Below are 68889 nucleotides of genomic sequence, written 5' to 3'. Positions count from 1 at the left end.
TGACATGTGGCAAGACGCTCCTCGGGGCGCGTCTTGCTGGGGCTTCTCTCATGGAGGCACTCAGTCAGACCCAGTGTTGACATGTGTCAAGACGCTCCTCGGGCGTTTCTTGCTTGGGCCTCTCTCCCGGAGGCGCTCAGTCAGACCCAGTGTTGAAATGTGACAAGACGCTCCTCGGGGCGCGTCTTGCTTGGGCCTCTCTCCTGGAGGTGCTCAGTCAGACCCAGAGGTGACATGTGGCAAGACGCTCCTCGGGGCGCGTCTTGCTTGGGCCTCTCTCCTGGAGAAGCTCAGTCAGACCCAGTGTTGACATGTGGCAAGACGCTCCTCGGGGCACGTCTTAATTGGGCCTCTCTCCTTGATGCCCTCTTTCAGACCCAGTGTTGACATGTGGCAAGACTCTCCTCGGGGCGCGTCTTGCTTGGGCTTCTCTCATGGAGGCCCTCAGTCAGACCCAGTGTTGACATGTGTCAAGACGCTCCTCGGGGCGTGTCTTGCTTGGGCCTCTCTCCTGGAGGCGCTCAGTCAGACCGAGTAGTGACATGTGGCAAGAGGCTCCTCGGGGCGCGTCTTGTTTGGACCTCCCTCCTGGAGGCGCTCAGTCAGACCGAGTAGTGACATTTGGCAAGACGCTCCTCGGGGCGCGTCTTGCTGGGGCCTCTCATCTGGAGGTGCTCAATCAGACCCAGTGGTGACACGTGGCAAGACGCTCCTCTGGGCGCGTCTTGCTTGGGCCTCTCTCCTGGAGGAGCTCAGTCAGACCCAGTGGTGACACGTGGCAAGACGCTCCTCGGGGCGCATCTTGCTTGGGCCTCTCTCCTGGAGGCGCTAAGTCAGACCCAGTGTTGACACGTGGCAAGACGCTCCTCGGGGCGCGTCTTGCTTGGGCCTCTCTCCTGGAGGCGCTCAGTCAGACACAGTGTTGACATGTGGCAAGACACTCCTCGGGGCGCGTCTTGCTTGGGCTTCTCTCATGGAGGCCCTCAGTAAGACCCATTGTTGACATGTGGAAAGAAGCTCCTCGGGGCGCGTCTTGCTTTGGCTTCTCTCCTGGAGGCCCTCAGTCAGACCCATTGTTGACATGTAGGAAGACGCTCCTCGGGGCGCATATTGCTTGGGCCTCTCTCCTGGATGCCGTCTGTCAGACCCAGTGTTGACATGTGGCAAGACTCTCCTCGGGGCGCGTCTTGCTTGGGCTTCTCTCATGGAGGCCCTCAGTCAGACCCAGTGTTGCCATGTGTCAAGACGCTCCTCGGGGCGTGTCTTGCTTGGGCCTCTCTCCTGGAGGCGCTCAGTCAGACCCAGTGTTGATATGTGGCAAGACGCTCCTCGGGGCGCTTCTTGCTTGGGCTTCTCTCCTGGAGGCCCTCAGTCAGACCCATTGTTGACATGTGGCAAGACGCTCCTCGGGGCACGTCTTGCTTGGGCCTCTCTCCTGGAGGCGCTCAGTCAGACCGAGTCATGACATGTGGCAAGACGCTCCTCGGGGCGCGTCTTGCTGGGGCTTCTCTCATGGAGGCACTCAGTCAGACCCGGTGTTGACATGTGGCAAGACGCTCCTCGGGGCGCGTGTTGCTTGGACCTCTCTCCTGGAGGCGCTCAGTCAGACCGAGTAGTGACATGTGGCAAGACGCTCCTCTGGGCACGTCTTGCTTGGGCCTCTCTCCTGGAGGCGCTCAGTCAGACCGAGTAGTGACATGTGACAAGACGCTCCTCGGAGCGCGTCTTGCTGGGGCTTCTCTCATGGAGGCACTCAGTCAGACCCAGTGTTGACATGTGGCAAGACGCTCCTCCGGGCACGTCTTGCTTGGGCCTCTCTCCTGGAGGCGCTCAGTCAGACCCAGAGGAGAAATGTGTCAAGACGCTCCTCGGGGCACGTCTTGCTTGGGCGTCTCTCCTGGAGGCGCTCAGTCAGACCCAGTGTTGACATGTGGCAAGACGCTCCTCGGGGCGCGTCTTGCTTGGGCCTCTCTCCTGGAGGCGCTCAGTCAGACCGAGTGCTGACATGTGGCAAGACTCTCCTCGGGGCGCGTCTTGCTTGGGCCTCTCTCCTGGAGGCCCTCAGTCAGACCCAGTGTTGACATGTGGCAAGACGCTCCTCGGGGCGCGTCTTGCTTGGGCCTCTCTCCTGGAGTCGCTCAGTCAGACCGAGTGCTGACATGTGGCAAGACACTCCTCGGGGCGCGTCTTGCTTGGGCTTCTCTCCTGGAGGCCCTCAGTCAGACCCATTGTTGACATGTGGCAAGACGCTCCTCGGGGCGCGTCTTATTTGGGCCTCTCTCCTGGAGGCCCTCAGTCAGACCCAGTGTTGACATGTGGCAAGACGTTCCTCGGGGCGCGTCTTGCTTGGGCCTCTCTCCTGGAGGCGCTCAGTCAGACCCAGTGTTGACATGTGGCAAGACGCTCCTCGTGGCGCTTCTTGCTTGGGCTTCTCTCCTGGAGGCCCTCAGTCAAACCCATTGTTTACATGTGGCAAGACGCTCCTTGGGGCACGTCTTGCTTGGGCCTCTCTCCTGGAGGCGCTCAGTCAGACCGAGTAGTGACATGTGACAAGACGCTCCTCGGGGCGCGTCTTGCTTGGGCCTCTCTCCTGGAGGCGCTCAGTCAGACCCAGTGTTGACATGTGGCAAGAAGCTCCTCGGGGCGCGTCTTGCTGGGGCTTCTCTCATGGAGGCACTCAGTCAGACCCAGTGTTGACATGTGGCAAGACGCTCCTCGGGGCACGTCTTGCTTGGGCTTCTCTCATGAAGGCCCTCAGTCAGACCCAGTGATGACATGTGTCAAGACGCTCCTCGGGGCGTGTCTTGCTTGGGCCTCTCTCCTGGAGGCGCTCAGTCAGACCCAGTGTTGACATGTGGCAAGATGCTCCTCGGGGCGTTTCTTGCTTGGGCTTCTCTCCTGGAGGCCCTCAGTCAGACCCATTGTTGACATGTGGCAAGACGCTCCTCGGGGCACGTCTTGCTTGGGCCTCTCTCCTGGAGGTGCTCAGTCAGACCGAGTAGTGACATGTGACAAGACGCTCCTCGGGGCGCGTCTTGCTTGGGCCTCTCTCCTGGAGGCGCTCATTCAGACCCAGTGGTGACATGTGGCAAGACGCTCCTCGGGGCGCAAATTGCTTGGGCCTCTCTCCTGAATGCCCTCAGTCAAACCCAGTGTTGACATGTGGCAAGACTCTCCTCGGGGCGCGTCTTGCTTGGGCTTCTCTCATGGAGACCCTCAGTCCGACCCAGTGTTGCCATGTGTCAAGACGCTCCTCGGGGCACGTCTTGCTTGGGCCTCTCTCCTGGAGGCGCTCAGTCAGACCGAGTTCTGACATGTGGCAAGACGCTCCTCCGGGCGCGTCTTGCTTGGGCCTGTCTCCTGGAGGCGCTCAGTCAGACCGAGTGCTGACATAAGGCAAGACGCTCCTCGGGGCGCGTCTTGCTGGGGCCTCTCTCCTGGAGGTGCTCAATCAGACCCAGTGGTGACACGTGGCAAGACGCTCCTCGGGGCGCGTCTTGCTTGGGCCTGTCTCCTGGAGGAGCTCAGTCAGACCCAGTGGTGACACGTGGCAAGACGCTCCTCGTGCGCATCTTGCTTGGGCCTCTCTCCTGGAGGCGCTAAGTCAGACCCAGTGCTGACATGTGGCAAGACGCTCCTCGGGGCGCGTCTTGCTTGCGCCTCTCTCCTGGGGGCGCTCAGTCAGACCCAGTGTTGACATGTGGCAAGACACTCCTCGGGGCGCGTCTTGCTTGGGCCTCTCTCATGGAGGCCCTCTGTCAGACCCAGTGTTGACATGTGTCAAGACGCTCCTCGGGGCGCGTCTTGCTTTGGCCTCTCCTGGAGGCGCTCAGTCAGACCGAGTGCTGACATGTGGCAAGAAGCTCCTCGGGGCGCGTCTTGCTTGGGCTTCTCTCCTGGAGGCCCTCAGTCAGACCCATTGTTGACATGTGGCAAGACGCTCCTCGGGGCGCGTCTTGCTTGGGCCTCTCTCCAGAAGGCCCTCAATCAGACCCAGTGTTGACACGTGGCAAAACGCTCCTCGGGGCGCTTCTTGCTTGAGCCTCTCTGCTGGAGGTGCTCAGTCAGACCCAGTGGTGACATGTGGCAAGACGCTCCCCGGGGCGTGTCTTGCTTGGGCCTCTCTCCTGGAGGCGCTCAGTCAGACCCAGTGTTGACATGTGGCAAGACGCTCCTCGGGGCGCTTCTTGCTTGGGCTTCTCTCCTGGAGGCCCTCTGTCAGACCCATTGTTGACATGTGGCAAGACGCTCCTCGGGGCACGTCTTGCTTGGGCCTCTCTCCTGGAGGCACTCAGTCAGACCGAGTAGTGACATGTGACAAGATGCTCCTCGGGGCGCGTCTTGCTTGGGCCTCTCTCCTGGAGGCGCTCAGTCAGACCCAGTGTTGACATGTGGAAAGATGCTCCTCGGGGCGCGTCTTGCTTGAGCCTCTCTCCTGGAGGCGCTCAGTCAGACCCAGTGTTCACATGTGGCAAGACGCTCCTCGGGGCACGTCTTGCTTGGGCCTCTCTCCTGGAGGCGCTCAGTCAGACCGAGATCTGACATGTGGCAAGACGCTCCTCGGGGCGCGTCTTGCTTGGGCCTCTCTCCTGGAGGCCCTCTGTCAAACCCAGTGTTGACATGTGGCAAGATGCTCCTCGGGGCGCATCTTGCTTGGGCCTCTCACATGGATGCCCTCTGACAGACCCAGTGTTGATATGTGTCAAGATGCTCCTCGGGGCGCATCTTGCTTTGGCCTCTCTCCTGTAGGCGCTCAGTCAGACCGAGTGCTGACATGTGGCAAGAAGCTCCTCGGGGCGCGTCTTCCTTGGGCTTCTCTCCTGGAGGCCCTCAGTCAGACCCATTGTTGACATGTGGCAAGACGCTCCTCGGGGCGCGTATTGCTTGGGCCTCTCTCCTGGATGCCCTCTGTCAGACCCAGTGTTGACATGTGGCAAGACTCTTCTCGGGGCGCGTCTTGCTTGGGCTTCTCACATGAAGGCCCTCAGTCAGACCCAGTGTTGGCATGTGTCAAGACGCTCCCCGGGGCGTGTCTTGCTTGGGCCTCTCTCCAGGAGGCGCTCAGTCAGACCCAGTGTTGACATGTGGCAAGACGCTCCTCGGGGCGCTTCTTGCTTGGGCTTCTCTCCTGGAGGCCCTCAGTCAGACCCATTGTTGACATGTGACAAGACGCTCCTCGGGGCACGTCTTGCTTGGACCTCTCTCCTGGAGGCGCTCAGTCAGACCCAGTGTTGACATGTGTCAAGACGCTCCTCGGGCGTTTCTTGCTTGGGCCTCTCTCCTGGAGGCGCTCAGTCAGACCCAGAGGTGACATGTGGCAAGACGCTCCTCGGGCCTCTCTCCTGGAGGCGCTCAGTCAGACCCAGTGTTGACATGTGGCAAGACGCTCCTCGGGGCAAGTCTTGCTTGGGCCTCTCTCCTGGAGGCGCTCAGTCAGACCCAGAGGAGACATGTGTCAAGACGCTCCTCGGGGCGCGTCTTGCTTGGGCCTCTCTCCTGGAGGCACTCAGTCAGACTGAGTGCTGACATAAGGCAAGATGCTCCTCAGGGCGCGTCTTGCTGGGGCCTCTCTCCTGGAGGTGCTCAATCAGACCCAGTGGTGACACGTGGCAAGACGCTCCTCGGGGCGCGTCTTGCTTGGGCCTGTCTCCTGGAGGAGCTCAGTCAGACCCAGTGGTGACACGTGGCAAGACGCTCCTCGGGGCGCATCTTGCTTGGGCCTCTCTCTTGGAGGCGCTAAGTCAGACCCAGTGTTGACACGTGGCAAGACGCTCCTCGGGGCGAGTCTTGCTTGGGCCTCTCTCCTGGAGGCGCTCAGTCAGACCCAGTGTTGACATGTGGCAAGATACTCCTCGGGGCGCGTCTTGCTTGGGCCTCTCTCATGGAGGCCCTCTGTCAGACCCAGTGTTGACATGTGGCAAGACGCTCCTCGGGCCTCTCTCCTGGAGGCGCTCAGTCAGTCCCAGTGTTTACATGTGGCAAGACGCTCCTCGGGGCACGTCTTGCTTGGGCTTCTCTCATGGAGGCCCTCAGTCCGACCCAGTGTTGACATGTGTCAAGACGCTCCTCGGGGCACGTCTTGCTTGGGCCTCTCTCCTGGAGGCGCTCAGTCAGACCCAGAGGAGACATGTGTCAAGACGCTCCTCGGGGCGCGTCTTGCTTGGGCCTCTCTCCTGGAGGCGCTCAGTCAGACCGAGTGCTGACATGTGGCAAGACGCTCCTCCGGGCGCGTCTTGCTTGGGCCTCTCTCCTGGAGGCGCTCAGTCAGACCGAGTGCTGACATAAGGCAAGACGCTCCTCGGGGCGCGTCTTGCTGGGGCCTCTCTCCTGGAGGTGCTCAATCAGACCCAGTGGTGACACGTGGCAAGACGCTCCTCGGGGCGCGTCTTGCTTGGGCCTGTCTCCTGGAGGAGCTCAGTCAGACCCAGTGGTGACACGTGGCAAGACGCTCCTCGTGCGCATCTTGCTTGGGCCTCTTTCCTGGAGGCGCTAAGTTAGACCCAGTGTTGACATGTGGCAAGACGCTCCTCGGGGCGCGTCTTGCTTGGGCCTCTCTCCTGGGGGCGCTCAGTCAGACCCAGTGTTGACATGTGGCAAGACACTCCTCGGGGCGCGTCTTGCTTGGGCCTCTCTCATGGAGGCCCTCTGTCAGACCCAGTGTTGAGATGTGGCAAGATGCTCCTCGGGGCTCATCTTGCTTGGGCCTCTCTCATGGAGGCCCTCTGACAGACCCAGTGTTGACATGTGTCAAGACGCTCCTCGGGGCGCATCTTGCTTTGGCCTCTCTCCTGGAGGCGCTCAGTCAGACCGAGTGCTGACATGTGGCAAGAAGCTCCTCGGGGCGCGTCTTCCTTGGGCTTCTCTCCTGGAGGCCCTCAGTCAGACCCATTGTTGACATGTGGCAAGACGCTCCTCGGGGCGCGTATTGCTTGGGCCTCTCTCCTGGATGCCCTCTGTCAGAACCAGTGTTGACATGTGGCAAGACTCTCCTCGGGGCGCGTCTTGCTTGGGCTTCTCACATGGAGGCCCTCAGTCAGACCCAGTGTTGACATGTGTCAAGACGCTCCTCGGGGCGTGTCTTGCTTGGGCCTCTCTCCTGGAGGCGCTCAGTCAGACCCAGTGTTGACATGTGGCAAGACGCTCCTCGGGGCGCTTCTTGCTTGGGCTTCTCTCCTGGAGGCCCTCAGTCAGACCCATTGTTGACATGTGACAAGACGCTCCTCGGGGCACGTCTTGCTTGGACCTCTCTCCTGGAGGCGCTCAGTCAGACCCAGTGTTGACATGTGTCAAGACGCTCCTCGGGCGTTTCTTGCTTGGGCCTCTCTCCTGGAGGCGCTCAGTCAGACCCAGAGGTGACATGTGGCAAGACGCTCCTCGGGCCTCTCTCCTGGAGGCGCTCAGTCAGACCCAGTGTTGACATGTGGCAAGACGCTCCTCGGGGCAAGTCTTGCTTGGGCCTCTCTCCTGGAGGCGCTCAGTCAGACCCAGAGGAGACATGTGTCAAGACGCTCCTCGGGGCGCGTCTTGCTTGGGCCTCTCTCCTGGAGGCGCTCAGTCAGACTGAGTGCTGACATAAGGCAAGATGCTCCTCAGGGCGCGTCTTGCTGGGGCCTCTCTCCTGGAGGTGCTCAATCAGACCCAGTGGTGACACGTGGCAAGACGCTCCTCGGGGCGCATCTTGCTTGGGCCTCTCTCCTGGAGGCGCTCAGTCAGACCCAGTGTTGTCATGTGGCAAGACACTCCTCGGGGCGCGTCTTGCTTGGGCCTCTCTCATGGAGGCCCTCTGTCAGACCCAGTGTTGACATGTGGCAAGACGCTCCTCGGGCCTCTCTCCTGGAGGCGCGCAGTCAGTCCCAGTGTTTACATGTGGCAAGACGCTCCTCGGGGCGCGTCTTGCTTGGGCCTCTCTCCTGGAGGCACTCAGTCAGACTGAGTGCTGACATAAGGCAAGATGCTCCTCAGGGCGCGTCTTGCTGGGGCCTCTCTCCTGGAGGTGCTCAATCAGACCCAGTGGTGACACGTGGCAAGACGCTCCTCGGGGCGCGTCTTGCTTGGGCCTGTCTCCTGGAGGAGCTCAGTCAGACCCAGTGGTGACACGTGGCAAGACGCTCCTCGGGGCGCATCTTGCTTGGGCCTCTCTCTTGGAGGCGCTAAGTCAGACCCAGTGTTGACACGTGGCAAGACGCTCCTCGGGGCGAGTCTTGCTTGGGCCTCTCTCCTGGAGGCGCTCAGTCAGACCCAGTGTTGACATGTGGCAAGATACTCCTCGGGGCGCGTCTTGCTTGGGCCTCTCTCATGGAGGCCCTCTGTCAGACCCAGTGTTGACATGTGGCAAGACGCTCCTCGGGCCTCTCTCCTGGAGGCGCTCAGTCAGTCCCAGTGTTTACATGTGGCAAGACGCTCCTCGGGGCACGTCTTGCTTGGGCTTCTCTCATGGAGGCCCTCAGTCCGACCCAGTGTTGACATGTGTCAAGACGCTCCTCGGGGCACGTCTTGCTTGGGCCTCTCTCCTGGAGGCGCTCAGTCAGACCCAGAGGAGACATGTGTCAAGACGCTCCTCGGGGCGCGTCTTGCTTGGGCCTCTCTCCTGGAGGCGCTCAGTCAGACCGAGTGCTGACATGTGGCAAGACGCTCCTCCGGGCGCGTCTTGCTTGGGCCTCTCTCCTGGAGGCGCTCAGTCAGACCGAGTGCTGACATAAGGCAAGACGCTCCTCGGGGCGCGTCTTGCTGGGGCCTCTCTCCTGGAGGTGCTCAATCAGACCCAGTGGTGACACGTGGCAAGACGCTCCTCGGGGCGTGTCTTGCTTGGGCCTGTCTCCTGGAGGAGCTCAGTCAGACCCAGTGGTGACACGTGGCAAGACGCTCCTCGTGCGCATCTTGCTTGGGCCTCTTTCCTGGAGGCGCTAAGTTAGACCCAGTGTTGACATGTGGCAAGACGCTCCTCGGGGCGCGTCTTGCTTGGGCCTCTCTCCTGGGGGCGCTCAGTCAGACCCAGTGTTGACATGTGGCAAGAAACTCCTCGGGGCGCGTCTTGCTTGGGCCTCTCTCATGGAGGCCCTCTGTCAGACCCAGTGTTGAGATGTGGCAAGATGCTCCTCGGGGCTCATCTTGCTTGGGCCTCTCTCATGGAGGCCCTCTGACAGACCCAGTGTTGACATGTGTCAAGACGCTCCTCGGGGCGCATCTTGCTTTGGCCTCTCTCCTGGAGGTGCTCAGTCAGACCGAGTGCTGACATGTGGCAAGAAGCTCCTCGGGGCGTGTCTTGCTTGGGCCTCTCTCCTGGAGGCGCTCAGTCAGACCCAGTGTTGACATGTGGCAAGACGCTCCTCGGGGCGCTTCTTGCTTGGGCTTCTCTCCTGGAGGCCCTCAGTCAGACCCATTGTTGACATGTGACAAGACGCTCCTCGGGGCACGTCTTGCTTGGACCTCTCTCCTGGAGGCGCTCAGTCAGACCCAGTGTTGACATGTGTCAAGACGCTCCTCGGGCGTTTCTTGCTTGGGCCTCTCTCCTGGAGGCGCTCAGTCAGACCCAGAGGTGACATGTGGCAAGACGCTCCTCGGGCCTCTCTCCTGGAGGCGCTCAGTCAGACCCAGTGTTGACATGTGGCAAGACGCTCCTCGGGGCAAGTCTTGCTTGGGCCTCTCTCCTGGAGGCGCTCAGTCAGACCCAGAGGAGACATGTGTCAAGACGCTCCTCGGGGCGCGTCTTGCTTGGGCCTCTCTCCTGGAGGCGCTCAGTCAGACTGAGTGCTGACATAAGGCAAGATGCTCCTCAGGGCGCGTCTTGCTGGGGCCTCTCTCCTGGAGGTGCTCAATCAGACCCAGTGGTGACACGTGGCAAGACGCTCCTCGGGGCGCGTCTTGCTTGGGCCTGTCTCCTGGAGGAGCTCAGTCAGACCCAGTGGTGACACGTGGCAAGACGCTCCTCGGGGCGCATCTTGCTTGGGCCTCTCTCCTGGAGGCGCTAAGTCAGACCCAGTGTTGACACGTGGCAAGACGCTCCTCGGGGCGCGTCTTGCTTGGGCCTCTCTCCTGGAGGCGCTCAGTCAGACCCAGTGTTGTCATGTGGCAAGACACTCCTCGGGGCGCGTCTTGCTTGGGCCTCTCTCATGGAGGCCCTCTGTCAGACCCAGTGTTGACATGTGGCAAGACGCTCCTCGGGCCTCTCTCCTGGAGGCGCGCAGTCAGTCCCAGTGTTTACATGTGGCAAGACGCTCCTCGGGGCACGTCTTGCTTGGGCTTCTCTCATGGAGGCCCTCAGTCCGACCCAGTGTTGACATGTGTCAAGACGCTCCTCGGGGCACGTCTTGCTTGGGCCTCTCTCCTGGAGGCGCTCAGTCAGACCCAGAGGAGACATGTGTCAAGACGCTCCTCGGGGCGCGTCTTGCTTGGGCCTCTCTCCTGGAGGCGCTCAGTCGGACCGAGTGCTGACATGTGGCAAGACGCTCCTCCGGGCGCCTCTTGCTTGGGCCTCTCTCCTGGAGGCACTCAGTCAGACCGAGTGCTGACATAAGGCAAGACGCTCCTCGGGGCGCGTCTTGCTGGGGCCTCTCTCCTGGAGGTGCTCAATCAGACCCAGTGGTGACACGTTGCAAGACGCTCCTCGGGGCGCGTCTTGCTTGGGCCTGTCTCCTGGAGGAGCTCAGTCAGACCCAGTGGTGACACGTGGCAAGACGCTCCTCGTGCGCATCTTGCTTGGGCCTCTCTCCTGGAGGCGCTAAGTTAGACCCAGTGTTGACATGTGGCAAGACGCTCCTCGGGGCGCGTCTTGCTTGGGCCTCTCTCCTGGGGGCGCTCAGTCAGACCCAGTGTTGACATGTGGCAAGACACTCCTCGGGGCGCGTCTTGCTTGGGCCTCTCTGATGGAGGCCCTCTGTCAGACCCAGTGTTGACATGTGTCAAGACGCTCCTCGGGGCGCGTCTTGCTTTGGCCTCTCCTGGAGGCGCTCAGTCAGACCGAGTGCTGACATGTGGCAAGAAGCTCCTCGGGGCGCGTCTTGCTTGGGCTTCTCTCCTGGAGGCCCTCAGTCAGACCCATTGTTGACATGTGGCAAGATCCTCCTCGGGGCGCGTCTTGCTTGGGCCTCTCTCCAGAAGGCCCTCAATCAGACCCAGTGTTGACACCAGGGGCGGCGTTAGGCCCGGCTACTTGGGCTGAAGCCCCGGATCTTTCATGATAAGCCCCGGATCTAAATCGCGGAATTAACATGCAGTACCAAAGTCACACAGAGAGGGCGCAGCTGGCAGTAGTTTGTAAAGTCCCATTTAGTCGTCACACACACAGGTGTGTGGTGAAATTTATTCTCCGATTTTGACCCATCCCCTGAGTTGCAGACACGCCGCGCTCGGGAACTATTTGGTGGTTTAACCCCCCAATCCAACCCCAATCCAATGCTGAGTGTCAAGCAGGGAGGCATTGGGTCCCATTTTTCTCAAAACCTTTGGTATGACCCGACCAGGAGTCGAACCCCTGATCTCCCGATCTCAGGGCAGACACTCTACCACTAGGCTACTTAGTCAGTATACAGTTTACCTGAGACTGAAGAGAAGCCCTTCAGCAGCTCTGCTTCTGCAGTCTGTCTGAAATGCATGAGTGAAGATGGATATAAGGACGTTTTTTTAGACCAAAAGTACAACGACAGAACCCCAGCTCTGATGAGACTGGTGTTGACTCAGGTTTGTGAGTCTTATTTGAAAATATTTGTTGTGCTGCTGGTTTGCCTAAAGTTAGCTTACTATCAGGTAAAGTTGTTGGAGAAAGAAAGGGAATATTCACTATCATCTCACACTAAACACTAACAGGAACAATACTCTGCCCTGAATATGCTGAATATGTAGCTTCAGATTAAACATTATGTGGTACAAGACAAATATATATGATGTTGACTAGTGCGTGTCACGTGTGTGCGCGCATGCGTGTGTGTGCGCGTGCGCGCGCGTGTGTGTGCGCGCGCGTGTGTGTTAAGCCCCGGATCTTCTTCAGTCCTAAATCCGCCCCTGGTTGACACGTGGCAAGACGCTCCTCGGGGCGCTTCTTGCTTGGGCCTCTCTGCTGGAGGCGCTCAGTCAGACCCAGTGGTGACATGTGGCAAGACGCTCCTCGGGGCGCGTATTGCTTATGCCTCTCTCCTGGATGCCCTCTGTCAGACCCAGTGTTGACATGTGGCAAGACTCTCCTCGGGGCGCGTCTTGCTTGGGCTTCTCTCATGGAGGCCCTCAGTCAGACCCAGTGTTGACATGTGTCAAGACGCTCCCCGGGGCGTGTCTTGCTTGGGCCTCTCTCCTGGAGGCGCTCAGTCAGACCCAGTGTTGACATGTGGCAAGACGCTCCTCGGGGCGCTTCTTGCTTGGGCTTCTCTCCTGGAGGCCCTCAGTCAGACCCATTGTTGACATGTGGCAAGACGCTCCTCGGGGCACGTCTTGCTTGGGCCTCTCTCCTGGAGGCACTCAGTCAGACCGAGTAGTGACATGTGACAAGATGCTCCTCGGGGCGCGTCTTGCTTGGGCCTCTCTCCTGGAGGCGCTCAGTCAGACCCAGTGTTGACATGTGGCAAGATGCTCCTCGGGGCGCGTCTTGCTTGAGCCTCTCTCCTGGAGGCGCTCAGTCAGACCCAGTGTTCACATGTGGCAAGACGCTCCTCGGGGCACGTCTTGCTTGGGCCTCTCTCCTGGAGGCGCTCAGTCAGACCGAGATCTGACATGTGGCAAGACGCTCCTCGGGGCGCGTCTTGCTTGGGCCTCTCTCCTGGAGGCCCTCTGTCAAACCCAGTGTTGACATGTGGCAAGATGCTCCTCGGGGCGCATCTTGCTTGGGCCTCTCTCATGGAGGCCCTCTGACAGACCCAGTGTTGACATGTGTCAAGACGCTCCTCGGGGCGCATCTTGCTTTGGCCTCTCTCCTGGAGGCGCTCAGTCAGACCGAGTGCTGACATGTGGCAAGAAGCTCCTCGGGGCGCGTCTTCCTTGGGCTTCTCTCCTGGAGGCCCTCAGTCAGACCCATTGTTGACATGTGGCAAGACGCTACTCGGGGCGCGTATTGCTTGGGCCTCTCTCCTGGATGCCCTCTGTCAGACCCAGTGTTGACATGTGGCAAGACTCTCCTCGGGGCGCGTCTTGCTTGGGCTTCTCACATGGAGGCCCTCAGTCAGACCCAGTGTTGACATGTGTCAAGACGCTCCTCGGGGCGTGTCTTGCTTGGGCCTCTCTCCTGGAGGCGCTCAGTCAGACCCAGTGTTGACATGTGGCAAGACGCTCCTCGGGGCGCTTCTTGCTTGGGCTTCTCTCCTGGAGGCCCTCAGTCAGACCCATTGTTGACATGTGACAAGACGCTCCTCGGGGCACGTCTTGCTTGGACCTCTCTCCTGGAGGCGCTCAGTCAGACCCAGTGTTGACATGTGTCAAGACGCTCCTCGGGCGTTTCTTGCTTGGGCCTCTCTCCTGGAGGCGCTCAGTAAGACCCAGAGGTGACATGTGGCAAGACGCTCCTCGGGCCTCTCTCCTGGAGGCGCTCAGTCAGACCCAGTGTTGACATGTGGCAAGACGCTCCTCGGGGCACGTCTTGCTTGGGCCTCTCTCCTGGAGGCGCTCAGTCAGACCCAGAGGAGACATGTGTCAAGACGCTCCTCGGGGCGCGTCTTGCTTGGGCCTCTCTCCTGGAGGCGCTCAGTCAGACTGAGTGCTGACATAAGGCAAGATGCTCCTCAGGGCGCGTCTTGCTGGGGCCTCTCTCCTGGAGGTGCTCAATCAGACCCAGTGGTGACACGTGGCAAGACGCTCCTCGGGGCGCGTCTTGCTTGGGCCTCTCTCCTGGAGGAGCTCAGTCAGACCCAGTGGTGACACGTGGCAAGACGCTCCTCGGGGCGCATCTTGCTTGGGCCTCTCTCCTGGAGGTGCTAAGTCAGACCCAGTGTTGACACGTGGCAAGACGCTCCTCGGGGCGCGTCTTGCTTGGGCCTCTCTCCTGGAGGCGCTCAGTCAGACCCAGTGTTGACATGTGGCAAGACACTCCTCGGGGCGCGTCTTGCTTGGGCCTCTCTCATGGAGGCCCTCTGTCAGACCCAGTGTTGACATGTGGCAAGACGCTCCTCGGGCCTCTCTCCTGGAGGCGCTCCGTCAGTCCCAGTGTTTACATGTGGCAAGACGCTCCTCGGGGCACGTCTTGCTTGGGCCTCTCTCCTAGAGGCGCTCAGTCAGACCCAGAGGAGACATGTATCAAAACGCTCCTCGGGGCGCGTCTTGCTTTGGCCTCTCTCCTGGAGGCGCTAAGTCAGACCCAGTGCTGACATGTGGCAAGACGCTCCTCGGGGCGCGTCTTGCTTGCGCCTCTCTCCTGGGGGCGCTCAGTCAGACCCAGTGTTGACATGTGGCAAGACACTCCTCGGGGCGCGTCTTGCTTGGGCCTCTCTCATGGAGGCCCTCTGTCAGACCCAGTGTTGACATGTGTCAAGACGCTCCTCGGGGCGCGTCTTGCTTTGGCCTCTCCTGGAGGCGCTCAGTCAGACCGAGTGCTGACATGTGGCAAGAAGCTCCTCGGGGCGCGTCTTGCTTGGGCTTCTCTCCTGGAGGCCCTCAGTCAGACCCATTGTTGACATGTGGCAAGACGCTCCTCGGGGCGCGTCTTGCTTGGGCCTCTCTCCAGAAGGCCCTCAATCAGACCCAGTGTTGACACGTGGCAAAACGCTCCTCGGGGCGCTTCTTGCTTGAGCCTCTCTGCTGGAGGTGCTCAGTCAGACCCAGTGGTGACATGTGGCAAGACGCTCCCCGGGGCGTGTCTTGCTTGGGCCTCTCTCCTGGAGGCGCTCAGTCAGACCCAGTGTTGACATGTGGCAAGACGCTCCTCGGGGCGCTTCTTGCTTGGGCTTCTCTCCTGGAGGCCCTCTGTCAGACCCATTGTTGACATGTGGCAAGACGCTCCTCGGGGCACGTCTTGCTTGGGCCTCTCTCCTGGAGGCACTCAGTCAGACCGAGTAGTGACATGTGACAAGATGCTCCTCGGGGCGCGTCTTGCTTGGGCCTCTCTCCTGGAGGCGCTCAGTCAGACCCAGTGTTGACATGTGGAAAGATGCTCCTCGGGGCGCGTCTTGCTTGAGCCTCTCTCCTGGAGGCGCTCAGTCAGACCCAGTGTTCACATGTGGCAAGACGCTCCTCGGGGCACGTCTTGCTTGGGCCTCTCTCCTGGAGGCGCTCAGTCAGACCGAGATCTGACATGTGGCAAGACGCTCCTCGGGGCGCGTCTTGCTTGGGCCTCTCTCCTGGAGGCCCTCTGTCAAACCCAGTGTTGACATGTGGCAAGATGCTCCTCGGGGCGCATCTTGCTTGGGCCTCTCACATGGATGCCCTCTGACAGACCCAGTGTTGATATGTGTCAAGATGCTCCTCGGGGCGCATCTTGCTTTGGCCTCTCTCCTGTAGGCGCTCAGTCAGACCGAGTGCTGACATGTGGCAAGAAGCTCCTCGGGGCGCGTCTTCCTTGGGCTTCTCTCCTGGAGGCCCTCAGTCAGACCCATTGTTGACATGTGGCAAGACGCTCCTCGGGGCGCGTATTGCTTGGGCCTCTCTCCTGGATGCCCTCTGTCAGACCCAGTGTTGACATGTGGCAAGACTCTTCTCGGGGCGCGTCTTGCTTGGGCTTCTCACATGAAGGCCCTCAGTCAGACCCAGTGTTGGCATGTGTCAAGACGCTCCCCGGGGCGTGTCTTGCTTGGGCCTCTCTCCAGGAGGCGCTCAGTCAGACCCAGTGTTGACATGTGGCAAGACGCTCCTCGGGGCGCTTCTTGCTTGGGCTTCTCTCCTGGAGGCCCTCAGTCAGACCCATTGTTGACATGTGACAAGACGCTCCTCGGGGCACGTCTTGCTTGGACCTCTCTCCTGGAGGCGCTCAGTCAGACCCAGTGTTGACATGTGTCAAGACGCTCCTCGGGCGTTTCTTGCTTGGGCCTCTCTCCTGGAGGCGCTCAGTCAGACCCAGAGGTGACATGTGGCAAGACGCTCCTCGGGCCTCTCTCCTGGAGGCGCTCAGTCAGACCCAGTGTTGACATGTGGCAAGACGCTCCTCGGGGCAAGTCTTGCTTGGGCCTCTCTCCTGGAGGCGCTCAGTCAGACCCAGAGGAGACATGTGTCAAGACGCTCCTCGGGGCGCGTCTTGCTTGGGCCTCTCTCCTGGAGGCACTCAGTCAGACTGAGTGCTGACATAAGGCAAGATGCTCCTCAGGGCGCGTCTTGCTGGGGCCTCTCTCCTGGAGGTGCTCAATCAGACCCAGTGGTGACACGTGGCAAGACGCTCCTCGGGGCGCGTCTTGCTTGGGCCTGTCTCCTGGAGGAGCTCAGTCAGACCCAGTGGTGACACGTGGCAAGACGCTCCTCGGGGCGCATCTTGCTTGGGCCTCTCTCTTGGAGGCGCTAAGTCAGACCCAGTGTTGACACGTGGCAAGACGCTCCTCGGGGCGAGTCTTGCTTGGGCCTCTCTCCTGGAGGCGCTCAGTCAGACCCAGTGTTGACATGTGGCAAGATACTCCTCGGGGCGCGTCTTGCTTGGGCCTCTCTCATGGAGGCCCTCTGTCAGACCCAGTGTTGACATGTGGCAAGACGCTCCTCGGGCCTCTCTCCTGGAGGCGCTCAGTCAGTCCCAGTGTTTACATGTGGCAAGACGCTCCTCGGGGCACGTCTTGCTTGGGCTTCTCTCATGGAGGCCCTCAGTCCGACCCAGTGTTGACATGTGTCAAGACGCTCCTCGGGGCACGTCTTGCTTGGGCCTCTCTCCTGGAGGCGCTCAGTCAGACCCAGAGGAGACATGTGTCAAGACGCTCCTCGGGGCGCGTCTTGCTTGGGCCTCTCTCCTGGAGGCGCTCAGTCAGACCGAGTGCTGACATGTGGCAAGACGCTCCTCCGGGCGCGTCTTGCTTGGGCCTCTCTCCTGGAGGCGCTCAGTCAGACCGAGTGCTGACATAAGGCAAGACGCTCCTCGGGGCGCGTCTTGCTGGGGCCTCTCTCCTGGAGGTGCTCAATCAGACCCAGTGGTGACACGTGGCAAGACGCTCCTCGGGGCGCGTCTTGCTTGGGCCTGTCTCCTGGAGGAGCTCAGTCAGACCCAGTGGTGACACGTGGCAAGACGCTCCTCGTGCGCATCTTGCTTGGGCCTCTTTCCTGGAGGCGCTAAGTTAGACCCAGTGTTGACATGTGGCAAGACGCTCCTCGGGGCGCGTCTTGCTTGGGCCTCTCTCCTGGGGGCGCTCAGTCAGACCCAGTGTTGACATGTGGCAAGACACTCCTCGGGGCGCGTCTTGCTTGGGCCTCTCTCATGGAGGCCCTCTGTCAGACCCAGTGTTGAGATGTGGCAAGATGCTCCTCGGGGCTCATCTTGCTTGGGCCTCTCTCATGGAGGCCCTCTGACAGACCCAGTGTTGACATGTGTCAAGACGCTCCTCGGGGCGCATCTTGCTTTGGCCTCTCTCCTGGAGGCGCTCAGTCAGACCGAGTGCTGACATGTGGCAAGAAGCTCCTCGGGGCGCGTCTTCCTTGGGCTTCTCTCCTGGAGGCCCTCAGTCAGACCCATTGTTGACATGTGGCAAGACGCTCCTCGGGGCGCGTATTGCTTGGGCCTCTCTCCTGGATGCCCTCTGTCAGAACCAGTGTTGACATGTGGCAAGACTCTCCTCGGGGCGCGTCTTGCTTGGGCTTCTCACATGGAGGCCCTCAGTCAGACCCAGTGTTGACATGTGTCAAGACGCTCCTCGGGGCGTGTCTTGCTTGGGCCTCTCTCCTGGAGGCGCTCAGTCAGACCCAGTGTTGACATGTGGCAAGACGCTCCTCGGGGCGCTTCTTGCTTGGGCTTCTCTCCTGGAGGCCCTCAGTCAGACCCATTGTTGACATGTGACAAGACGCTCCTCGGGGCACGTCTTGCTTGGACCTCTCTCCTGGAGGCGCTCAGTCAGACCCAGTGTTGACATGTGTCAAGACGCTCCTCGGGCGTTTCTTGCTTGGGCCTCTCTCCTGGAGGCGCTCAGTCAGACCCAGAGGTGACATGTGGCAAGACGCTCCTCGGGCCTCTCTCCTGGAGGCGCTCAGTCAGACCCAGTGTTGACATGTGGCAAGACGCTCCTCGGGGCAAGTCTTGCTTGGGCCTCTCTCCTGGAGGCGCTCAGTCAGACCCAGAGGAGACATGTGTCAAGACGCTCCTCGGGGCGCGTCTTGCTTGGGCCTCTCTCCTGGAGGCGCTCAGTCAGACTGAGTGCTGACATAAGGCAAGATGCTCCTCAGGGCGCGTCTTGCTGGGGCCTCTCTCCTGGAGGTGCTCAATCAGACCCAGTGGTGACACGTGGCAAGACGCTCCTCGGGGCGCATCTTGCTTGGGCCTCTCTCCTGGAGGCGCTCAGTCAGACCCAGTGTTGTCATGTGGCAAGACACTCCTCGGGGCGCGTCTTGCTTGGGCCTCTCTCATGGAGGCCCTCTGTCAGACCCAGTGTTGACATGTGGCAAGACGCTCCTCGGGCCTCTCTCCTGGAGGCGCGCAGTCAGTCCCAGTGTTTACATGTGGCAAGACGCTCCTCGGGGCGCGTCTTGCTTGGGCCTCTCTCCTGGAGGCACTCAGTCAGACTGAGTGCTGACATAAGGCAAGATGCTCCTCAGGGCGCGTCTTGCTGGGGCCTCTCTCCTGGAGGTGCTCAATCAGACCCAGTGGTGACACGTGGCAAGACGCTCCTCGGGGCGCGTCTTGCTTGGGCCTGTCTCCTGGAGGAGCTCAGTCAGACCCAGTGGTGACACGTGGCAAGACGCTCCTCGGGGCGCATCTTGCTTGGGCCTCTCTCTTGGAGGCGCTAAGTCAGACCCAGTGTTGACACGTGGCAAGACGCTCCTCGGGGCGAGTCTTGCTTGGGCCTCTCTCCTGGAGGCGCTCAGTCAGACCCAGTGTTGACATGTGGCAAGATACTCCTCGGGGCGCGTCTTGCTTGGGCCTCTCTCATGGAGGCCCTCTGTCAGACCCAGTGTTGACATGTGGCAAGACGCTCCTCGGGCCTCTCTCCTGGAGGCGCTCAGTCAGTCCCAGTGTTTACATGTGGCAAGACGCTCCTCGGGGCACGTCTTGCTTGGGCTTCTCTCATGGAGGCCCTCAGTCCGACCCAGTGTTGACATGTGTCAAGACGCTCCTCGGGGCACGTCTTGCTTGGGCCTCTCTCCTGGAGGCGCTCAGTCAGACCCAGAGGAGACATGTGTCAAGACGCTCCTCGGGGCGCGTCTTGCTTGGGCCTCTCTCCTGGAGGCGCTCAGTCAGACCGAGTGCTGACATGTGGCAAGACGCTCCTCCGGGCGCGTCTTGCTTGGGCCTCTCTCCTGGAGGCGCTCAGTCAGACCGAGTGCTGACATAAGGCAAGACGCTCCTCGGGGCGCGTCTTGCTGGGGCCTCTCTCCTGGAGGTGCTCAATCAGACCCAGTGGTGACACGTGGCAAGACGCTCCTCGGGGCGTGTCTTGCTTGGGCCTGTCTCCTGGAGGAGCTCAGTCAGACCCAGTGGTGACACGTGGCAAGACGCTCCTCGTGCGCATCTTGCTTGGGCCTCTTTCCTGGAGGCGCTAAGTTAGACCCAGTGTTGACATGTGGCAAGACGCTCCTCGGGGCGCGTCTTGCTTGGGCCTCTCTCCTGGGGGCGCTCAGTCAGACCCAGTGTTGACATGTGGCAAGAAACTCCTCGGGGCGCGTCTTGCTTGGGCCTCTCTCATGGAGGCCCTCTGTCAGACCCAGTGTTGAGATGTGGCAAGATGCTCCTCGGGGCTCATCTTGCTTGGGCCTCTCTCATGGAGGCCCTCTGACAGACCCAGTGTTGACATGTGTCAAGACGCTCCTCGGGGCGCATCTTGCTTTGGCCTCTCTCCTGGAGGTGCTCAGTCAGAACGAGTGCTGACATGTGGCAAGAAGCTCCTCGGGGCGTGTCTTGCTTGGGCCTCTCTCCTGGAGGCGCTCAGTCAGACCCAGTGTTGACATGTGGCAAGACGCTCCTCGGGGCGCTTCTTGCTTGGGCTTCTCTCCTGGAGGCCCTCAGTCAGACCCATTGTTGACATGTGACAAGACGCTCCTCGGGGCACGTCTTGCTTGGACCTCTCTCCTGGAGGCGCTCAGTCAGACCCAGTGTTGACATGTGTCAAGACGCTCCTCGGGCGTTTCTTGCTTGGGCCTCTCTCCTGGAGGCGCTCAGTCAGACCCAGAGGTGACATGTGGCAAGACGCTCCTCGGGCCTCTCTCCTGGAGGCGCTCAGTCAGACCCAGTGTTGACATGTGGCAAGACGCTCCTCGGGGCAAGTCTTGCTTGGGCCTCTCTCCTGGAGGCGCTCAGTCAGACCCAGAGGAGACATGTGTCAAGACGCTCCTCGGGGCGCGTCTTGCTTGGGCCTCTCTCCTGGAGGCGCTCAGTCAGACTGAGTGCTGACATAAGGCAAGATGCTCCTCAGGGCGCGTCTTGCTGGGGCCTCTCTCCTGGAGGTGCTCAATCAGACCCAGTGGTGACACGTGGCAAGACGCTCCTCGGGGCGCGTCTTGCTTGGGCCTGTCTCCTGGAGGAGCTCAGTCAGACCCAGTGGTGACACGTGGCAAGACGCTCCTCGGGGCGCATCTTGCTTGGGCCTCTCTCCTGGAGGCGCTAAGTCAGACCCAGTGTTGACACGTGGCAAGACGCTCCTCGGGGCGCGTCTTGCTTGGGCCTCTCTCCTGGAGGCGCTCAGTCAGACCCAGTGTTGTCATGTGGCAAGACACTCCTCGGGGCGCGTCTTGCTTGGGCCTCTCTCATGGAGGCCCTCTGTCAGACCCAGTGTTGACATGTGGCAAGACGCTCCTCGGGCCTCTCTCCTGGAGGCGCGCAGTCAGTCCCAGTGTTTACATGTGGCAAGACGCTCCTCGGGGCACGTCTTGCTTGGGCTTCTCTCATGGAGGCCCTCAGTCCGACCCAGTGTTGACATGTGTCAAGACGCTCCTCGGGGCACGTCTTGCTTGGGCCTCTCTCCTGGAGGCGCTCAGTCAGACCCAGAGGAGACATGTGTCAAGACGCTCCTCGGGGCGCGTCTTGCTTGGGCCTCTCTCCTGGAGGCGCTCAGTCGGACCGAGTGCTGACATGTGGCAAGACGCTCCTCCGGGCGCCTCTTGCTTGGGCCTCTCTCCTGGAGGCACTCAGTCAGACCGAGTGCTGACATAAGGCAAGACGCTCCTCGGGGCGCGTCTTGCTGGGGCCTCTCTCCTGGAGGTGCTCAATCAGACCCAGTGGTGACACGTTGCAAGACGCTCCTCGGGGCGCGTCTTGCTTGGGCCTGTCTCCTGGAGGAGCTCAGTCAGACCCAGTGGTGACACGTGGCAAGACGCTCCTCGTGCGCATCTTGCTTGGGCCTCTCTCCTGGAGGCGCTAAGTTAGACCCAGTGTTGACATGTGGCAAGACGCTCCTCGGGGCGCGTCTTGCTTGGGCCTCTCTCCTGGGGGCGCTCAGTCAGACCCAGTGTTGACATGTGGCAAGACACTCCTCGGGGCGCGTCTTGCTTGGGCCTCTCTGATGGAGGCCCTCTGTCAGACCCAGTGTTGACATGTGTCAAGACGCTCCTCGGGGCGCGTCTTGCTTTGGCCTCTCCTGGAGGCGCTCAGTCAGACCGAGTGCTGACATGTGGCAAGAAGCTCCTCGGGGCGCGTCTTGCTTGGGCTTCTCTCCTGGAGGCCCTCAGTCAGACCCATTGTTGACATGTGGCAAGATCCTCCTCGGGGCGCGTCTTGCTTGGGCCTCTCTCCAGAAGGCCCTCAATCAGACCCAGTGTTGACACCAGGGGCGGCGTTAGGCCCGGCTACTTGGGCTGAAGCCCCGGATCTTTCATGATAAGCCCCGGATCTAAATCGCGGAATTAACATGCAGTACCAAAGTCACACAGAGAGGGCGCAGCTGGCAGTAGTTTGTAAAGTCCCATTTAGTCGTCACACACACAGGTGTGTGGTGAAATTTATTCTCCGATTTTGACCCATCCCCTGAGTTGCAGACACGCCGCGCTCGGGAACTATTTGGTGGTTTAACCCCCCAATCCAACCCCAATCCAATGCTGAGTGTCAAGCAGGGAGGCATTGGGTCCCATTTTTCTCAAAACCTTTGGTATGACCCGACCAGGAGTCGAACCCCTGATCTCCCGATCTCAGGGCAGACACTCTACCACTAGGCTACTTAGTCAGTATACAGTTTACCTGAGACTGAAGAGAAGCCCTTCAGCAGCTCTGCTTCTGCAGTCTGTCTGAAATGCATGAGTGAAGATGGATATAAGGACGTTTTTTTAGACCAAAAGTACAACGACAGAACCCCAGCTCTGATGAGACTGGTGTTGACTCAGGTTTGTGAGTCTTATTTGAAAATATTTGTTGTGCTGCTGGTTTGCCTAAAGTTAGCTTACTATCAGGTAAAGTTGTTGGAGAAAGAAAGGGAATATTCACTATCATCTCACACTAAACACTAACAGGAACAATACTCTGCCCTGAATATGCTGAATATGTAGCTTCAGATTAAACATTATGTGGTACAAGACAAATATATATGATGTTGACTAGTGCGTGTCACGTGTGTGCGCGCATGCGTGTGTGTGCGCGTGCGCGCGCGTGTGTGTGCGCGCGCGTGTGTGTTAAGCCCCGGATCTTCTTCAGTCCTAAATCCGCCCCTGGTTGACACGTGGCAAGACGCTCCTCGGGGCGCTTCTTGCTTGGGCCTCTCTGCTGGAGGCGCTCAGTCAGACCCAGTGGTGACATGTGGCAAGACGCTCCTCGGGGCGCGTATTGCTTATGCCTCTCTCCTGGATGCCCTCTGTCAGACCCAGTGTTGACATGTGGCAAGACTCTCCTCGGGGCGCGTCTTGCTTGGGCTTCTCTCATGGAGGCCCTCAGTCAGACCCAGTGTTGACATGTGTCAAGACGCTCCCCGGGGCGTGTCTTGCTTGGGCCTCTCTCCTGGAGGCGCTCAGTCAGACCCAGTGTTGACATGTGGCAAGACGCTCCTCGGGGCGCTTCTTGCTTGGGCTTCTCTCCTGGAGGCCCTCAGTCAGACCCATTGTTGACATGTGGCAAGACGCTCCTCGGGGCACGTCTTGCTTGGGCCTCTCTCCTGGAGGCACTCAGTCAGACCGAGTAGTGACATGTGACAAGATGCTCCTCGGGGCGCGTCTTGCTTGGGCCTCTCTCCTGGAGGCGCTCAGTCAGACCCAGTGTTGACATGTGGCAAGATGCTCCTCGGGGCGCGTCTTGCTTGAGCCTCTCTCCTGGAGGCGCTCAGTCAGACCCAGTGTTCACATGTGGCAAGACGCTCCTCGGGGCACGTCTTGCTTGGGCCTCTCTCCTGGAGGCGCTCAGTCAGACCGAGATCTGACATGTGGCAAGACGCTCCTCGGGGCGCGTCTTGCTTGGGCCTCTCTCCTGGAGGCCCTCTGTCAAACCCAGTGTTGACATGTGGCAAGATGCTCCTCGGGGCGCATCTTGCTTGGGCCTCTCTCATGGAGGCCCTCTGACAGACCCAGTGTTGACATGTGTCAAGACGCTCCTCGGGGCGCATCTTGCTTTGGCCTCTCTCCTGGAGGCGCTCAGTCAGACCGAGTGCTGACATGTGGCAAGAAGCTCCTCGGGGCGCGTCTTCCTTGGGCTTCTCTCCTGGAGGCCCTCAGTCAGACCCATTGTTGACATGTGGCAAGACGCTACTCGGGGCGCGTATTGCTTGGGCCTCTCTCCTGGATGCCCTCTGTCAGACCCAGTGTTGACATGTGGCAAGACTCTCCTCGGGGCGCGTCTTGCTTGGGCTTCTCACATGGAGGCCCTCAGTCAGACCCAGTGTTGACATGTGTCAAGACGCTCCTCGGGGCGTGTCTTGCTTGGGCCTCTCTCCTGGAGGCGCTCAGTCAGACCCAGTGTTGACATGTGGCAAGACGCTCCTCGGGGCGCTTCTTGCTTGGGCTTCTCTCCTGGAGGCCCTCAGTCAGACCCATTGTTGACATGTGACAAGACGCTCCTCGGGGCACGTCTTGCTTGGACCTCTCTCCTGGAGGCGCTCAGTCAGACCCAGTGTTGACATGTGTCAAGACGCTCCTCGGGCGTTTCTTGCTTGGGCCTCTCTCCTGGAGGCGCTCAGTAAGACCCAGAGGTGACATGTGGCAAGACGCTCCTCGGGCCTCTCTCCTGGAGGCGCTCAGTCAGACCCAGTGTTGACATGTGGCAAGACGCTCCTCGGGGCACGTCTTGCTTGGGCCTCTCTCCTGGAGGCGCTCAGTCAGACCCAGAGGAGACATGTGTCAAGACGCTCCTCGGGGCGCGTCTTGCTTGGGCCTCTCTCCTGGAGGCGCTCAGTCAGACTGAGTGCTGACATAAGGCAAGATGCTCCTCAGGGCGCGTCTTGCTGGGGCCTCTCTCCTGGAGGTGCTCAATCAGACCCAGTGGTGACACGTGGCAAGACGCTCCTCGGGGCGCGTCTTGCTTGGGCCTCTCTCCTGGAGGAGCTCAGTCAGACCCAGTGGTGACACGTGGCAAGACGCTCCTCGGGGCGCATCTTGCTTGGGCCTCTCTCCTGGAGGTGCTAAGTCAGACCCAGTGTTGACACGTGGCAAGACGCTCCTCGGGGCGCGTCTTGCTTGGGCCTCTCTCCTGGAGGCGCTCAGTCAGACCCAGTGTTGACATGTGGCAAGACACTCCTCGGGGCGCGTCTTGCTTGGGCCTCTCTCATGGAGGCCCTCTGTCAGACCCAGTGTTGACATGTGGCAAGACGCTCCTCGGGCCTCTCTCCTGGAGGCGCTCCGTCAGTCCCAGTGTTTACATGTGGCAAGACGCTCCTCGGGGCACGTCTTGCTTGGGCCTCTCTCCTAGAGGCGCTCAGTCAGACCCAGAGGAGACATGTATCAAAACGCTCCTCGGGGCGCGTCTTGCTTTGGCCTCTCTCCTGGAGGCGCTCAGTCAGACTGAGTGCTGACATAAGGCAAGATGCTCCTCAGGGCGCATCTTGCTGGGGCCTCTCTCCTGGAGGTGCTCAATCAGACCCAGTGGTGACACGTGGCAAGACGCTCCTCGGGGCGCGTCTTGCTTGGGCCTCTCTCCTGGAGGCGCTCAGTCAGACCCAGAGGAGAAATGTGTCAAGACGCTCCTCGGGGCGCGTCTTGCTTGGGCCTCTCTCCTGGAGGCACTCAGTCAGACCCAGTGGTGACATGTGGAAAGACGCTCCTCGGGGCGCGTCTTGCTTGGGCCTCTCTCCTGGAGGCGCTCAGTCAGACCCAGTGTTGACACGTGGCAAGACATTCCTCGGGGCGCGTCTTGGTTGGGCCTCTCTCCTGGAGGCGCTCATTCAGACCCAGTGCTGACATGTGACAAGACGCTCCTCGGGGCGCGTATTGCTTGGGCTTCTCTCCTGAATGCCCTCTGTCAGACCGTGTGTTGACATGTGGCAAGACTCTCCTCGGGGCGCGTCTTGCTTGGGCTTCTCTCAAGGAGGCCCTCAGTCCGACCCAGTGTTGACATGTGTCAAGACGCTCCTCGGGGCGTGTCTTGCTTGGGCCTCTCTCCTGGGGGCGCTCAGTCAGACCCAGTGTTGACATGTGGCAAGACACTCCTCGGGGCGCGTCTTGCTTGGGCTTCTCTCATGGAGGCCCTCTGTCAGACCCAGTGTTGAGATGTGGCAAGATGCTCCTCGGGGCTCATCTTGCTTGGGCCTCTCTCATGGAGGCCCTCTGACAGACCCAGTGTTGACATGTGTCAAGACGCTCCTCGGGGCGCATCTTGCTTTGGCCTCTCTCCTGGAGGCGCTCAGTCAGACCGAGTGCTGACATGTGGCAAGAAGCTCCTCGGGGCGCGTCTTCCTTAGGCTTCTCTCCTGGAGGCCCTCAGTCAGACCCATTGTTGACATGTGGCAAGACGCTCCTCGGGGCGCGTATTGCTTGGGCCTCTCTCCTGGATGCCCTCTGTCAGACCCAGTGTTGACATGTGGCAAGACTCTCCTCGGGGCGCGTCTTGCTCTGGCTTCTCACATGGAGGCCCTCAGTCAGACCCAGTGTTGACATGTGTCAAGACGCTCCTCGGGGCGTGTCTTGCTTGGGCCTCTCTCCTGGAGGCACTCAGTCAGACCCAGTGTTGACATGTGGCAAGACGCTCCTCGGGGCGCTTCTTGCTTGGGCTTCTCTCCTGGAGGCCCTCAGTCAGACCCATTGTTGACATGTGACAAGACGCTCCTCGGGGCACGTCTTGCTTGGACCTCTCTCCTGGAGGCGCTCAGTCAGACCCAGTGTTGACATGTGTCAAGACGCTCCTCGGGCGTTTCTTGCTTGGGCCTCTCTCCTGGAGGCGCTCAGTCAGACCCAGAGGTGACATGTGGCAAGATGCTCCTCGGGCCTCTCTCCTGGAGGCGCTCAGTCAGACCCAGTGTTGACATGTGGCAAGACGCTCCTCGGGGCAAGTCTTGCTTGGGCCTCTCTCCTGGAGGCGCTCAGTCAGACAAAGAGGAGACATGTGTCAAGACGCTCCTCGGGGCGCGTCTTGCTTGGGCCTCTCTCCTGGAGGCGCTCAGTCAGACTGAGTGCTGACATAAGGCAAGATGCTCCTCAGGGCGCGTCTTGCTGGGGCCTCTCTCCTGGAGGTGCTCAATCAGACCCAGTGGTGACACATGGCAAGACGCTCCTCGGGGCGCGTCTTGCTTGGGCCTGTCTCCTGGAGGAGCTCAGTCAGACCCAGTGGTGACACGTGGCAAGACGCTCCTCGGGGCGCATCTTGCTTGGGCCTCTCTCCTGGAGGCGCTAAGTCAGACCCAGTGTTGACACGTGGCAAGACGCTCCTCGGGGCGCGTCTTGCTTGGGCCTCTCTCATGGAGGCCCTCTGTCAGACCCAGTGTTGACATGTGGCAAGACGCTCCTCGGGCCTCTCTCCTGGAGGCGCGCAGTCAGTCCCAGTGTTTACATGTGGCAAGACGCTCCTCGGGGCACGTCTTGCTTGGGCTTCTCTCATGGAGGCCCTCAGTCCGACCCAGTGTTGACATGTGTCAAGACGCTCCTCGGGGCACGTCTTGCTTGGGCCTCTCTCCTGGAGGCGCTCAGTCAGACCCAGAGGAGACATGTGTCAAGACGCTCCTCGGGGCGCGTCTTGCTTGGGCCTCTCTCCTGGAGGCGCTCAGTCAGACCGAGTGCTGACATGTGGCAAGACGCTCCTCCGGGCGCCTCTTGCTTGGGCCTCTCTCCTGGAGGCGCTCAGTCAGACCGAGTGCTGACATAAGGCAAGACGCTCCTCGGGGCGCGTCTTGCTGGGGCCTCTCTCCTGGAGGTGCTCAATCAGACCCAGTGGTGACACGTGGCAAGACGCTCCTCGGGGCGCGTCTTGCTTGGGCCTGTCTCCTGGAGGAGCTCAGTCAGACCCAGTGGTGACACGTGGCAAGACGCTCCTCGTGCGCATCTTGCTTGGGCCTCTCTCCTGGAGGCGCTAAGTTAGACCCAGTGTTGACATGTGGCAAGACGCTCCTCGGGGCGCGTCTTGCTTGGGCCTCTCTCCTGGGGGCGCTCAGTCAGACCCAGTGTTGACATGTGGCAAGACACTCCTCGGGGCGCGTCTTGCTTGGGCCTCTCTCATGGAGGCCCTCTGTCAGACCCAGTGTTGACATGTGTCAAGACGCTCCTCGGGGCGCGTCTTGCTTTGGCCTCTCCTGGAGGCGCTCAGTCAGACCGAGTGCTGACATGTGGCAAGAAGCTCCTCGGGGCGCGTCTTGCTTGGGCTTCTCTCCTGGAGGCCGTCAGTCAGACCCATTGTTGACATGTGGCAAGATCCTCCTCGGGGCGCGTCTTGCTTGGGCCTCTCTCCAGAAGGCCCTCAATCAGACCCAGTGTTGACACGTGGCAAGACGCTCCTCGGGGCGCTTCTGCTTGGGCCTCTCTGCTGGAGGCGCTCAGTCAGACCCAGTGGTGACATGTGGCAAGACGCTCCTCGGGGCGCGTATTGCTTATGCCTCTCTCCTGGATACCCTCTGTCAGACCCAGTGTTGACATGTGGCAAGACTCTCCTCGGGGCGCTTCTTGCTTGGCCTTCTCTCATGGAGGCCCTCAGTCAGACCCAGTGTTGACATGTGTCAAGACGCTCCCCGGGGCGTGTCTTGCTTGGGCCTCTCTCCTGGAGGCGCTCAGTCAGACCCAGTGTTGACATGTGGCAAGACGCTCCTCGGGGCGCTTCTTGCTTGGGCTTCTCTCCTGGAGGCCCTCAGTCAGACCCATTGTTGACATGTGGCAAGACGCTCCTCGGGGCACGTCTTGCTTGGGCCTCTCTCCTGGAGGCACTCAGTCAGACCGAGTAGTGACATGTGACAAGATGCTCCTCGGGGCGCGTCTTGCTTGGGCCTCTCTCCTGGAGGCGCTCAGTCAGACCCAGTGTTGACATGTGGCAAGATGCTCCTCGGGGCGCGTCTTGCTTGAGCCTCTCTCCTGGAGGCGCTCAGTCAGACCCAGTGTTCACATGTGGCAAGACGCTCCTCGGGGCACGTCTTGCTTGGGCCTCTCTCCTGGAGGCGCTCAGTCAGACCGAGATCTGACATGTGGCAAGACGCTCCTCGGGGCGCGTCTTGCTTGGGCCTCTCTCCTGGAGGCCCTCTGTCAAACCCAGTGTTGACATGTGGCAAGATGCTCCTCGGGGTGCATCTTGCTTGGGCCTCTCTCATGGAGGCCCTCTGACAGACCCAGTGTTGACATGTGTCAAGACGCTCCTCGGGGCGCATCTTGCTTTGGCCTCTCTCCTGGAGGCGCTCAGTCAGACCGAGTGCTGACATGTGGCAAGAAGCTCCTCGGGGCGCGTCTTCCTTGGGCTTCTCTCCTGGAGGCCCTCAGTCAGACCCATTGTTGACATGTGGCAAGACGCTCCTCGGGGCGCGTATTGCTTGGGCCTCTCTCCTGGATGCCCTCTGTCAGACCCAGTGTTGACATGTGGCAAGACTCTCCTCGGGGCGCGTCTTGCTTGGGCTTCTCACATGGAGGCCCTCAGTCAGACCCAGTGTTGACATGTGTCAAGACGCTCCTCGGGGCGTGTCTTGCTTGGGCCTCTCTCCTGGAGGCGCTCAGTCAGACCCAGTGTTGACATGTGGCAAGACGCTCCTCGGGGCGCTTCTTGCTTGGGCTTCTCTCCTGGAGGCCCTCAGTCAGACCCATTGTTGACATGTGACAAGACGCTCCTCGGGGCACGTCTTGCTTGGACCTCTCTCCTGGAGGCGCTCAGTCAGACCCAGTGTTGACATGTGTCAAGACGCTCCTCGGGCGTTTCTTGCTTGGGCCTCTCTCCTGGAGGCGCTCAGTAAGACCCAGAGGTGACATGTGGCAAGACGCTCCTCGGGCCTCTCTCCTGGAGGCGCTCAGTCAGACCCAGTGTTGACATGTGGCAAGACGCTCCTCGGGGCACGTCTTGCTTGGGCCTCTCTCCTGGAGGCGCTCAGTCAGACCCATAGGAGACATGTGTCAAGACGCTCCTCGGGGCGCGTCTTGCTTGGGCCTCTCTCCTGGAGGCGCTCAGTCAGACTGAGTGCTGACATAAGGCAAGATGCTCCTCAGGGCGCGTCTTGCTGGGGCCTCTCTCCTGGAGGTGCTCAATCAGACCCAGTGGTGACACGTGGCAAGACGCTCCTCGGGGCGCGTCTTGCTTGGGCCTCTCTCCTGGAGGAGCTCAGTCAGACCCAGTGGTGACACGTGGCAAGACGCTCCTCGGGGCGCATCTTGCTTGGGCCTCTCTCCTGGAGGCGCTAAGTCAGACCCAGTGTTGACACGTGGCAAGACGCTCCTCGGGGCGCGTCTTGCTTGGGCCTCTCTCCTGGAGGCGCTCAGTCAGACCCAGTGTTGACATGTGGCAAGACACTCCTCGGGGCGCGTCTTGCTTGGGCCTCTCTCATGGAGGCCCTCTGTCAGACCCAGTGTTGACATGTGGCAAGACTCTCCTCGGGCCTCTCTCCTGGAGGCGCTCAGTCAGTCCCAGTGTTTACATGTGGCAAGACGCTCCTCGGGGCACGTCTTGCTTGGGCCTCTCTCCTAGAGGCGCTCAGTCAGACCCAGAGGAGACATGTATCAAAACGCTCCTCGGGGCGCGTCTTGCTTTGGCCTCTCTCCTGGAGGCGCTCAGTCAGACTGAGTGCTGACATAAGGCAAGATGCTCCTCAGGGCGCGTCTTGCTGGGGCCTCTCTCCTGGAGGTGCTCAATCAGACCCAGTGGTGACACGTGGCAAGACGCTCCTCGGGGCGCGTCTTGCTTGGGCCTCTCTCCTGGAGGCGCTCAGTCAGACCCAGAGGAGAAATGTGTCAAGACGCTCCTCGGGGCGCGTCTTGCTTGGGCCTCTCTCCTGGAGGCACTCAGTCAGACCCAGTGGTGACATGTGGAAAGACGCTCCTCGGGGCGCGTCTTGCTTGGGCCTCTCTCCTGGAGGCGCTCAGTCAGACCCAGTGTTGACACGTGGCAAGACGCTCCTCGGGGCGCGTCTTGCTTGGGCCTCTCTCCTGGAGGAGCTCAGTCAGACCCAGTGTTGACATGTGTCAAGACGCTCCTCGGGCGTTTCTTGCTTGGGCCTCTCTCCTGGAGGCGCTCAGTAAGACCCAGAGGTGACATGTGGCAAGACGCTCCTCGGGCCTCTCTCCTGGAGGCGCTCAGTCAGACCCAGTGTTGACATGTGGCAAGACGCTCCTCGGGGCACGTCTTGCTTGGGCCTCTCTCCTGGAGGCGCTCAGTCAGACCCAGAGGAGACATGTGTCAAGACGCTCCTCGGGGCGCGTCTTGCTTGGGCCTCTCTCCTGGAGGCGCTCAGTCAGACTGAGTGCTGACATAAGGCAAGATGCTCCTCAGGGCGCGTCTTGCTGGGGCCTCTCTCCTGGAGGTGCTCAATCAGACCCAGTGGTGACACGTGGCAAGACGCTCCTCGGGGCGCGTCTTGCTTGGGCCTCTCTCCTGGAGGAGCTCAGTCAGACCCAGTGGTGACACGTGGCAAGACGCTCCTCGGGGCGCATCTTGCTTGGGCCTCTCTCCTGGAGGCGCTAAGTCAGACCCAGTGTTGACACGTGGCAAGACGCTCCTCGGGGCGCGTCTTGCTTGGGCCTCTCTCCTGGAGGCGCTCAGTCAGACCCAGTGTTGACATGTGGCAAGACACTCCTCGGGGCGCGTCTTGCTTGGGCCTCTCTCATGGAGGCCCTCTGTCAGACCCAGTGTTGACATGTGGCAAGACGCTCCTCGGGCCTCTCTCCTGGAGGCGCTCAGTCAGTCCCAGTGTTCACATGTGGCAAGACGCTCCTCGGGGCACGTCTTGCTTGGGCCTCTCTCCTAGAGGCGCTCAGTCAGACCCAGAGGAGACATGTATCAAAACGCTCCTCGGGGCGCGTCTTGCTTTGGCCTCTCTCCTGGAGGCGCTCAGTCAGACTGAGTGCTGACATAAGGCAAGATGCTCCTCAGGGCGCGTCTTGCTGGGGCCTCTCTCCTGGAGGTGCTCAATCAGACCCAGTGGTGACACGTGGCAAGACGCTCCTCGGGGCGCGTCTTGCTTGGGCCTCTCTCCTGGAGGCGCTCAGTCAGACCCAGAGGAGAAATGTGTCAAGACGCTCCTCGGGGCGCGTCTTGCTTGGGCCTCTCTCCTGGAGGCACTCAGTCAGACCCAGTGGTGACATGTGGAAAGACGCTCCTCGGGGCGCGTCTTGCTTGGGCCTCTCTCCTGGAGGCGCTCAGTCAGACCCAGTGTTGACACGTGGCAAGACGCTCCTCGGGGCGCGTCTTGCTTGGGCCTCTCTCATGGAGGCGCTCAGTCAGACCGAGTGTTGGCATGTGGCAAGACATTCCTCGGGGCGCGTCTTGGTTGGGCGTCTCTCCTGGAGGCGCTCATTCAGACCCAGTGCTGACATGTGACAAGACGCTCCTCGGGGCGCGTATTGCTTGGGCTTCTCTCCTGAATGCCCTCTGTAAGACCGTGTGTTGACATGTGGCAAGACGCTCCTCGGGGCGCGTCTTGCTTGGGCCTCTCTCCTGGAGGCGCTCAGTCAGACCCAGTGTTGACATGTGGCAAGACACTCCTCGGGGCGCGTCTTGCTTGGGCCTCTCTCATGGAGGCCCTCTGTCAGACCCAGTGTTGACATGTGGCAAGACGCTCCTCGGGCCTCTCTCCTGGAGGCGCTCAGTCAGTCCCAGTGTTTACATGTGGCAAGACGCTCCTCGGGGCACGTCTTGCTTGGGCCTCTCTCCTAGAGGCGCTCAGTCAGACCCAGAGGAGACATGTATCAAAACGCTCCTCGGGGCGCGTCTTGCTTTGGCCTCTCTCCTGGAGGCGCTCAGTCAGACTGAGTGCTGACATAAGGCAAGATGCTCCTCAGGGCGCGTCTTGCTGGGGCCTCTCTCCTGGAGGTGCTCAATCAGAACCAGTGGTGACACGTGGCAAGACGCTCCTCGGGGCGCGTCTTGCTTGGGCCTCTCTCCTGGAGGCGCTCAGTCAGACCCAGAGGAGAAATGTGTCAAGACGCTCCTCGGGGCGCGTCTTGCTTGGGCCTCTCTCCTGGAGGCACTCAGTCAGACCCAGTGGTGACATGTGGAAAGACGCTCCTCGGGGCGCGTCTTGCTTGGGCATCTCTCCTGGAGGCGCTCAGTCAGACCCAGTGTTGACACGTGGCAAGACGCTCCTCGGGGCGCGTCTTGCTTGGGCCTCTCTCCTGGAGGAGCTCAGTCAGACCCAGTGTTGACATGTGTCAAGACGCTCCTCGGGCGTTTCTTGCTTGGGCCTCTCTCCTGGAGGCGCTCAGTAAGACCCAGAGGTGACATGTGGCAAGACGCTCCTCGGGCCTCTCTCCTGGAGGCGCTCAGTCAGACCCAGTGTTGACATGTGGCAAGACGCTCCTCGGGGCACGTCTTGCTTGGGCCTCTCTCCTGGAGGCGCTCAGTCAGACCCAGAGGAGACATGTGTCAAGACGCTCCTCGGGGCGCGTCTTGCTTGGGCCTCTCTCCTGGAGGCGCTCAGTCAGACTGAGTGCTGACATAAGGCAAGATGCTCCTCAGGGCGCGTCTTGCTGGGGCCTCTCTCCTGGAGGTGCTCAATCAGACCCAGTGGTGACACGTGGCAAGACGCTCCTCGGGGCGCGTCTTGCTTGGGCCTCTCTCCTGGAGGAGCTCAGTCAGACCCAGTGGTGACACGTGGCAAGACGCTCCTCGGGGCGCGTCTTGCTTGGGCCTCTCTCCTGGAGGCACTCAGTCAGACCCAGTGGTGACATGTGGAAAGACGCTCCTCGGGGCGCGTCTTGCTTGGGCCTCTCTCCTGGAGGCGCTCAGTCAGACCCAGTGTTGACACGTGGCAAGACGCTCCTCGGGGCGCGTCTTGCTTGGGCCTCTCTCATGGAGGCGCTCAGTCAGACCGAGTGTTGGCATGTGGCAAGACATTCCTCGGGGCGCGTCTTGGTTGGGCGTCTCTCCTGGAGGCGCTCATTCAGACCCAGTGCTGACATGTGACAAGACGCTCCTCGGGGCGCGTATTGCTTGGGCTTCTCTCCTGAATGCCCTCTGTAAGACCGTGTGTTGACATGTGGCAAGACGCTCCTCGGGGCGCGTCTTGCTTGGGCCTCTCTCCTGGAGGCGCTCAGTCAGACCCAGTGTTGACATGTGGCAAGACACTCCTCGGGGCGCGTCTTGCTTGGGCCTCTCTCATGGAGGCCCTCTGTCAGACCCAGTGTTGACATGTGGCAAGACGCTCCTCGGGCCTCTCTCCTGGAGGCGCTCAGTCAGTCCCAGTGTTTACATGTGGCAAGACGCTCCTCGGGGCACGTCTTGCTTGGGCCTCTCTCCTAGAGGCGCTCAGTCAGACCCAGAGGAGACATGTATCAAAACGCTCCTCGGGGCGCGTCTTGCTTTGGCCTCTCTCCTGGAGGCGCTCAGTCAGACTGAGTGCTGACATAAGGCAAGATGCTCCTCAGGGCGCGTCTTGCTGGGGCCTCTCTCCTGGAGGTGCTCAATCAGACCCAGTGGTGACACGTGGCAAGACGCTCCTCGGGGCGCGTCTTGCTTGGGCCTCTCTCCTGGAGGCGCTCAGTCAGACCCAGAGGAGAAATGTGTCAAGACGCTCCTCGGGGCGCGTCTTGCTTGGGCCTCTCTCCTGGAGGCACTCAGTCAGACCCAGTGGTGACATGTGGAAAGACGCTCCTCGGGGCGCGTCTTGCTTGGGCATCTCTCCTGGAGGCGCTCAGTCAGACCCAGTGTTGACACGTGGCAAGACGCTCCTCGGGGCGCGTCTTGCTTGGGCCTCTCTCCTGGAGGAGCTCAGTCAGACCCAGTGTTGACATGTGTCAAGACGCTCCTCGGGCGTTTCTTGCTTGGGCCTCTCTCCTGGAGGCGCTCAGTAAGACCCAGAGGTGACATGTGGCAAGACGCTCCTCGGGCCTCTCTCCTGGAGGCGCTCAGTCAGACCCAGTGTTGACATGTGGCAAGACGCTCCTCGGGGCACGTCTTGCTTGGGCCTCTCTCCTGGAGGCGCTCAGTCAGACCCAGAGGAGACATGTGTCAAGACGCTCCTCGGGGCGCGTCTTGCTTGGGCCTCTCTCCTGGAGGCGCTCAGTCAGACTGAGTGCTGACATAAGGCAAGATGCTCCTCAGGGCGCGTCTTGCTGGGGCCTCTCTCCTGGAGGTGCTCAATCAGACCCAGTGGTGACACGTGGCAAGACGCTCCTCGGGGCGCGTCTTGCTTGGGCCTCTCTCCTGGAGGAGCTCAGTCAGACCCAGTGGTGACACGTGGCAAGACGCTCCTCGGGGCGCATCTTGCTTGGGCCTCTCTCCTGGAGGCGCTAAGTCAGACCCAGTGTTGACACGTGGCAAGACGCTCCTCGGGGCGCGTCTTGCTTGGGCCTCTCTCCTGGAGGCGCTCAGTCAGACCCAGTGTTGACATGTGGCAAGACACTCCTCGGGGCGCATCTTGCTTGGGCCTCTCTCATGGAGGCCCTCTGTCAGACCCAGTGTTGACATGTGGCAAGACGCTCCTCGGGCCTCTCTCCTGGAGGCGCTCAGTCAGTCCCAGTGTTTACATGTGGCAAGACGCTCCTCGGGGCACGTCTTGCTTGGGCCTCTCTCCTAGAGGCGCTCAGTCAGACCCAGAGGAGACATGTATCAAAACGCTCCTCGGGGCGCGTCTTGCTTTGGCCTCTCTCCTGGAGGCGCTCAGTCAGACTGAGTGCTGACATAAGGCAAGATGCTCCTCAGGGCGCGTCTTGCTGGGGCCTCTCTCCTGGAGGTGCTCAATCAGACCCAGTGGTGACACGTGGCAAGACGCTCCTCGGGGCGCGTCTTGCTTGGGCCTCTCTCCTGGAGGCGCTCAGTCAGACCCAGAGGAGAAATGTGTCAAGACGCTCCTCGGGGCGCGTCTTGCTTGGGCCTCTCTCCTGGAGGCGCTCAGTCAGACCCAGTGGTGACATGTGGAAAGACGCTCCTCGGGGCGCGTCTTGCTTGGGCCTCTCTCCTGGAGGCGCTCAGTCAGACCCAGTGTTGACACGTGGCAAGACGCTCCTCGGGGCGCGTCTTGCTTGGGCCTCTCTCATGGAGGCGCTCAGTCAGACCGAGTGTTGGCATGTGGCAAGACATTCCTCGGGGCGCGTCTTGGTTGGGCCTCTCTCCTGGAGGCGCTCATTCAGACCCAGTGCTGACATGTGACAAGACGCTCCTCGGGGCGCGTATTGCTTGGGCTTCTCTCCTGAATGCCCTCTGTCAGACCGTGTGTTGACATGTGGCAAGACTCTCCTCGGGGCGCGTCTTGCTTGGGCTTCTCTCAAGGAGGCCCTCAGTCCGACCCAGTGTTGACATGTGTCAAGACGCTCCTCGGGGCGTGTCTTGCTTGGGCCTCTCTCCTGGAGGCGCTCAGTCAGACCGAGTAGTGACATGTGGCAAGAGGCTCCTCGGGGCGCATCTTGTTTGGACCTCCCTCCTGGAGGCCCTCAGTCAGACCGAGTAGTGACATTTGGCAAGACGCTCCTCGGGGCGCGTCTTGCTGGGGCCTCTCTCCTGGAGGTGCTAAGTCAGACCCAGTGTTGACACGTGGCAAGACGCTCCTCTGGGCGCGTCTTGCTTGGGCCTCTCTCCTGGAGGCGCTAAGTCAGACCCAGTGTTGACACGTGGCAAGACGCTCCTCGGGGCGCGTCTTGCTTGGGCCTCTCTCCTAGAGGCGCTCAGTCAGACACAGTGTTGACATGTGGCAAGACACTCCTCGGGGCGCGTCTTGCTTGGGCTTCTCTCATGGAGGCCCTCAGTAAGACCCATTGTTGACATGTGGAAAGAAGCTCCTCGGGGCGCGTCTTGCTTTGGCTTCTCTCCTGGAGGCCCTCAGTCAGACCCATTGTTGACATGTGGCAAGACGCTCCTCGGGGCGCGTATTGCTTGGGCTTCTCTCCTGGATGCCCTCTGTCAGACCAAGTGTTGACATGTGGCAAGACTCTCCTCGGGGGGCGTCTTGCTTGGGCTTCTCTAATGGAGGCCCTCAGTCAGACCCAGTGTTGACATGTGTCAAGACGCTCCTCGGGGCGTGTCTTGCTTGGGCCTCTCTCCTGGAGGCGCTCAGTCAGACCCAGTGTTGACATGTGGCAAGACGCTCCTCGGGGCGCTTCTTGCTTGGGCTTCTCTCCTGGAGGCCCTCAGTCAGACCCATTGTTGACATGTGGCAAGACGCTCCTCGGGGCACGTCTTGCTTGGGCCTCTCTCCTGGAGGCGCTCAGTCAGACCCAGAGGAGAAATGTGTCAAGACGCTCCTCGGGGCGCGTCTTGCTTGGGCCTCTCTCCTGGAGGCACTCAGTCAGACCCAGTGGTGACATGTGGAAAGACGCTCCTCGGGGCGCGTCTTGCTTGGGCCTCTCTCCTGGAGGCGCTCAGTCAGACCCAGAGGAGACATGTGTCAAGACGCTCCTCGGGGCGCGTCTTGCTTGGGCCTCTCTCCTGGAGGCGCTCAGTCAGACTGAGTGCTGACATAAGGCAAGATGCTCCTCAGGGCGCGTCTTGCTGGGGCCTCTCTCCTGGAGGTGCTCAATCAGACCCAGTGGTGACACGTGGCAAGACGCTCCTCGGGGCGCGTCTTGCTTGGGCCTCTCTCCTGGAGGAGCTCAGTCAGACCCAGTGGTGACACGTGGCAAGACGCTCCTCGGGGCGCATCTTGCTTGGGCCTCTCTCCTGGTGGCGCTAAGTCAGACCCAGTGTTGACACGTGGCAAGACGCTCCTCGGGGCGCGTCTTGCTTGGGCCTCTCTCCTGGAGGCGCTCAGTCAGACCCAGTGTTGACATGTGGCAAGACACTCCTCGGGGCGCATCTTGCTTGGGCCTCTCTCATGGAGGCCCTCTGTCAGACCCAGTGTTGACATGTGGCAAGACGCTCCTCGGGCCTCTCTCCTGGAGGCGCTCAGTCAGTCCCAGTGTTTACATGTGGCAAGACGCTCCTCGGGGCACGTCTTGCTTGGGCCTCTCTCCTAGAGGCGCTCAGTCAGACCCAGAGGAGACATGTATCAAAACGCTCCTCGGGGCGCGTCTTGCTTTGGCCTCTCTCCTGGAGGCGCTCAGTCAGACTGAGTGCTGACATAAGGCAAGATGCTCCTCAGGGCGCGTCTTGCTGGGGCCTCTCTCCTGGAGGTGCTCAATCAGACCCAGTGGTGACACGTGGCAAGACGCTCCTCGGGGCGCGTCTTGCTTGGGCCTCTCTCCTGGAGGCGCTCAGTCAGACCCAGAGGAGAAATGTGTCAAGACGCTCCTCGGGGCGCGTCTTGCTTGGGCCTCTCTCCTGGAGGCGCTCAGTCAGACCCAGTGGTGACATGTGGAAAGACGCTCCTCGGGGCGCGTCTTGCTTGGGCCTCTCTCCTGGAGGCGCTCAGTCAGACCCAGTGTTGACACGTGGCAAGACGCTCCTCGGGGCGCGTCTTGCTTGGGCCTCTCTCATGGAGGCGCTCAGTCAGACCGAGTGTTGGCATGTGGCAAGACATTCCTCGGGGCGCGTCTTGGTTGGGCCTCTCTCCTGGAGGCGCTCATTCAGACCCAGTGCTGACATGTGACAAGACGCTCCTCGGGGCGCGTATTGCTTGGGCTTCTCTCCTGAATGCCCTCTGTCAGACCGTGTGTTGACATGTGGCAAGACTCTCCTCGGGGCGCGTCTTGCTTGGGCTTCTCTCAAGGAGGCCCTCAGTCCGACCCAGTGTTGACATGTGTCAAGACGCTCCTCGGGGCGTGTCTTGCTTGGGCCTCTCTCCTGGAGGCGCTCAGTCAGACCGAGTAGTGACATGTGGCAAGAGGCTCCTCGGGGCGCATCTTGTTTGGACCTCCCTCCTGGAGGCCCTCAGTCAGACCGAGTAGTGACATTTGGCAAGACGCTCCTCGGGGCGCGTCTTGCTGGGGCCTCTCTCCTGGAGGTGCTAAGTCAGACCCAGTGTTGACACGTGGCAAGACGCTCCTCTGGGCGCGTCTTGCTTGGGCCTCTCTCCTGGAGGCGCTAAGTCAGACCCAGTGTTGACACGTGGCAAGACGCTCCTCGGGGCGCGTCTTGCTTGGGCCTCTCTCCTAGAGGCGCTCAGTCAGACACAGTGTTGACATGTGGCAAGACACTCCTCGGGGCGCGTCTTGCTTGGGCTTCTCTCATGGAGGCCCTCAGTAAGACCCATTGTTGACATGTGGAAAGAAGCTCCTCGGGGCGCGTCTTGCTTTGGCTTCTCTCCTGGAGGCCCTCAGTCAGACCCATTGTTGACATGTGGCAAGACGCTCCTCGGGGCGCGTATTGCTTGGGCTTCTCTCCTGGATGCCCTCTGTCAGACCAAGTGTTGACATGTGGCAAGACTCTCCTCGGGGGGCGTCTTGCTTGGGCTTCTCTAATGGAGGCCCTCAGTCAGACCCAGTGTTGACATGTGTCAAGACGCTCCTCGGGGCGTGTCTTGCTTGGGCCTCTCTCCTGGAGGCGCTCAGTCAGACCCAGTGTTGACATGTGGCAAGACGCTCCTCGGGGCGCTTCTTGCTTGGGCTTCTCTCCTGGAGGCCCTCAGTCAGACCCATTGTTGACATGTGGCAAGACGCTCCTCGGGGCACGTCTTGCTTGGGCCTCTCTCCTGGAGGCGCTCAGTCAGACCCAGAGGAGAAATGTGTCAAGACGCTCCTCGGGGCGCGTCTTGCTTGGGCCTCTCTCCTGGAGGCACTCAGTCAGACCCAGTGGTGACATGTGGAAAGACGCTCCTCGGGGCGCGTCTTGCTTGGGCCTCTCTCCTGGAGGCGCTCAGTCAGACCCAGTGTTGACACGTGGCAAGACGCTCCTCGGGGCGCGTCTTGCTTGGGCCTCTCTCTTGGAGGCGCTCAGTCAGACCGAGTGTTGGCATGTGGCAAGACATTCCTCGGGGCGCGTCTTGGTTGGGCCTCTCTCCTGGAGGCGCTCATTCAGACCCAGTGCTGACATGTGACAAGACGCTCCTCGGGGCGCGTATTGCTTGGGCTTCTCTCCTCAATGCCCTCTGTCAGACCGTGTGTTGACATGTGGCAAGACTCTCCTCGGGGTGCGTCTTGCTTGGGCTTCTCTCCTGGATGCCCTCAGTCCGACCCAGTGTTGACATGTGTCAAGACGCTCCTCGGGGCGTGTCTTGCTTGGGCCTCTCTCCTGGAGGCGCTCATTCAGACCGAGTAGTGACATGTGGCAAGAGGCTCCTCGGGGCGCATCTTGTTTGGACCTCCCTCCTGGAGGCCCTCAGTCAGACCGAGTAGTGACATTTGGCAAGACGCTCCTCGGGGCGCGTCTTGCTGGGGCCTCTCTCCTGGAGGTGCTCAATCAGACCCAGTGGTGACACGTGGCAAGACGCTCCTCGGGGCGCGTCTTGCTTGGGCCTCTCTCCTGGAGGCGCTCAGTCAGACACAGTGTTGACATGTGGCAAGACACTCCTCGGGGCGCGTCTTGCTTGGGCTTCTCTCATGGAGGCCCTCAGTAAGACCCATTGTTGACATGTGGAAAGAAGCTCCTTGGGGCGCGTCTTGCTTTGGCTTCTCTCCTGGAGGCCCTCAGTCAGACCCATTGTTGACATGTGGCAAGACGTTCCTCGGGGCGCGTATTGCTTGGGCTTCTCTCCTGGATGCCCTCTGTCAGACCAAGTGTTGACATGTGGCAAGACTCTCCTCGGGGGGCGTCTTGCTTGGGCTTCTCTAATGGAGGCCCTCAGTCAGACCCAGTGTTGACATGTGTCAAGACGCTCCTCGGGGCGTGTCTTGCTTGGGCCTCTCTCCTGGAGGCGCTCAGTCAGACCCAGTGTTGACATGTGGCAAGACGCTCCTCGGGGCGCTTCTTGCTTGGGCTTCTCTCCTGGAGGCCCTAAGTCAGACCCATTGTTGACATGTGGCAAGACGCTCCTCGGGGCACGTCTTGCTTGGGCCTCTCTCCTGGAGGCGCTCAGTCAGACCGAGTAGTGACATGTGGCAAGACGCTCCTCGGGGTGCGTGTTGCTTGGACCTCTCTCCTGGAGGCGCTCAGTCAGACCGAGTAGTGACATGTGGCAAGACGCTCCTCGGGGCACGTCTTGCTTGGGCCTCTCTCCTGGAGGCGCTCAGTCAGACCGAGTAGTGACATGTGACAAGACGCTCCTCGGGGCGCGTCTTGCTGGGGCTTCTCTCATGGAGGCACTCAGTCAGACCCAGTGTTGACATGTGGCAAGACGCTCCTCGGGGCGCTTCTTACTTGGACCTCGCTCCTGGAGGCGCTCAGTCAGACCCAGTGTTGACATGTGACAAGACGCTCCTCGGGGCGCGTCTTGCTTGGGCCTCTCTCCTGGAGGCGCTCAGTCAGACCCAGAGGTGACATGTGTCAAGAAGCTCCTCGGGCCTCTCTCCTGGAGGCGCTCAGTCAGACCCAGTGTTGACATGTGGCAAGACGCTCCTCGGGGCGCGTCTTGCTTGGGCCTCTCTCCTGGAGGTGCTCAGTCAGACCCAGTGTTGACATGTGGCAAGACGCTCCTCGGGGCGCGTCTTGCTGGGGCTTCTCTCATGGAGGCATTCAGTCAGACCCAGTGTTGACATGTGGAAAGACGCTCCTCGGGGCACGTCTTGCTTGGGCCTCTCTCCTGGAGGCGCTCAGTCAGACCCAGAGGAGAAATGTGTCAAGACGCTCCTCGGGGGGCGTCTTGCTTGGGCGTCTCTCCTGGAGGCGCTCAGTCAGACCCAGTGTTGACATGTGGCAAGACGCTCCTCGGAGCGCGTCTTGCTTGGGCCTCTCTCCTGGAGGCGCTCAGTCAGACCGAGTGCTGACATGTGGCAAGAATCTCCTCGGGGCGCGTCTTGCTTGGGCCTCTCTCCTGGAGGCGCTCAGTCAGACCCAGTGTTGACATGTGGCAAGACGCTCATCGGGGCGCGTCTTGCTTGGGCCTCTCTCCTGGAGGTGCTCAGTCAGACCGAGTGCTGACATGTGGCAAGACACTCCTCGGGGCGCGTCTTGCTTGGGCTTCTCTCCTGGAGGCCCTCAGTCAGACCCATTGTTGACATGTGGCAAGACGCTCCTCGGGGCGCGTCTTATTTGGGCCTCTCTCCTGGAGGCCCTCAGTCAGACCCAGTGTTGACATGTGGCAAGACGCTCCTCAGGGCACGTCTTGCTTGGGCCTCTCTCCTGGAGGCGCTCAGTCAGACCCAGAGGAGAAATGTGTCAAGACGCTCCTCGGGGCGCGTCTTGCTGGGGCTTCTCTCATGGAGGCACTCAGTCAGACCCAGTGTTGACATGTGGAAAGACGCTCCTCGGGGCACGTCTTGCTTGGGCCTCTCTCCTGGAGGCCCTCAGTCAGACCCAGTGTTGACATGTGGCAAGACGCTCCTCGGGGCGCGTCTTGCTTGGGCCTCTCTCCTGGAGGCGCTCAGTCAGACCGGGTGCTGACATGTGGCAAGACGCTCCTCGGGGCGCTTCTTGCTTGGGCCTCTCTCCTGGATGCGCTCAGTCAGACCCAGTGGTGACATGTGGCAAGACGCTCCTCGGGGCGCGTATTGCTTGGGCCTCTCTCCTGGATGCCCTCTGTCAGACCGAGTGTTGACATGTGTCAAGACGCTCCTCGGGGCGTGTCTTGCTTGGGCCTCTCTCCTGGAGGCGCTCAGTCAGACCCAGTGTAGAAATGTGGCAAGACGCTCCTCGGGGCGCTTCGTGCTTGGGCTTCTCTCCTGGAGGCCCTCAGTCAGACCCATTGTTGACATGTGGCAAGACGCTCCTCGGGGCACGTCTTGCTTGGGCCTCTCTCCTGGAGGCGCTCAGTCAGACCGAGTAGTGACATGTGACAAGACGCTCCTCGGGGCGCGTCTTGCTTGGGCCTCTCTCCTGGAGGCGCTCAGTCAGACCCAGTGTTGACATGTGGCAAGAAGCTCCTCGGGGCGAGTCTTGCTGGGGCTTCTCTCATGGAGGCACTCAGTCAGACCCAGTGTTGACATGTGGCAAGACGCTCCTCGGGGCACGTCTTGCTTGGGCTTCTCTCATGGAGGCCCTCAGTCAGACCCAGTGTTGACATGTGTCAAGACGCTCCTCGGGGCGTGTCTTGCTTGGGCCTCTCTCCTGGAGGCGCTCAGTCAGACCCAGTGTTGACATGTGGCAAGATGCTCCTCGGGGCGCTTCTTGCTTGGGCTTCTCTCCTGGAGGCCCTCAGTCAGACCCATTGTTGACATGTGGCAAGACGCTCCTCGGGGCACGTCTTGCTTGGGCCTCTCTCCTGGAGGCGCTCAGTCAGACCGAGTAGTGACATGTGACAAGACGCTCCTCGGGGCGCGTCTTGCTTGGTTCTCTCTCCTGGAGGCGCTCATTCAGACCCAGTGGTGACATGTGGCAAGACGCTCCTCGGGGCGCGTATTGCTTGGGCCTCTCTCCTCAATGCCCTCAGTCAAACCCAGTGTTGACATGTGGCAAGACTCTCCTCGGGGCGCGTCTTGCTTGGGCTTCTCTCATGGAGGCCCTCAGTCCGACCCAGTGTTGACATGTTGCAAGACGCTCCTCGGGGCACGTCTTGCTTGGGCCTCTCTCCTGGAGGCGCTCAGTCAGACCGAGTAGTGACATGTGGCAAGACGCTCCTCGGGGCGCGTCTTGCTTGGACCTCCCTCCTGGAGGCGCTCAGTCAGACCGAGTAGTGACATTTGGCAAGACGCTCCTCGGGGCGCGTCTTGCTTGGACCTCTCTCCTGGAGGCGCTCAGTTAGACCGAGTAGTGACATGTGGCAAGACGCTCCTCGGGGCGCGTCTTGCTTGGGCCTCTCTCCTGGAGGCGCTCAGTCAGACCAATGCTGACATAAGGCAAGACGCTCCTCGGGGCGCGTCTTGCTGGGGCCTCTCTCCTGGAGGAGCTCAGTCAGACCCAGTGGTGACACGTGGCAAGACGCTCCTCGGGAAGCGTCTTGCTTTGGCTTCTCTCCTGGAGGCCCTCAGTCAGACCCATTGTTGACATGTGGCAAGACGCTCCTCGGGGCGCGTATTGCTTGGACCTCTCTCCTGGATGCCCTCTGTCAGACCCAGTGTTGACATGTGGCAAGACTCTCCTCGGGGCGCGTCTTGCTTGGGCTTCTCTCATGGAGGCCCTCAGTCAGACCCAGTGTTGACATGTGTCAAGACGCTCCTCGGGGCGTGTCTTGCTTGGGCCTCTCTCCTGGAGGCGCTCAGTCAGACCCAGTGTTGACATGTGGCAAGACGCTCCTCGGGGCGCTTCTTGCTTGGACTTCTCTCCTGGAGGCCCTCAGTCAGACCCATTGTTGACATGTGGCAAGATGCTCCTCGGGGCCTGCTTGCTTGGGCCTCTCTCCTGGAGGCGCTCAGTCAGACCGAGTAGTGACATGTGGCAAGACGCTCCTCGGGGCGAATCTTGCTGGGGCTTCTCTCATGGAGGCACTCAGTCAGACCCAGTGTTGACATGTGGCAAGAAGCTCCTCGGGGCGCTTCTTGCTTGGGCCTCTCTCCTGGAGGCGCTCAATTAGACCCAGTGTTGACATGTGGCAAGACGCTCCTCGGGGCGCGTCTTGCTTGGGCTTCTCTCCTGGAGGCCCTCAGTCAGACCCATTGTTGACATGTGGCAAGAAGCTCCTCGGGGCGCGTCTTGCTTGGGCCTCTCTCCTGGAGGTGCTCAGTCAGACCCAGTGTTGACATGTGGCAAGACGCTCCTCGGGGCGCGTCTTGCTGGGGCCTCTCTCCTGGAGGTGCTCAGTCAAACCCAGTGTTGACATGTGTCAAGACGCTCCTCGGGCGTTTCTTGCTTGCGCCTTTCTCCTGGAGGCGCTCAGTCAGACCCAGAGGTGACATGTGGCAAGACGCTCCTCGGGCCTCTCTCCTGGAGGCGCTCAGTCAGACCCAGTGTTGACATGTGGCAAGACGCTCCTCGGGGCGCGTCTTGCTTGGGCCTCTCTCCTGGAGGTGCTCAGTCAGACCCAGTGTTGACATGTGGCAAGACGCTCCTCGGGGCGCGTCTTGCTGGGGCTTCTCTCATGGAGGCACTCAGTCAGACCCAGTGTTGACATGTGGCAAGATGCTCGTCGGGGCACGTCTTGCTTGGGCCTCTCTCCTGGAGGCGCTCAGTCAGACCCAGAGGAGACGAGTGTCAAGACCCTCCTCGGGGCGCGTCTTGCTTGGGCCTCTCTCCTGGAGGCGTTCAGTCAGACCGAGTGCTGACATGTTCAAGGACGCACATCCGGGCGCGGCTTGCTTGGGCCTCTCTCCTGGAGGCGCTCAGTCAGACCCAGTGTTGACATGTGGCAAGACGCTCCTCGGGGCGCGTCTTGCTTGGGCCTCTCTCCTGGAGGCGCTCAGTCAGACCGAGTGCTGACATGTGGCAAGACGCTCCTCGGGGCGCATCTTGCTTGGGCTTCTCTCCTGGAGGCCCTCAGTCAGACCCAGTGTTGACATGTGGCAAGACGCTCCTCGAGGCGCGTCTTATTTGGGCCTCTCTCCTGGAGGCCCTCAGTCAGACCCAGTGATGACATGTGGCAAGACGCTCCTCGGGGCGCGTCTTGCTTAGGCTTCTCTCCTGGAGGCCCTCAGTCAGACCCATTGTTGCCATGTGGCAAGACCCTCCTCGGGGCACGTCTTGCTTGGGCCTCTCTCCTGGAGGCGCTCAGTCAGACTGAGTAGTGAAATGTGGCAAGACGCTCCTCGGGGCGCGTCTTGCTTGGGCCTCTCTCCAGAAGGCCCTCAATCAGACCCAGTGTTGACATGTTGCAAGACGCTCCTCCGGGCGCGTCTTAATTGGGCCTCTCTCCTGGAGGCGCTCAGTCAGTCCCAGTGTTTACATGTGGCAAGACGCTCCTCGGGGCACGTCTTGCTTGGGCTTCTCTCATGGAGGCCCTCAGTCCGACCCAGTGTTGACATGTGTCAAGACGCTCCTCGGGGCACGTCTTGCTTGGGCCTCTCTCCTCTAGGCGCTAAGTCAGACCAAGTGGTGACATGTTGCAAGACACTCCTCGGGGCGCGTCTTGCTTGGGCCTCTCTCCTGGAGGCGCTCAGTCAGACCGAGTGCTGACATGTGGAAAGACGCTCCTCGGGGCCCGTCTTGCTTGGGCTTCTCTCCTGGAGGCGCTCAATCAGACCCAGTGGTGACATGTGGCAAGACACTCCTCGGGGCGCGTCTTGCTTGGGCCTCTCTCCTGGAGGCCCTCTGTCAGACCCAGTGTTGGCATGTGGCAAGACGCTCCTCAGGGCGCTTCTTGGTTGGGCCTCTCTCCTGGAGGCGCTCAGTCAGATCCAGTGTTGACATGTGGCAATATGCTCCTCGGGGCGCGTCTTGCTTGAGCTTCTCTCCTGGAGGCCCTCAGTCAGACCCATTGTTGACATGTGGCAAGACGCTCCTCGGGGCACGTCTTGCTTGGGCCTCTCTCCTGGAGGCGCTCAAACAGACCGAGTAGTGACATGTGGCAAGAAGCTCCTCGGGGCGCGTCTTGCTGGGGCTTCTCTCATGGAGGCACTCAGTCAGACCCAGCATTGACATGTGGCAAGACGCTCCTCGGGGCGCGTCTTGCTTGGACCTCTCTCCCTGAGGCGCTCAGTCAGACCGAGTAGTGACATGTGGCAAGACGCTCCTCGGGGCGCGTCTTGCTTGGACCTCTCTCCCTGAGGCGCTGAGTCAGACCCAGTGTTGACATTTGGCAAGACACTCCTCGGGGCGCGTCTTGCTTGGGCCTCTCTCATGGAGGCCCTCTGTCAGACCCAGTGTTGACATGTGTCAAGACGCTCCTCGGGGGGCGTCTTGCTTTGGCCTCTCTCCTGGAGGCGCTCAGTCAGACCGAGTGCTGACATGTGGCAAGAAGATCCTCGGGGCGCGTCTTGCTTGGGCTTCTCTCCCGGAGGCCCTCAGTAAGAACCATTGTTGACATGTGGCAAGACGCTCCTCGGGGCGCGTCTTGCTTGGGCCTCTCTCCAGAAGGCCCTCAATCAGAACCAGTGTTTACACGTGGCAAGACGCTCCTCGGGGCGCGTCTTGCTTGGGCCTCTCTCCTGGAGGCGCTCAGTCAGACTGAGTAGTGACATGTGGCCTGACGCTCCTCGGGGCGCGTGTTGCTTGGGCCTCTCTCCTGGAGGCGCTCAGTCAGACCAAGTGGTGACATGTGGCAAGACAATCCTCGGGGCGTGTCTTGCTTGGGCCTCTCTCCTGGAGGCCCTCTGTCAGACCCAGTGTTGACATGTGGCAAGACACTCCTCGGGGCGCGTCTTGCTTGGGCCTCTCTCATGGAGGCCCTCTGTCAGACCCAGTGTTGACATGTGTCAAGACGCTCCTCGGGGCGCGTCTTGCTTGGGCCTCTCTCCTGGAGGCGCTCAGTCAGACTGAGTAGTGACATGTGGCCTGACGCTCCTCGGGGCGCGTGTTGCTTGGGCCTCTCTCCTGGAGGCGCTCAGTCAGACCAAGTGGTGACATGTGGCAAGACACTCCTCGGGGCGCGTCTTGCTTGGGCCTCTCTCCAGAAGGCCCTCAATCAGACCCAGTGTTGACACGTGGCAAGACGCTCCTCGGGGCGCGTCTTGCTTGGGCCTCTCTCCTGGAGGCGCTCAGTCAGACTGAGTAGTGACATGTGGCCTGACGCTCCTCGGGCGCGTGTTGCTTGGGCCTCTCTCCTGGAGGCGCTCAGTCAGAACCAAGTGGTGACATGTGGCAAGACAATCCTCGGGGCGCGTCTTGCTTGGGCCTCTCTCCTGGAGGCCCTCTGTCAGACCCAGTGTTGACATGTGGCAAGACACTCCTCGGGGCGCGTCTTGCTTGGGCGTCTCTCATGGAGGCCCTCTGTCAGACCCAGTGTTGACATGTGTCAAGACGCTCCTCGGGGCGCGTCTTGCTTTGGCCTCTCTCCTGGAGGCGCTCAGTCAGACCGAGTGCTGACATGTGGCAAGAAGCTCCTCGGGGCGTGTATTGCTTGGGCTTCTCTCCTTGAGGCCCTCAGTAAGACCCATTGTTGACATGTGGCAAGACGCTCCTCGGGGCGCGTCTTGCTTGGACCTCTCTCCTGGAGGCGCTCAGTCAGACTGAGTAGTGACATGTGGCCTGACGCTCCTTGAGGCGCGTGTTGCTTGGGCCTCTCTCCTGGAGGTGCTCAGTCAGACCAAGTGGTGACATGTGGCAAGACAATCCTCGGGGCGCGTCTTGCTTGGGCCTCTCTCCTGGAGGCCCTCTGTCAGACCCAGTGTTGACATGTGGCAAGGCACTCCTCGGGGCGCGTCTTGCTTGGGCCTCTCTCATGGAGGCCCTCTGTCAGACCCAGTGTTGACATGTGTCAAGACGCTCCTCGGGACGCGTCTTGCTTTGGCCTCTCTCCTGGAGGCGCTCAGTCAGACCGAGTGCTGACATGTGGCAAGACGCTCCTCGGGCCGCGTGTTGCTTGGGCTTCTCGCCTGGATGCCCTCAGTCAGACCCATTGTTGACATGTGGCAAGACGCTCCTCGGGGCGCGTGTTGCTTGGGCCTCTCTCCTGGAGGCGCTCAGTCAGACTGAGTGCTGACATGTGGCAAGACGCTTCTCGGGGCGCGTCTTGCTTGGGCTTCTCTCCTGGAGGCGCTCAGTCAGAACCAGAGGTGACATGTGGCAAGACGCTCCTCGGGGCGCGTCTTGCTTGGGCCTCTCTCCTGGAGGCCCTCTGTCAGACCCAGTGTTGACATGTGGCAAGACGCTCCTCCGGGCGCATCTTGCTTGGGCCTCTCTCCTGGAGGCCCTCAGTCAGACCCATTGTTGACATGTGGCAAGACGCTCCTCGGGGCGTGTCTTGCTTGGGCCTCTCTCCTGGAGGCGCTCAGTCAGACCGAGTGCTGACATACGGCAAGACGCTCCTCGGGGCGCGTCTTGCTGGGGCCTCTCTCCTGGAGGCGCTCAGTCAGACCCAGTGCTGACATGTGCCAAGACGCTCCACGGGGCGCGTCTTGCTTGGGCCTCTCTCCTGGAGGCGCTCAGTCAGACTGCGTAGTGACATGTGGCCTGACGCTCCTCGGGGCACGTCTTGCTTGGGCCTCTCTCCTGGAGGCGCTCAGTCAGACCCAGTGGTGACATGTGGCAAGACACTCCTCGGGGTGCGTCTTGCTTGGGCCTCTCTCATGGAGGCCCTCTGTCAGACCCAGTGTTGACATGTGTTAAGACGCTCCTCGGGGCGCGTCTTGCTTGGGCTTCTCTCCTGGAGGCCCTCAGTCAAACCCATTGTTGACATGTGGCAAGACGCTCCTCGGGGCGCGTCTTGCTTGGGCCTCTCTCCTGGAGGTGCTCAGACAGACCCAGTGTTGACATGTGACAAGACGCTCCTCGGGGCGCGTCTTGCTTGGGCCTCTTTCCTGGAGGCGCTCAGTCAGAACCAGAGGTGACATGTGGCAAGACGCTCCTCGGGGCGCGTCTTGCTTGGGCCTCTGTCCTGGAGGCCCTCTGTCAGACCCAGTGTTGACATGTGGCAAGACGCTCCTCCAGGCGCATCTTGCTTGGGCCTCTCTCCTGGAGGCCCTCAGTCAGACCCATTCTTGACATGTGGCAAGACGCTCCTAGGGGCGCGTCTTGCTTGGGCCTCTCTCCTGGAGGCGCTCAGTCAGACCTAGTGCTGACATAAGGCAAGACGCTCCTCGGGGCGCGTCTGGCTGGGGCTTCTCTCCTGGAGGCGCTCAGTCAGACCGAGTGCTGACATAAGGCAAGACGCTCCTCGGGGCGCGTCTTGCTGGGGCTTCTCTCATGGAGGCACTCAGTCAGACCCAGTGTTGACATGTGGCAAGATGCTCCTCGGGGTGCGTGTTGCTTGAACCTCTCTCCTGGAGGCGCTCAGTCAGACCGAGTAGTGACATGTGGCAAGCCGCTCCTCGGGGCGCGTCTTGCTTGGGCCTCTCTCCTGGAGGCGCTCAATTAGACCCAGTGTTGACGTGTGGCAAGACGCTCCTCGGGGCGCGTCTTGCTTGGGCTTCTCTCCTGGAGGTCCTCAGTCAGACCCATTGTTGACATGTGGCAAGAAGCTCCTCGGGGCGCTTCTTGCTTGGGCCTCTCTCCTGGAGGCGCTCAGACCGAGTGCTGACATGTGGCAAGACGCTCCTCGGGGCGCGTCTTGCTGGGGCCTCTCTCCTGGAGGTGCTCAGTCAAACCCAGTGTTGACATGTGTCAAGACGCTCCTCGGGCGTTTCTTGCTTGCGCCTTTCTCCTGGAGGCGCTCAGTCAGATCCAGAGGTGACATGTGGCAAGACGCTCCTCGAGCCTCTCTCCTGGAGGCGCTCAGTCAGACCCAGTGTTGACATGTGGCAAGACGCTCCTCGGGGCGCGTCTTGCTTGGGCCTCTCTCCTGGAGGTGCTCAGTCAGACCCAGTGTTGACATGTGGCAAGACGCTCCTCGGGGCGCGTCTTGCTGGGGCTTCTCTCATGGAGGCACTCAGTCAGACCCAGTGTTGACATGTGGCAAGATGCTCGTCGGGGCACGTCTTGCTTGGGCCTCTCTCCTGGAGGCGCTCAGTCAGACCCAGAGGAGACAAGTGTCAAGACCCTCCTCGGGGCGCGTCTTGCTTGGGCCTCTCTCCTGGAGGCGCTCAGTCATACCGAGTGCTGACATGTTCAAGGACGCACATCTGGGCGCGGCTTGCTTGGGCCTCTCTCCTGGAGGCGCTCAGTCAGACCCAGTGTTGACATGTGGCAAGACGCTCCTCGGGGCGCGTCTTGCTTGGGCCTCTCTCCTGGAGGCGCTCAGTCAGACCGAGTGCTGACATGTGGCAAGACGCTCCTCGGGGCGCATCTTGCTTGGGCTTCTCTCCTGGAGGCCCTCAGTCAGACCCAGTGTTGACATGTGGCAAGACGCTCCTCGGGGCGCGTCTTATTTGGGCCTCTCTCCTGGAGGCCCTCAGTCAGACCCAGTGTTGACATGTGGCAAGACGCTCCTCGGGGCGCGTCTTGCTTGGGCTTCTCTCCTGGAGGCCCTCAGTCAGACCCATTGTTGACATGTGGCAAGACGCTCCTCGGGGCACGTCTTGCTTGGGCCTCTCTCCTGGAGGCGCTCAGTCAGACCGAGTAGTGACATGTGGCAAGACGCTCCTCGGGGCGCGTCTTGCTTGGGCCTCTCTCCAGAAGGCCCTCAATCAGACCCAGTGTTGACATGTTGCAAGACGCTCCTCCGGGTGCGTCTTAATTGGGCCTCTCTCCTGGAGGCCCTCTGTCAAACCCAGTGTTGACATGTGGCAAGATGCTCCTCGGGGCGCACCTTGCTTGGGCCTCTCTCATGGAGGCCCTCTGTCAGACCCAGTGTTGATATGTGTCAAGACGCTCTTCGGGGCGCATCTTGCTTTGGCCTCTCTCCTGGAGGCGCTCAGTCAGACCGAGTGCTGACATGTGGCAAGAAGCTCCTCGGGGCGCGTCTTCCTTGGGCTTCTCTCCTGGAGGCCCTCAGTCAGACCCATTGTTGACATGTGACAAGACGCTCCTCGGGGCGCGTATTGCTTGGGCCTCTCTCCTGGATGCCCTCTGTCAGACCCAGTGTTGACATGTGGCAAGACTCTCCTCGGGGCGCGTCTTGCTTGGGCTTCTCTCATGGAGGCCCTCAGTCAGACCCAGTGTTGACATGTGTCAAGACGCTCCTCGGGGCGTGTCTTGCTTGGGCCTCTCTCCTGGAGGCGCTCAGTCAGACCCAGTGTTGACATGTGGCAAGACGCTCCTCGGGGTGCTTCTTGCTTGGGCTTCTCTCCTGGAGGCCCTCAGTCAGACCCATTGTTGACATGTGGCAAGACGCTCCTCGGGGCACGTCTTGCTTTGGCCTCTCTCCTGGAGGCACTCAGTCAGACCGAGTAGTGACATGTGACAAGACGCTCCTCGGGGCGCGTCTTGCTTGGGCCTCTCTCCTGGAGGCGCTCAGTCAGACCCAGTGTTGACATGTGGCAAGATGCTCCTCGGGGCGCGTCTTGCTTGGGCCTCTCTCCTGGAGGCGCACAGTCAGACCCAGTGTTCACATGTGGCAAGACGCTCCTCGGGGCGCGTCTTGCTTGGGCCTCTCTCCTGGAGGCGCTCAGTCAGACCCATTGTTGACATGTGGCAAGACGCTCCTCGGGGCACGTCTTGCTTGGGCCTCTATCCTGGAGGCGCTCAGTCAGACTGAGATCTGACATGTGGCAAGACGCTCCTCGGGGCGCGTCTTGCTTGGGCTTCTCTCCTGGAGGCCCTCAGTCAGACCCATTGTTGACATGTAGCAAGACGCTCCTCGGGGCGCGTCTCATTTGGGCCTCTCTCCTGGAGGCGCTCAGTAAGACCGAGTGCTGACATGTGGCAAGACACTCCTCGGGGCGCTTCTTGCTTGGGCTTCTCTCCTGGAGGCCCTCAGTCAGACCCATTGTTGACATGTGGCAAGATGCTCCTCGGGGCGCATCTTGCATGGGCCTCTCTCCTTGAGGCCCTCTGTCAGACCCAGTGTTGACATGTGGCAAAACGCTCCTCCGGGCGCGTCTTGCTTGGTCCTCTCTCCTGGAGGCGCTCAATCAGACCCAGTGTTGACATATGGCAAGACGCTCCTAGGGGCGCGTCTTGCTTGGGCCTCTCTCCTGGAGGCGCTCAGTCAGACCGAGTGCTGACATGTGGCAAGACGCTCCTCGGGGCGCGTCTTGCTGGGGCTTCTCTCATGGAGGCACTCAGTCAGACCCAGTGTTGACATGTGTCAAGACGCTCCTCGGGCGTTTCTTGCTTGGGCCTCTCTCCCGGAGGCGCTCAGTCAGACCCAGTGTTGAAATGTGACAAGACGCTCCTCGGGGCGCGTCTTGCTTGGGCCTCTCTCCTGGAGGTGCTCAGTCAGACCCAGAGGTGACATGTGGCAAGACGCTCCTCGGGGCGCGTCATGCTTGGGCCTCTCTCCTGGAGAAGCTCAGTCAGACCCAGTGTTGACATGTGGCAAGACGCTCCTCGGGGCACGTCTTAATTGGGCCTCTCTCCTTGATGCCCTCTTTCAGACCCAGTGTTGACATGTGGCAAGACTCTCCTCGGGGCGCGTCTTGCTTGGGCTTCTCTCATGGAGGCCCTCAGTCAGACCCAGTGTTGACATGTGTCAAGACGCTCCTCGGGGCGTGTCTTGCTTGGGCCTCTCTCCTGGAGGCGCTCAGTCAGACCGAGTAGTGACATGTGGCAAGAGGCTCCTCGGGGCGCGTCTTGTTTGGACCTCCCTCCTGGAGGCGCTCAGTCAGACCGAGTAGTGACATTTGGCAAGACGCTCCTCGGGGCGCGTCTTGCTGGGGCCTCTCATCTGGAGGTGCTCAATCAGACCCAGTGGTGACACGTGGCAAGACGCTCCTCTGGGCGCGTCTTGCTTGGGCCTCTCTCCTGGAGGAGCTCAGTCAGACCCAGTGGTGACACGTGGCAAGACGCTCCTCGGGGCGCATCTTGCTTGGGCCTCTCTCCTGGAGGCGCTAAGTCAGACCCAGTGTTGACACGTGGCAAGACGCTCCTCGGGGCGCGTCTTGCTTGGGCCTCTCTCCTGGAGGCGCTCAGTCAGACACAGTGTTGACATGTGGCAAGACACTCCTCGGGGCGCGTCTTGCTTGGGCTTCTCTCATGGAGGCCCTCAGTAAGACCCATTGTTGACATGTGGAAAGAAGCTCCTCGGGGCGCGTCTTGCTTTGGCTTCTCTCCTGGAGGCCCTCAGTCAGACCCATTGTTGACATGTAGGAAGACGCTCCTCGGGGCGCATATTGCTTGGGCCTCTCTCCTGGATGCCGTCTGTCAGACCCAGTGTTGACATGTGGCAAGACTCTCCTCGGGGCGCGTCTTGCTTGGGCTTCTCTCATGGAGGCCCTCAGTCAGACCCAGTGTTGCCATGTGTCAAGACGCTCCTCGGGGCGTGTCTTGATTGGGCCTCTCTCCTGGAGGCGCTCAGTCAGACCCAGTGTTGATATGTGGCAAGACGCTCCTCGGGGCGCTTCTTGCTTGGGCTTCTCTCCTGGAGGCCCTCAGTCAGACCCATTGTTGACATGTGGCAAGACGCTCCTCGGGGCACGTCTTGCTTGGGCCTCTCTCCTGGAGGCGCTCAGTCAGACCGAGTCATGACATGTGGCAAGACGCTCCTCGGGGCGCGTCTTGCTGGGGCTTCTCTCATGGAGGCACTCAGTCAGACCCGGTGTTGACATGTGGCAAGACGCTCCTCGGGGCGCGTGTTGCTTGGACCTCTCTCCTGGAGGCGCTCAGTCAGACCGAGTAGTGACATGTGGCAAGACGCTCCTCTGGGCACGTCTTGCTTGGGCCTCTCTCCTGGAGGCGCTCAGTCAGACCGAGTAGTGACATGTGACAAGACGCTCCTCGGGGCGCGTCTTGCTGGGGCTTCTCTCATGGAGGCACTCAGTCAGACCCAGTGTTGACATGTGGCAAGACGCTCCTCCGGGCACGTCTTGCTTGGGCCTCTCTCCTGGAGGCGCTCAGTCAGACCCAGAGGAGAAATGTGTCAAGACGCTCCTCGGGGCACGTCTTGCTTGGGCGTCTCTCCTGGAGGCGCTCAGTCAGACCCAGTGTTGACATGTGGCAAGACGCTCCTCGGGGCGCGTCTTGCTTGGGCCTCTCTCCTGGAGGCGCTCAGTCAGACCGAGTGCTGACATGTGGCAAGACTCTCCTCGGGGCGCGTCTTGCTTGGGCCTCTCTCCTGGAGGCCCTCAGTCAGACCCAGTGTTGACATGTGGCAAGACGCTCCTCGGGGCGCGTCTTGCTTGGGCCTCTCTCCTGGAGTCGCTCAGTCAGACCGAGTGCTGACATGTGGCAAGACACTCCTCGGGGCGCGTCTTGCTTGGGCTTCTCTCCTGGAGGCCCTCAGTCAGACCCATTGTTGACATGTGGCAAGACGCTCCTCGGGGCGCGTCTTATTTGGGCCTCTCTCCTGGAGGCCCTCAGTCAGACCCAGTGTTGACATGTGGCAAGACGTTCCTCGGGGCGCGTCTTGCTTGGGCCTCTCTCCTGGAGGCGCTCAGTCAGACCCAGTGTTGACATGTGGCAAGACGCTCCTCGGGGCGCTTCTTGCTTGGGCTTCTCTCCTGGAGGCCCTCAGTCAAACCCATTGTTTACATGTGGCAAGACGCTCCTTGGGGCACGTCTTGCTTGGGCCTCTCTCCTGGAGGCGCTCAGTCAGACCGAGTAGTGACATGTGACAAGACGCTCCTCGGGGCGCGTCTTGCTTGGGCCTCTCTCCTGGAGGCGCTCAGTCAGACCCAGTGTTGACATGTGGCAAGAAGCTCCTCGGGGCGCGTCTTGCTGGGGCTTCTCTCATGGAGGCACTCAGTCAGACCCAGTGTTGACATGTGGCAAGACGCTCCTCGGGGCACGTCTTGCTTGGGCTTCTCTCATGAAGGCCCTCAGTCAGACCCAGTGATGACATGTGTCAAGACGCTCCTCGGGGCGTGTCTTGCTTGGGCCTCTCTCCTGGAGGCGCTCAGTCAGACCCAGTGTTGACATGTGGCAAGATGCTCCTCGGGGCGTTTCTTGCTTGGGCTTCTCTCCTGGAGGCCCTCAGTCAGACCCATTGTTGACATGTGGCAAGACGCTCCTCGGGGCACGTCTTGCTTGGGCCTCTCTCCTGGAGGTGCTCAGTCAGACCGAGTAGTGACATGTGACAAGACGCTCCTCGGGGCGCGTCTTGCTTGGGCCTCTCTCCTGGAGGCGCTCATTCAGACCCAGTGGTGACATGTGGCAAGACGCTCCTCGGGGCGCAAATTGCTTGGGCCTCTCTCCTGAATGCCCTCAGTCAAACCCAGTGTTGACATGTGGCAAGACTCTCCTCGGGGCGCGTCTTGCTTGGGCTTCTCTCATGGAGACCCTCAGTCCGACCCAGTGTTGCCATGTGTCAAGACGCTCCTCGGGGCACGTCTTGCTTGGGCCTCTCTCCTGGAGGCGCTCAGTCAGACCCAGAGGAGACATGTGTCAAGACGCTCCTCGGGGCGCGTCTTGCTTGGGCCTCTCTCCTGGAGGCTCTCAGTCAGACCGAGTTCTGACATGTGGCAAGACGCTCCTCCGGGCGCGTCTTGCTTGGGCCTGTCTCCTGGAGGCGCTCAGTCAGACCGAGTGCTGACATAAGGCAAGACGCTCCTCGGGGCGCGTCTTGCTGGGGCCTCTCTCCTGGAGGTGCTCAATCAGACCCAGTGGTGACACGTGGCAAGACGCTCCTCGGGGCGCGTCTTGCTTGGGCCTGTCTCCTGGAGGAGCTCAGTCAGACCCAGTGGTGACACGTGGCAAGACGCTCCTCGTGCGCATCTTGCTTGGGCCTCTCTCCTGGAGGCGCTAAGTCAGACCCAGTGCTGACATGTGGCAAGACGCTCCTCGGGGCGCGTCTTGCTTGCGCCTCTCTCCTGGGGGCGCTCAGTCAGACCCAGTGTTGACATGTGGCAAGACACTCCTCGGGGCGCGTCTTGCTTGGGCCTCTCTCATGGAGGCCCTCTGTCAGACCCAGTGTTGACATGTGTCAAGACGCTCCTCGGGGCGCGTCTTGCTTTGGCCTCTCCTGGAGGCGCTCAGTCAGACCGAGTGCTGACATGTGGCAAGAAGCTCCTCGGGGCGCGTCTTGCTTGGGCTTCTCTCCTGGAGGCCCTCAGTCAGACCCATTGTTGACATGTGGCAAGACGCTCCTCGGGGCGCGTCTTGCTTGGGCCTCTCTCCAGAAGGCCCTCAATCAGACCCAGTGTTGACACGTGGCAAAACGCTCCTCGGGGCGCTTCTTGCTTGAGCCTCTCTGCTGGAGGTGCTCAGTCAGACCCAGTGGTGACATGTGGCAAGACGCTCCCCGGGGCGTGTCTTGCTTGGGCCTCTCTCCTGGAGGCGCTCAGTCAGACCCAGTGTTGACATGTGGCAAGACGCTCCTCGGGGCGCTTCTTGCTTGGGCTTCTCTCCTGGAGGCCCTCTGTCAGACCCATTGTTGACATGTGGCAAGACGCTCCTCGGGGCACGTCTTGCTTGGGCCTCTCTCCTGGAGGCACTCAGTCAGACCGAGTAGTGACATGTGACAAGATGCTCCTCGGGGCGCGTCTTGCTTGGGCCTCTCTCCTGGAGGCGCTCAGTCAGACCCAGTGTTGACATGTGGAAAGATGCTCCTCGGGGCGCGTCTTGCTTGAGCCTCTCTCCTGGAGGCGCTCAGTCAGACCCAGTGTTCACATGTGGCAAGACGCTCCTCGGGGCACGTCTTGCTTGGGCCTCTCTCCTGGAGGCGCTCAGTCAGACCGAGATCTGACATGTGGCAAGACGCTCCTCGGGGCGCGTCTTGCTTGGGCCTCTCTCCTGGAGGCCCTCTGTCAAACCCAGTGTTGACATGTGGCAAGATGCTCCTCGGGGCGCATCTTGCTTGGGCCTCTCACATGGATGCCCTCTGACAGACCCAGTGTTGATATGTGTCAAGATGCTCCTCGGGGCGCATCTTGCTTTGGCCTCTCTCCTGTAGGCGCTCAGTCAGACCGAGTGCTGACATGTGGCAAGAAGCTCCTCGGGGCGCGTCTTCCTTGGGCTTCTCTCCTGGAGGCCCTCAGTCAGACCCATTGTTGACATGTGGCAAGACGCTCCTCGGGGCGCGTATTGCTTGGGCCTCTCTCCTGGATGCCCTCTGTCAGACCCAGTGTTGACATGTGGCAAGACTCTTCTCGGGGCGCGTCTTGCTTGGGCTTCTCACATGGAGGCCCTCAGTCAGACCCAGTGTTGGCATGTGTCAAGACGCTCCCCGGGGCGTGTCTTGCTTGGGCCTCTCTCCAGGAGGCGCTCAGTCAGACCCAGTGTTGACATGTGGCAAGACGCTCCTCGGGGCGCTTCTTGCTTGGGCTTCTCTCCTGGAGGCCCTCAGTCAGACCCATTGTTGACATGTGACAAGACGCTCCTCGGGGCACGTCTTGCTTGGACCTCTCTCCTGGAGGCGCTCAGTCAGACCCAGTGTTGACATGTGTCAAGACGCTCCTCGGGCGTTTCTTGCTTGGGCCTCTCTCCTGGAGGCGCTCAGTCAGACCCAGAGGTGACATGTGGCAAGACGCTCCTCGGGCCTCTCTCCTGGAGGCGCTCAGTCAGACCCAGTGTTGACATGTGGCAAGACGCTCCTCGGGGCAAGTCTTGCTTGGGCCTCTCTCCTGGAGGCGCTCAGTGAGACCCAGAGGAGACATGTGTCAAGACGCTCCTCGGGGCGCGTCTTGCTTGGGCCTCTCTCCTGGAGGCACTCAGTCAGACTGAGTGCTGACATAAGGCAAGATGCTCCTCAGGGCGCGTCTTGCTGGGGCCTCTCTCCTGGAGGTGCTCAATCAGACCCAGTGGTGACACGTGGCAAGACGCTCCTCGGGGCGCGTCTTGCTTGGGCCTGTCTCCTGGAGGAGCTCAGTCAGACCCAGTGGTGACACGTGGCAAGACGCTCCTCGGGGCGCATCTTGCTTGGGCCTCTCTCTTGGAGGCGCTAAGTCAGACCCAGTGTTGACACGTGGCAAGACGCTCCTCGGGGCGAGTCTTGCTTGGGCCTCTCTCATGGAGGCCCTCTGTCAGACCCAGTGTTGACATGTGGCAAGACACTCCTCGGGCCTCTCTCCTGGAGGCGCTCAGTCAGTCCCAGTGTTTACATGTGGCAAGACGCTCCTCGGGGCACGTCTTGCTTGGGCTTCTCTCATGGAGGCCCTCAGTCCGACCCAGTGTTGACATGTGTCAAGACGCTCCTCGGGGCACGTCTTGCTTGGGCCTCTCTCCTGGAGGCGCTCAGTCAGACCCAGAGGAGACATGTGTCAAGACGCTCCTCGGGGCGCGTCTTGCTTGGGCCTCTCTCCTGGAGGCGCTCAGTCAGACCGAGTGCTGACATGTGGCAAGACGCTCCTCCGGGCGCGTCTTGCTTGGGCCTCTCTCCTGGAGGCGCTCAGTCAGACCGAGTGCTGACATAAGGCAAGACGCTCCTCGGGGCGCGTCTTGCTGGGGCCTCTCTCCTGGAGGTGCTCAATCAGACCCAGTGGTGACACGTGGCAAGACGCTCCTCGGGGCGCGTCTTGCTTGGGCCTGTCTCCTGGAGGAGCTCAGTCAGACCCAGTGGTGACACGTGGCAAGACGCTCCTCGTGCGCATCTTGCTTGGGCCTCTTTCCTGGAGGCGCTAAGTTAGACCCAGTGTTGACATGTGGCAAGACGCTCCTCGGGGCGCGTCTTGCTTGGGCCTCTCTCCTGGGGGCGCTCAGTCAGACCCAGTGTTGACATGTGGCAAGACACTCCTCGGGGCGCGTCTTGCTTGGGCCTCTCTCATGGAGGCCCTCTGTCAGACCCAGTGTTGAGATGTGGCAAGATGCTCCTCGGGGCTCATCTTGCTTGGGCCTCTCTCATGGAGGCCCTCTGACAGACCCAGTGTTGACATGTGTCAAGACGCTCCTCGGGGCGCATCTTGCTTTGGCCTCTCTCCTGGAGGCGCTCAGTCAGACCGAGTGCTGACATGTGGCAAGAAGCTCCTCGGGGCGCGTCTTCCTTGGGCTTCTCTCCTGGAGGCCCTCAGTCAGACCCATTGTTGACATGTGGCAAGACGCTCCTCGGGGCGCGTATTGCTTGGGCCTCTCTCCTGGATGCCCTCTGTCAGAACCAGTGTTGACATGTGGCAAGACTCTCCTCGGGGCGCGTCTTGCTTGGGCTTCTCACATGGAGGCCCTCAGTCAGACCCAGTGTTGACATGTGTCAAGACGCTCCTCGGGGCGTGTCTTGCTTGGGCCTCTCTCCTGGAGGCGCTCAGTCAGACCCAGTGTTGACATGTGGCAAGACGCTCCTCGGGGCGCTTCTTGCTTGGGCTTCTCTCCTGGAGGCCCTCAGTCAGACCCATTGTTGACATGTGACAAGACGCTCCTCGGGGCACGTCTTGCTTGGACCTCTCTCCTGGAGGCGCTCAGTCAGACCCAGTGTTGACATGTGTCAAGACGCTCCTCGGGCGTTTCTTGCTTGGGCCTCTCTCCTGGAGGCGCTCAGTCAGACCCAGAGGTGACATGTGGCAAGACGCTCCTCGGGCCTCTCTCCTGGAGGCGCTCAGTCAGACCCAGTGTTGACATGTGGCAAGACGCTCCTCGGGGCAAGTCTTGCTTGGGCCTCTCTCCTGGAGGCGCTCAGTCAGACCCAGAGGAGACATGTGTCAAGACGCTCCTCGGGGCGCGTCTTGCTTGGGCCTCTCTCCTGGAGGCGCTCAGTCAGACTGAGTGCTGACATAAGGCAAGATGCTCCTCAGGGCGCGTCTTGCTGGGGCCTCTCTCCTGGAGGTGCTCAATCAGACCCAGTGGTGACACGTGGCAAGACGCTCCTCGGGGCGCATCTTGCTTGGGCCTCTCTCCTGGAGGAGCTCAGTCAGACCCAGTGGTGACACGTGGCAAGACGCTCCTCGGGGCGCGTCTTGCTTGGGCCTCTCTCCTGGAGGAGCTCAGTCAGACCCAGTGTTGACACGTGGCAAGACGCTCCTCGGGGCGCGTCTTGCTTGGGCCTCTCTCCTGGAGGCGCTCAGTCAGACCCAGTGTTGTCATGTGGCAAGACACTCCTCGGGGCGCGTCTTGCTTGGGCCTCTCTCATGGAGGCCCTCTGTCAGACCCAGTGTTGACATGTGGCAAGACGCTCCTCGGGCCTCTCTCCTGGAGGCGCGCAGTCAGTCCCAGTGTTTACATGTGGCAAGACGCTCCTCGGGGCGCGTCTTGCTTGGGCCTCTCTCCTGGAGGCACTCAGTCAGACTGAGTGCTGACATAAGGCAAGATGCTCCTCAGGGCGCGTCTTGCTGGGGCCTCTCTCCTGGAGGTGCTCAATCAGACCCAGTGGTGACACGTGGCAAGACGCTCCTCGGGGCGCGTCTTGCTTGGGCCTGTCTCCTGGAGGAGCTCAGTCAGACCCAGTGGTGACACGTGGCAAGACGCTCCTCGGGGCGCATCTTGCTTGGGCCTCTCTCTTGGAGGCGCTAAGTCAGACCCAGTGTTGACACGTGGCAAGACGCTCCTCGGGGCGAGTCTTGCTTGGGCCTCTCTCCTGGAGGCGCTCAGTCAGACCCAGTGTTGACATGTGGCAAGATACTCCTCGGGGCGCGTCTTGCTTGGGCCTCTCTCATGGAGGCCCTCTGTCAGACCCAGTGTTGACATGTGGCAAGACGCTCCTCGGGCCTCTCTCCTGGAGGCGCTCAGTCAGTCCCAGTGTTTACATGTGGCAAGACGCTCCTCGGGGCACGTCTTGCTTGGGCTTCTCTCATGGAGGCCCTCAGTCCGACCCAGTGTTGACATGTGTCAAGACGCTCCTCGGGGCACGTCTTGCTTGGGCCTCTCTCCTGGAGGCGCTCAGTCAGACCCAGAGGAGACATGTGTCAAGACGCTCCTCGGGGCGCGTCTTGCTTGGGCCTCTCTCCTGGAGGCGCTCAGTCAGACCGAGTGCTGACATGTGGCAAGACGCTCCTCCGGGCGCGTCTTGCTTGGGCCTCTCTCCTGGAGGCGCTCAGTCAGACCGAGTGCTGACATAAGGCAAGACGCTCCTCGGGGCGCGTCTTGCTGGGGCCTCTCTCCTGGAGGTGCTCAATCAGACCCAGTGGTGACACGTGGCAAGACGCTCCTCGGGGCGTGTCTTGCTTGGGCCTGTCTCCTGGAGGAGCTCAGTCAGACCCAGTGGTGACACGTGGCAAGACGCTCCTCGTGCGCATCTTGCTTGGGCCTCTTTCCTGGAGGCGCTAAGTTAGACCCAGTGTTGACATGTGGCAAGACGCTCCTCGGGGCGCGTCTTGCTTGGGCCTCTCTCCTGGGGGCGCTCAGTCAGACCCAGTGTTGACATGTGGCAAGAAACTCCTCGGGGCGCGTCTTGCTTGGGCCTCTCTCATGGAGGCCCTCTGTCAGACCCAGTGTTGAGATGTGGCAAGATGCTCCTCGGGGCTCATCTTGCTTGGGCCTCTCTCATGGAGGCCCTCTGACAGACCCAGTGTTGACATGTGTCAAGACGCTCCTCGGGGCGCATCTTGCTTTGGCCTCTCTCCTGGAGGTGCTCAGTCAGACCGAGTGCTGACATGTGGCAAGAAGCTCCTCGGGGCGCGTCTTCCTTGGGCTTCTCTCCTGGAGGCCCTCAGTCAGACCCATTGTTGACATGTGGCAAGACGCTCCTCGGGGCGCGTATTGCTTGGGCCTCTCTCCTGGATGCCCTCTGTCAGAACCAGTGTTGACATGTGGCAAGACTCTCCTCGGGGCGCGTCTTGCTTGGGCTTCTCACATGGAGGCCCTCAGTCAGACCCAGTGTTGACATGTGTCAAGACGCTCCTCGGGGCGTGTCTTGCTTGGGCCTCTCTCCTGGAGGCGCTCAGTCAGACCCAGTGTTGACATGTGGCAAGACGCTCCTCGGGGCGCTTCTTGCTTGGGCTTCTCTCCTGGAGGCCCTCAGTCAGACCCATTGTTGACATGTGACAAGACGCTCCTTTGGGCACGTCTTGCTTGGACCTCTCTCCTGGAGGCGCTCAGTCAGACCCAGTGTTGACATGTGTCAAGACGCTCCTCGGGCGTTTCTTGCTTGGGCCTCTCTCCTGGAGGCGCTCAGTCAGACCCAGAGGTGACATGTGGCAAGACGCTCCTCGGGCCTCTCTCCTGGAGGCGCTCAGTCAGACCCAGTGTTGACATGTGGCAAGACGCTCCTCGGGGCAAGTCTTGCTTGGGCCTCTCTCCTGGAGGCGCTCAGTCAGACCCAGAGGAGACATGTGTCAAGACGCTCCTCGGGGCGCGTCTTGCTTGGGCCTCTCTCCTGGAGGCGCTCAGTCAGACTGAGTGCTGACATAAGGCAAGATGCTCCTCAGGGCGCGTCTTGCTGGGGCCTCTCTCCTGGAGGTGCTCAATCAGACCCAGTGGTGACACGTGGCAAGACGCTCCTCGGGGCGCGTCTTGCTTGGGCCTGTCTCCTGGAGGAGCTCAGTCAGACCCAGTGGTGACACGTGGCAAGACGCTCCTCGGGGCGCATCTTGCTTGGGCCTCTCTCCTGGAGGCGCTAAGTCAGACCCAGTGTTGACACGTGGCAAGACGCTCCTCGGGGCGCGTCTTGCTTGGGCCTCTCTCCTGGAGGCGCTCAGTCAGACCCAGTGTTGTCATGTGGCAAGACACTCCTCGGGGCGCGTCTTGCTTGGGCCTCTCTCATGGAGGCCCTCTGTCAGACCCAGTGTTGACATGTGGCAAGACGCTCCTCGGGCCTCTCTCCTGGAGGCGCGCAGTCAGTCCCAGTGTTTACATGTGGCAAGACGCTCCTCGGGGCACGTCTTGCTTGGGCTTCTCTCATGGAGGCCCTCAGTCCGACCCAGTGTTGACATGTGTCAAGACGCTCCTCGGGGCACGTCTTGCTTGGGCCTCTCTCCTGGAGGCGCTCAGTCAGACCCAGAGGAGACATGTGTCAAGACGCTCCTCGGGGCGCGTCTTGCTTGGGCCTCTCTCCTGGAGGCGCTCAGTCAGACCGAGTGCTGACATGTGGCAAGACGCTCCTCCGGGCGCCTCTTGCTTGGGCCTCTCTCCTGGAGGCGCTCAGTCAGACCGAGTGCTGACATAAGGCAAGACGCTCCTCGGGGCGCGTCTTGCTGGGGCCTCTCTCCTGGAGGTGCTCAATCAGACCCAGTGGTGACACGTTGCAAGACGCTCCTCGGGGCGCGTCTTGCTTGGGCCTGTCTCCTGGAGGAGCTCAGTCAGACCCAGTGGTGACACGTGGCAAGACGCTCCTCGTGCGCATCTTGCTTGGGCCTCTCTCCTGGAGGCGCTAAGTTAGACCCAGTGTTGACATGTGGCAAGACGCTCCTCGGGGCGCGTCTTGCTTGGGCCTCTCTCCTGGGGGCGCTCAGTCAGACCCAGTGTTGACATGTGGCAAGACACTCCTCGGGGCGCGTCTTGCTTGGGCCTCTCTGATGGAGGCCCTCTGTCAGACCCAGTGTTGACATGTGTCAAGACGCTCCTCGGGGCGCGTCTTGCTTTGGCCTCTCCTGGAGGCGCTCAGTCAGACCGAGTGCTGACATGTGGCAAGAAGCTCCTCGGGGCGCGTCTTGCTTGGGCTTCTCTCCTGGAGGCCCTCAGTCAGACCCATTGTTGACATGTGGCAAGATCCTCCTCGGGGCGCGTCTTGCTTGGGCCTCTCTCCAGAAGGCCCTCAATCAGACCCAGTGTTGACACCAGGGGCGGCGTTAGGCCCGGCTACTTGGGCTGAAGCCCCGGATCTTTCATGATAAGCCCCGGATCTAAATCGCGGAATTAACATGCAGTACCAAAGTCACACAGAGAGGGCGCAGCTGGCAGTAGTTTGTAAAGTCCCATTTAGTCGTCACACACACAGGTGTGTGGTGAAATTTATTCTCCGATTTTGACCCATCCCCTGAGTTGCAGACACGCCGCGCTCGGGAACTATTTGGTGGTTTAACCCCCCAATCCAACCCCAATCCAATGCTGAGTGTCAAGCAGGGAGGCATTGGGTCCCATTTTTCTCAAAACCTTTGGTATGACCCGACCAGGAGTCGAACCCCTGATCTCCCGATCTCAGGGCAGACACTCTACCACTAGGCTACTTAGTCAGTATACAGTTTACCTGAGACTGAAGAGAAGCCCTTCAGCAGCTCTGCTTCTGCAGTCTGTCTGAAATGCATGAGTGAAGATGGATATAAGGACGTTTTTTTAGACCAAAAGTACAACGACAGAACCCCAGCTCTGATGAGACTGGTGTTGACTCAGGTTTGTGAGTCTTATTTGAAAATATTTGTTGTGCTGCTGGTTTGCCTAAAGTTAGCTTACTATCAGGTAAAGTTGTTGGAGAAAGAAAGGGAATATTCACTATCATCTCACACTAAACACTAACAGGAACAATACTCTGCCCTGAATATGCTGAATATGTAGCTTCAGATTAAACATTATGTGGTACAAGACAAATATATATGATGTTGACTAGTGCGTGTCACGTGTGTGCGCGCATGCGTGTGTGTGCGCGTGCGCGCGCGTGTGTGTGCGCGCGCGTGTGTGTTAAGCCCCGGATCTTCTTCAGTCCTAAATCCGCCCCTGGTTGACACGTGGCAAGACGCTCCTCGGGGCGCTTCTTGCTTGGGCCTCTCTGCTGGAGGCGCTCAGTCAGACCCAGTGGTGACATGTGGCAAGACGCTCCTCGGGGCGCGTATTGCTTATGCCTCTATCCTGGATGCCCTCTGTCAGACCCAGTGTTGACATGTGGCAAGACTCTCCTCGGGGCGCGTCTTGCTTGGGCTTCTCTCATGGAGGCCCTCAGTCAGACCCAGTGTTGACATGTGTCAAGACGCTCCCCGGGGCGTGTCTTGCTTGGGCCTCTCTCCTGGAGGCGCTCAGTCAGACCCAGTGTTGACATGTGGCAAGACGCTCCTCGGGGCGCTTCTTGCTTGGGCTTCTCTCCTGGAGGCCCTCAGTCAGACCCATTGTTGACATGTGGCAAGACGCTCCTCGGGGCACGTCTTGCTTGGGCCTCTCTCCTGGAGGCACTCAGTCAGACCGAGTAGTGACATGTGACAAGATGCTTCTCGGGGCGCATCTTGCTTGGGCCTCTCTCCTGGAGGCGCTCAGTCAGACCCAGTGTTGACATGTGGCAAGATGCTCCTCGGGGCGCGTCTTGCTTGAGCCTCTCTCCTGGAGGCGCTCAGTCAGACCCAGTGTTCACATGTGGCAAGACGCTCCTCGGGGCACGTCTTGCTTGGGCCTCTCTCCTGGAGGCGCTCAGTCAGACCGAGATCTGACATGTGGCAAGACGCTCCTCGGGGCGCGTCTTGCTTGGGCCTCTCTCCTGGAGGCCCTCTGTCAAACCCAGTGTTGACATGTGGCAAGATGCTCCTCGGGGCGCATCTTGCTTGGGCCTCTCTCATGGAGGCCCTCTGACAGACCCAGTGTTGACATGTGTCAAGACGCTCCTCGGGGCGCATCTTGCTTTGGCCTCTCTCCTGGAGGCGCTCAGTCAGACCGAGTGCTGACATGTGGCAAGAAGCTCCTCGGGGCGCGTCTTCCTTGGGCTTCTCTCCTGGAGGCCCTCAGTCAGACCCATTGTTGACATGTGGCAAGACGCTACTCGGGGCGCGTATTGCTTGGGCCTCTCTCCTGGATGCCCTCTGTCAGACCCAGTGTTGACATGTGGCAAGACTCTCCTCGGGGCGCGTCTTGCTTGGGCTTCTCACATGGAGGCCCTCAGTCAGACCCAGTGTTGACATGTGTCAAGACGCTCCTCGGGGCGTGTCTTGCTTGGGCCTCTCTCCTGGAGGCGCTCAGTCAGACCCAGTGTTGACATGTGGCAAGACGCTCCTCGGGGCGCTTCTTGCTTGGGCTTCTCTCCTGGAGGCCCTCAGTCAGACCCATTGTTGACATGTGACAAGACGCTCCTCGGGGCACGTCTTGCTTGGACCTCTCTCCTGGAGGCGCTCAGTCAGACCCAGTGTTGACATGTGTCAAGACGCTCCTCGGGCGTTTCTTGCTTGGGCCTCTCTCCTGGAGGCGCTCAGTAAGACCCAGAGGTGACATGTGGCAAGACGCTCCTCGGGCCTCTCTCCTGGAGGCGCTCAGTCAGACCCAGTGTTGACATGTGGCAAGACGCTCCTCGGGGCACGTCTTGCTTGGGCCTCTCTCCTGGAGGCGCTCAGTCAGACCCAGAGGAGACATGTGTCAAGACGCTCCTCGGGGCGCGTCTTGCTTGGGCCTCTCTCCTGGAGGCGCTCAGTCAGACTGAGTGCTGACATAAGGCAAGATGCTCCTCAGGGCGCGTCTTGCTGGGGCCTCTCTCCTGGAGGTGCTCAATCAGACCCAGTGGTGACACGTGGCAAGACGCTCCTCGGGGCGCGTCTTGCTTGGGCCTCTCTCCTGGAGGAGCTCAGTCAGACCCAGTGGTGACACGTGGCAAGACGCTCCTCGGGGCGCATCTTGCTTGGGCCTCTCTCCTGGAGGTGCTAAGTCAGACCCAGTGTTGACACGTGGCAAGACGCTCCTCGGGGCGCGTCTTGCTTGGGCCTCTCTCCTGGAGGCGCTCAGTCAGACCCAGTGTTGACATGTGGCAAGACACTCCTCGGGGCGCGTCTTGCTTGGGCCTCTCTCATGGAGGCCCTCTGTCAGACCCAGTGTTGACATGTGGCAAGACGCTCCTCGGGCCTCTCTCCTGGAGGCGCTCCGTCAGTCCCAGTGTTTACATGTGGCAAGACGCTCCTCGGGGCACGTCTTGCTTGGGCCTCTCTCCTAGAGGCGCTCAGTCAGACCCAGAGGAGACATGTATCAAAACGCTCCTCGGGGCGCGTCTTGCTTTGGCCTCTCTCCTGGAGGCGCTCAGTCAGACTGAGTGCTGACATAAGGCAAGATGCTCCTCAGGGCGCATCTTGCTGGGGCCTCTCTCCTGGAGGTGCTCAATCAGACCCAGTGGTGACACGTGGCAAGACGCTCCTCGGGGCGCGTCTTGCTTGGGCCTCTCTCCTGGAGGCGCTCAGTCAGACCCAGAGGAGAAATGTGTCAAGACGCTCCTCGGGGCGCGTCTTGCTTGGGCCTCTCTCCTGGAGGCACTCAGTCAGACCCAGTGGTGACATGTGGAAAGACGCTCCTCGGGGCGCGTCTTGCTTGGGCCTCTCTCCTGGAGGCGCTCAGTCAGACCCAGTGTTGACACGTGGCAAGACATTCCTCGGGGCGCGTCTTGGTTGGGCCTCTCTCCTGGAGGCGCTCATTCAGACCCAGTGCTGACATGTGACAAGACGCTCCTCGGGGCGCGTATTGCTTGGGCTTCTCTCCTGAATGCCCTCTGTCCGACCGTGTGTTGACATGTGGCAAGACTCTCCTCGGGGCGCGTCTTGCTTGGGCTTCTCTCAAGGAGGCCCTCAGTCCGACCCAGTGTTGACATGTGTCAAGACGCTCCTCGGGGCGTGTCTTGCTTGGGCCTCTCTCCTGGGGGCGCTCAGTCAGACCCAGTGTTGACATGTGGCAAGACACTCCTCGGGGCGCGTCTTGCTTGGGCTTCTCTCATGGAGGCCCTCTGTCAGACCCAGTGTTGAGATGTGGCAAGATGCTCCTCGGGGCTCATCTTGCTTGGGCCTCTCTCATGGAGGCCCTCTGACAGACCCAGTGTTGACATGTGTCAAGACGCTCCTCGGGGCGCATCTTGCTTTGGCCTCTCTCCTGGAGGCGCTCAGTCAGACCGAGTGCTGACATGTGGCAAGAAGCTCCTCGGGGCGCGTCTTCCTTAGGCTTCTCTCCTGGAGGCCCTCAGTCAGACCCATTGTTGACATGTGGCAAGACGCTCCTCGGGGCGCGTATTGCTTGGGCCTCTCTCCTGGATGCCCTCTGTCAGACCCAGTGTTGACATGTGGCAAGACTCTCCTCGGGGCGCGTCTTGCTCTGGCTTCTCACATGGAGGCCCTCAGTCAGACCCAGTGTTGACATGTGTCAAGACGCTCCTCGGGGCGTGTCTTGCTTGGGCCTCTCTCCTGGAGGCACTCAGTCAGACCCAGTGTTGACATGTGGCAAGACGCTCCTCGGGGCGCTTCTTGCTTGGGCTTCTCTCCTGGAGGCCCTCAGTCAGACCCATTGTTGACATGTGACAAGACGCTCCTCGGGGCACGTCTTGCTTGGACCTCTCTCCTGGAGGCGCTCAGTCAGACCCAGTGTTGACATGTGTCAAGACGCTCCTCGGGCGTTTCTTGCTTGGGCCTCTCTCCTGGAGGCGCTCAGTCAGACCCAGAGGTGACATGTGGCAAGATGCTCCTCGGGCCTCTCTCCTGGAGGCGCTCAGTCAGACCCAGTGTTGACATGTGGCAAGACGCTCCTCGGGGCAAGTCTTGCTTGGGCCTCTCTCCTGGAGGCGCTCAGTCAGACAAAGAGGAGACATGTGTCAAGACGCTCCTCGGGGCGCGTCTTGCTTGGGCCTCTCTCCTGGAGGCGCTCAGTCAGACTGAGTGCTGACATAAGGCAAGATGCTCCTCAGGGCGCGTCTTGCTGGGGCCTCTCTCCTGGAGGTGCTCAATCAGACCCAGTGGTGACACATGGCAAGACGCTCCTCGGGGCGCATCTTGCTTGGGCCTGTCTCCTGGAGGAGCTCAGTCAGACCCAGTGGTGACACGTGGCAAGACGCTCCTCGGGGCGCATCTTGCTTGGGCCTCTCTCCTGGAGGCGCTAAGTCAGACCCAGTGTTGACACGTGGCAAGACGCTCCTCGGGGCGCGTCTTGCTTGGGCCTCTCTCATGGAGGCCCTCTGTCAGACCCAGTGTTGACATGTGGCAAGACGCTCCTCGGGCCTCTCTCCTGGAGGCGCGCAGTCAGTCCCAGTGTTTACATGTGGCAAGACGCTCCTCGGGGCACGTCTTGCTTGGGCTTCTCTCATGGAGGCCCTCAGTCCGACCCAGTGTTGACATGTGTCAAGACGCTCCTCGGGGCACGTCTTGCTTGGGCCTCTCTCCTGGAGGCGCTCAGTCAGACCCAGAGGAGACATGTGTCAAGACGCTCCTCGGGGCGCGTCTTGCTTGGGCCTCTCTCCTGGAGGCGCTCAGTCAGACCGAGTGCTGACATGTGGCAAGACGCTCCTCCGGGCGCCTCTTGCTTGGGCCTCTCTCCTGGAGGCGCTCAGTCAGACCGAGTGCTGACAT

This window comes from Nothobranchius furzeri, chromosome 17, assembly GCF_043380555.1.
Source record: "Nothobranchius furzeri strain GRZ-AD chromosome 17, NfurGRZ-RIMD1, whole genome shotgun sequence".
NCBI classification, from domain to species: domain Eukaryota; kingdom Metazoa; phylum Chordata; class Actinopteri; order Cyprinodontiformes; family Nothobranchiidae; genus Nothobranchius; species Nothobranchius furzeri.
This window is presented reverse-complemented; position numbering follows the sequence as displayed.